This window comes from Thalia democratica, chromosome 4, assembly GCF_965202585.1.
Source record: "Thalia democratica chromosome 4, ktThaDemo2.hap1.1, whole genome shotgun sequence".
Lineage (NCBI taxonomy): Eukaryota > Metazoa > Chordata > Thaliacea > Salpida > Salpidae > Thalia > Thalia democratica.
Genome location: NC_139168.1, coordinates 31,986,677 through 32,052,255, shown reverse-complemented (window position 1 = coordinate 32,052,255; position 65,579 = coordinate 31,986,677). Strand labels below are relative to the sequence as shown.

Below are 65,579 nucleotides of genomic sequence, written 5' to 3'. Positions count from 1 at the left end.
AAGTTTAGAAAAATGTAGTTGTTTTTGAAAAACAAAATATGATCAAAATATATGGTCATAGGACCAGGTGTACAAAAAAAACCTTTTGGTTGTCAAGTTGCACACCACAACACAGATACTTTTTAACATCTTGTCCAGGACTAAGCTAGCAAGCTTGAAATGACCTGAGTTCTTAAAAAATTTCAAAATAGTCTGAGTGCTTGGAAACCTTAAAATTATAAAAAATCACTTCTTTATTTTTATTTGATACATTTTGTATCATGAAGAACACCAAAAAAGTCAAAATATAAAAAATGTTTTATTCAATGTACTCTTAAATTCTCAACCCCTTGCTTTTTACACTAAGCCTGACCCCTAATGATTTTAAATTAAAAAAATCCTTTCAAATTGACTTATTTTAAGATTTCTCTTTAACTGCTAGAAATAAGAAGTTTATTAATTTTACCTTTTTTGAGTTTTTTCATATTACATACATTTTTTATGATAAACTTTTATTTTATTATGTATACTTATATTTTCAAGCAAGCTATATAAAACTGACCTTGATATGTACTTTTCAGCTCAAAATGTACTTTTTTAAATGACAAAACATTTTGTAGTAAAAATTATAAATAGGCATTTAGTTTTATATATATTAATAAATAGTATTTTAATGTTGCTTATTTTACCACATATTGGTTTAAAATGTTTTTTTTCCATTTATTATTACAACTTTGAAAAAAAAAACTGTTGCCTGTGAAAGACTTTTTGCTATATAGTGTGGCCATGAATTATTTTCTTAAGTTGACCCATGACTTATAGAATTCTGCTGAAACAAAGTATATTTACTAGAACATACAACAGACAAAATCAAAGATTTGTTGTTATTTTCTATCATAAAAATAAATTGACTAAAAATTAGCAGTGGCTTTAAGAAAACCTTCTATAGTACATTTACAAATCTTATAACTGCATATTCAGTGGCTTTTCTAAAATAAAGTTCTTGTTCAGAATTTTTTTTTTGAATATATTTTGACAACTGTTATGACCTTGCAAAGTTCAACTCGGAGAGTTTTCAAACCTATCATTAGGACCCACACCATTGATCAAACACTAATAGTCCTCTGAAAAAAAATCTGCATTTTTTTAACTACACTATTAGATGTTACAAAATGAAAACCATTTCACTATTTTAAATAAATTTCAAACTGTAACTCATTAAATTCAAATAATTAAGTTTCAACTGCTTTTTAAGGTATTTTCTTTCACTCACTATTAAGACTAATTTAGATAGTTTTTGACATGATCAAAAAATATTCATAAATAAACAATTTAAATATGATACTCATTCACAGAACCAAGTTCTTACAACAGTAATTGTTATTTAGTAAATACATCATGCATAATTCTCAATAATGTTGTTAATAAACAATCTTGAAAGTAGTAGAATTGTCCCTTTATGAAGAATGCGCCAAAACACTACTTACAAGCTTGTTACTGATTCTAACGGATATTCATATATGTATACATATATTAAAATAAAAGATTTGAGCTAAACAACCTAAAATAAAAACTTTGCAACTTTTAAGTTTTGATCACTAATGAAACAAAATATATCTTTCGGGTGCACAACTATTCAAATTCGGACAATTCAAATTCTTAAAAAAAAATTGAAACGGCAACATTTAAAAAAGTAAAGTGTATTTGTCAAATATATTAATATATACAAGTATTTATATTTCTTTTTGCAAAACATTAAACATTCTTTGAGATATGACTTAAATTAAGTAAAAACATAGTTGTGTTTAGAAATTTTAAAATATCTTTAAAACTGTTTAAGATATTACAAAAAATAAAAAGTGGCTTGTAGATACTAATAACATCTACATATGCATTTTTTTTTTAATTTAATTTACTTTCTTTTTTATATTAGTCTTTTATTTAATATTTTTCTAAGAATTTGAATCGTCGCAACTTGAGTTGTCCGAACTTGAGTTGTCATGTAACCATATCTTTCAGATATATCAAGCGGCTTGATATATCAGTCATGTTATAATCAAGATGCCAGTTAATTACAGCTGTTAATATCAGCTGTTTACTATAGCAACTAAAATGCTAAAGTAACAATTTGTAGCTAACTTTTTCACATTTTTTACCTTATATTAAAATTTCATTAGTTATTTTTTTTTTTACTTTTGTTTTAATAAAATTAGTAAAAAGTTAACTTTTAAAATTTTTAATTTACATTGTACTTTATTATTATAACATTTTGTTTGTAAAATTAAAACAGTATATCATATTAATTTTATACATAAGCTCTTTCTTTTATAACAAAAATAAAGTTCTTTAGCTTAATGCTTTAAAAAAAAAAACTTATAAAGTACAAAAAAAAATTTTCTGTGATTTTAAGTTTTAATTAACATTTTTGTTTATTGACTATAATTTTTTGTATCATGTGTTTAAAAAAAATACATAATTTCTTCAAGGTACCACAAATTTAAATGTTTCAACATCTTAATATATTTATAAAAGTTTTTAAATTTTAAATTTTAAAAATTTTCAGGAAAAGTTCTTTGAAATATTAATGATATTATTATACTTAATAAAAAAAACAAATTAATATCAAAATGTTGAAAAATATATTCATCCTCCTATGATCTCAAAAATCAATTTTTTTTTCTTTTATTTCTCATTAACAACAATTTTTAATGGGCCATAATAATTTTGGTTAAATTCAATCTATAAAAATAGAACAATTAAACCAACGCCAGGCTTTAAAAACAAGTTTATTGTTAATGAAAAATTGTTTTTAGATTTTTAAATGTAGTTAAAATTTAATAATATATATTATTTTTATAAATAGAATTTTCAATATAATGCTGAAACTATTTTTCATCCTTGTTATTAGTGCAACATAAACCTTGGCAAATTATTAATTTTTAATTTAAATTAATTTATTTTTAAACTACATTTTAAAATCTAGAACAGTTCTATTTATTAGAGAAAAGATTAAACATTGCATGTAACATATTGAGGTGAATATTTTACCCTTATTTATGTAAAAATATTAAAAGACAGCTATTCTACAATATACTATAAATAGTTAAACTTAACTATGAAATTCACCTCTTTTATAATTTTTTTAAATATAAACAATTTTGAAAAAATTATAAACAGGTAAATTATACACATAAACTTATTACCCAAAACACTAAACCTAGTGTTAAATTAAAATGAAATAATTCATTCACTTAAAAAAAACAATCAAATTTTAAAATATGCTAGATAAACTTATGTATATTATCATTGTTTTACTAAGAAATGCTACAGATTATCAAACTGCATACAAAAACTGCTTGTTCAAGTAGGGTAGTTTTAGAATATTTTAATAGAAACATTTAGCAGTTTTATAAAGGATATTCATATAATTTTACAAGATGAAGGCATTGATAATTAAGTAATTTTGTAAAATTCTTGGAAATTTTTTCAATTTTAATCACACTTTAAAGAATTTTAATTAACCTTTTACCATTCAAAGACTTGTTTTTAAATATAAGGAATTTAGTAAATTTAAACTGACAAAATCTGGTATTTTTTTTTAATTTAGTCAAATTTCCTGACTGTTTTCAAAAAAAGATTTACTTTACTATTCCTGTTACTTGTTTTTATTTTTGCTTTTCCTGAGTTTTCTGACTTTTCCTGACCTTGTTGCAAGTCTGCTTAATTTACAAAACTAGTTGTAAAAACCTTGAGTTGTATACTAAAACTTTCAAATATAATTTTTTTTTTAATAAATTACCTAATTATAATAAAAAAAGACTCAATGAATTTGCCATATCAAAAATTTAAAATAGAATTCATCTAAGCAAATAGTAGTTTCAAGTTTGTTAATAAAAATATTAAATTATATTAATAAAAGGAACTAATAAAGCTTTCAATTTTATATTTCATCTTATCAATAATTATAAAATTAGTAGTAAATATTTTACCCTTATTTATGTAAAAAATATTTAAAAACAACTATTCTACAATAAACTATAAATAATTAAACTTAACCATGAAATTCACCTCTTTTATGACCTGTTTCCTAATCAACTATGTATATAACTTTTGATTTTGTAGTAGTGTGGTTAGTATATTAATTAACTATTTTGACATGTTTAAACTATATTCATTATTATTGGTATTAGTCTTTTGGCGACACGTGGTCTTTTGTTAGGGGTTGCAGAAAATTTAAAAAGATGTGTTAAAACAATTTTTTTTTAAACTAATCTAGTAACACAAGAAAATACAATTACAACTAGTCGTTTGTAGACAAAATTTTAACAGTTATATGTATTTTTTTTAGGCAGCCTTTGCTTCAATACTCAAACTCAACCCAACGCGAGGCCCCTGTTATTAATTGATAGGAATGGTTTTCATGTCATTTTTATATCAGTTAAAACTTGATTGTTTAATTTACTTTATATTTATTTGCAAGAATAGTATTATTTTTTCAAGATTTTAAATTGAGTTTTTTTTTTGTTTTGTTTATTCATTACTTTAAAATCAGATTTTTATTTTATTATTTTGTCACAGTTTACAAAAATAAAAGCAAATTTTTTCAACATAAATTTTCTGCTAAAATTCTTTGATTTAGATTTCAACTATTAACTGTTGTTATTTTAAGTCTAATAAGAAAATTAGTTGAAATAAAATTGCTTTTTTCATAGTTAACAAAATAAAGTTAGGCCAACTAAATTCAAAAAACGAATTTTATTAGTTGAAACTGATTTTGTTGACGAATCAAGTTTATCATTTATCCTATAACTTTTAACGTGGCCTTTTAAAAGTTAAAAAAAATATTGTAATGTATCAACCGATTTAAACATACGTGGCGCCATCACATCTTCAAGCACAAAAAGAAGACGGGACACAATAAGTACTTTGGTTTCTTCACCTATTACTTGGTCTGCTATTTTTTTCCTACCTCGCTGAATGTTGCAGTCATGTTTAGAATTCTTTACTTACAAACATTGACGTTTGCAAGCCTCGCTTGTAAACGTCTTCGCGATGCAGCCTTGGATGACCGAATGAATGTTTGCTCAAAGAACAACTCACTGTAAATTTTTTTAATTTGATAGGAAAGTAAGCAATACAAGAAAAATAAAGTTCTTGACCAAATTAGTTTAACAAACTTCATCATGCAATTTTAGAAAAAACGAACTTTAATTTCTCAAGGTTTCTCACCTTGTGCAATTAATGTTTCTATTTGACGAGTGATCTTTTTTTTCGGTATTATAATTAAACATCATAATTGTTTACTTTTAAAGCTTTTTAGTTTTTTAATATTTAATTAGCTTCGACTCGTAAATTAAATCTGTCTCGATTTATACTGTAACCTGCTATTAAGTATACCAATATTCTTTTTTTTTAGTAAAAATATATATGAACAAATAAACTGCTGTGAACAATTTATTAGTATTATTTTTTTAAAATATTCTACACAAATTTCAGTACTAAAGTACTTAATTATGTCTGCTTAAACTAAAACAACGGTTTCTCTCTACTATGACTGCATGACGAGTTTTAAAAGTCCAAAACAGTAGCATATGTTCGATAAAACCGCTGTTGATAATCGTGCGGTGAAGTCTAAGTTTTGAACAAGTTTTTTGATCACAGAATAACCGGTTGTTTCAAAATGAGTTCGTTAGTGTAATAGCTGTTTAAAAATCCGATAACAATGAAGTTCTTTTTTATAAATTTTATAAAGGCAGCTGTTTTTAGTGTTTTAAATTTTTTAATAAATTTCAACAAAAAAAAAACAGAAACACTACGAAACTAAGTTTTAACTACTAAAAAAAAACTTTTTGTTATGTTACTATAATTTTTAATCATGTCTTACTTTGTATAATAACAATAAGTTCTTGATAGTTATTAGTTTTTTTCTCTTTTGGTGTTTAGAAAGAGACATAATACTTTCTACGTAAATAAAAACGTTTAATTCAGAAAAATCAATAAAGTACTTCAGTCATAGAGTATAAATGGAAAATTAAATACAAAAAAACTACATGATTAAAAAAAAGGAAATAATGAGACTGTTTTTTTTTTCGCCGCTTTATATTAGTGTAACTATATAATTATACTCGTTTTAAGTAATTTAATTATTATTTTTAAACACTAAGCACCACTTACATTTGAAAACAGACCAGTAAGTACATATATATCTTTATATCAAATGTTTTGTAATTAGAAAGCTATAAGAAATTCCTTACACTTTAATAAACTATTTATGTTTCCATATAATGCATTTAAAGTACTTATACTATAAGAAAAGCTTTTTTTTTATTTTAATAAAATTGTATTTTTGGAATAAAGCTTATAAAAGGTTAAACAGCTACTAAAGTACTTTGTATCATACTGTATGTTTAATTAACTTGGCAATATATTTAATTGTGATTTTCTTCAGTATATAAATAATTAAATTCAATATTTAATAAGAATTAAAGACAACTGATTTCACAAGACCTAAATTTCAATTTTACAAAAACAAAGGAAAACACTGGAACAAAAGAAAAAAAAACTCTGTAATTTGTTTTTTTTTTATTAGTGCAGGACCAACTTTTAAAAACTGATGAAACCGTATAACGTCAAGTTAACTTCTTAGGTTTATAGTTAATTGAACGATAAAAAACGCTCAAAATATTTGGTCACAGAATCTGGTGCACGAAGAACCTTTTGGTTATCGATTCGAGATAATTTTAAAGATCACGGGTACCTTTTAATATCTTGTTCAGGACTTATGAACAAAGAAAAAAAAAATTTTATTGATTAAATAAAAACGATGTATAGCTTAAATAAAGCTAAGATTAAAGGGAATAAGCCAAGTATTAAATCCTAGACAATAAAAACATACAGTATAGATTTTTTTTCAATTTAAAGTATTTCAAAAATATATTTAAATAAGTTACACACAGTGCACGTTGTGCATTTTGTGACTATTTAATGACAAAAAATTAAAAATATTACAAGTTTATTGATATCAACCAATCATTTAGTTATTATTCTAATATAAAATCACAATCAGTTTAAAGAATGAGCATTAATGTAGGAAACTGCTGTAATAAAGTCTAGTTAGTCTATAATTGCTTTTTAAGTACCTGACATATTTATAAATTGTATTCTATATTCTATTTTATTGTGTTATAAAACTTTTTAGTAAGATTAAAAGAACAAATATTAAAAATATATTGTTATTTAGGTTTATAAAATTATATTAATTCATCGATAATTTCGTGCGTGTATACATCTCAGTTTCATTTTTAATATAAATTAACTTTTTTGCTTAATTTTTTTTTTTTTTAACTTTTATAAAAATAGTGTTAAACAGTAAATGTTAAAAAAAACAATGCTGCTTAGTATAGATTTTGAAAACAGAACACTTTTATTCTGTAAACAGGTGATTATATCATGCATAGTTATGAAATAAAAATAAACAAAGTATCAAAATAAGCTAGTTATAAATTGCTGCTGGTCTTAAACAACTCAAATAGCACAATGAAGTTTGGTATAACAAAGAAAAAATAACTTAAGAGCCAACCAACTTTAAGTTAACCATAAATTTAAAGTTAAATCCTTTAAAAATAATTAAGTAAATGACATAATTTAAAGTTTTCAAGTTTTATATTTGTTTTATTATTAATGTTAAAGATCTATAAAGATAAATTATTAATATCATGATAAAAAAAAAACTGTAAGAACGTGATTCTAAAAAAGTATGGAAGTTGTCTTTACAAAACTAGAGCTCTCTGCCGGTTAAATGCATTGAAAATGTAAAATGTATACAGTGTTGATTAAATTTAAAAAGTAGATTTTTTTTCTAAACGTCAAAAAATTATATCTCACAGACTTTGAGTAAAATTTGATCGACATAAAAACAAAACATAAGCAATCTTCAAAGCAGGTGTTGATAGATTCTGATTGAACTTTAACTACAAAAAATTTTCTGACGGCTTTACGTTTTTGTTTGCCTCTGACTTTCTACCAGCCGTATAAGCGGGGCGCGTGGCGGCCATAATCTTTTGCCACGCTGTTCCCTCCTGAGGGGAATCCAGAACGGCGAGAACCGCGTAAACGGGAATGCAGACGAGAGAGGAGGCGGTTATCGACCAGCCAATCACGAGAGCCCAAACGGGAAACTTGTACTCTCCGTACGTCGGCTGCTCGAACTCCAAAACTGTGTTCATAACAACATTAGACGTTGTTTGTTGTTTTTAAATTTTTAGCAGCACAATTTACTTTTTTTTAAAGTAGTTTATATATCAGCACCCAGTTGTTTTATAGGGTTAATTTTTTACTATTGTTACATTCTTACTGTTTAAGAATCATTAGTTTATCTGTTTTAAGTTGACTGTTAGTTAACGAAAAAATTAAAGTTGAATTCTTACTAAAAATACCATACAGAGCTAATTACACAAAATTAGTAATCTGATTAATTGTGTGTAACTAACTTTGTATGTAAACAAACTACCATGTTTATTTTTCTATTCGTTTATTTAAAACTCGCCCATTATGAAACAGGTTAATTATTGCATGTTTTATCATACCAATTTGTGACTTACGCAAGGTAAACAAGGTTATACTTTTTGTTGTAAAGAAACCTGGTTTAAAAGTTTGTATTTTTTAAGTTTATTATAGTACTTTTTTTTCGATTCTATGCATGCTCTATGAAAAAAACTTATTATTTCAACTATGTTGTCTTAGTAAGTTGAAGTGATTATGCTTGTAACTTATAATTTTTTTTTTAATTTCGCGATAGTGAAACTTTTTACTTAGACCACTTTTAAACTTACTGTATAGAAAAAACTAAAGTTTGAAATTTAAATATTCACACGCAAATAACAATAATATCTATCACTTAGTTAGGATTTTCAGTTATAATACTTTTTATTTAAATTTCTAATGAAGAGATATTAATTATAAGTTTTAAATAAGTTTACATGTTAATACCAAAAAGTTTTTTTTATATACATAATTTACCCATAACAGTGCTTTTAAAATAATAATTGAAAAAGTTTTTGTTATAACTGACCTGTGAAAATTACCAAAACGAGAATGAACAGGGGAGAGACATAAATCCAGTTAAAAGTGAGCAGCTTGCTCGTCGGCTGACCGGTTAAGTTTTCCAGATCCCGCGAAATATTTTTCGCCCCGTAAACCCAGCACAACATAACCACCTCGAACAGGGCGATGAACATCAGCGCTACTATTGCGTCATACTTGTCGATCAGGGTGAAAAAGTAGATGCCGCCTTTGAAGACGTTCGGAAGGCCCGTTAGGAAAGCGACAAAACAAACGAACAGGGACAACAGCTTCTTGCTGCCTGTGTTAACGTAAATATTTTCTTAAGAAAAAGTACAAGTAGTTTAGATAAATATAAACTTAAATTAAAAAAGAATAATGAAGGCAAACTTTTTTGTTGTGAAGTATATTCACACTATAATGTTTAACCAAGAAAAAAAAACTCCAAAAAAACCAACCATATCAATAAACCAATAACCTTTAAAAAAAGTCTTAAACATTCTTCCGTCGAAAGAGTCGGCGAGCGTGGTCACGACCACCTCGACGTTCCCGAACTGCGAGTCGATGCCCAGCATGACCAGGGCGAGGAAGAACAGCACCGCCCACACGGGAGGCACGGGCAGGTTGTTGAATATTTGCGGGTACAGGATGAACACGAGCTCCGGACCCTGCTTCACCACTTTTTCCACTTCGGCGTCCAGCAGGTGGGCCATGTGCCCCATCGCGGAAAATATGACCACCCCCGAAATCAGGCTCGTCATGCAGTTCACCGAGGCTATTGTCAAAGTGTCCTGTTGTTGTTTAAAGTGTTTCGATTGGTGGATAGTTGCTAAAGATCAATGAAAATTTTGTGTGAAAAAACTCATAGTTTAAACAAGATTTGCCAATACGATTTAAACCAGCGGCGGCAAACTGCGGCTCGCAGGCCAAATGCGACCCTCAAAGTTAAAATCTGCGGCTCGAGGTACTATTTAATTGAAAAAATGCTTTTTTTTGAGTTATGAAAATTAAAGGTTTTGTAATAAAAACTTACACTTAGGCTTTTAATTCAACAAATAATATTTACTAGTTCTCTAATGTTGCTTATTTTATCATAATTTTGGTTAAAAATAGTGTTTTTCTTCTGATTACTACAATTTTTTCAATAACTGCGGTCCTCTAGTTTTGTTTAAAACGAAAATTGGCCTATGAGTTACAAAAGGCTGCCGACCCCTGATGTAAACAACAATTTCTGCAATTCAATAACTAAACGTGCTTTGTAGATTTTTTAAATCAGATTGAATAACAATATAAAAAAAATATATGTTTATTTATGTAATGTCATTTTTCATTTAAATTATTTTTATTTTTTTGCCGTTTAAAAGTTAATCAGTAATAAAATATACAATTCATTTAGTACATACCTATTTTCGAACAATGAAATAGTTTTTTGTTACAGTGTATACAAAATTATTAGATTTAAGCAAATAACTAAAATAAAAATTATTAATACTTTATAACACTTACTATTAACTGGCCTTGTTTGGAAACATAAGTTAACTAATTACTTATGAAACATGTTTCTCTTTAACTTTTGAACTAAGTTTTTAATAAGCTTATTATAAACGTTCTTTTTCTCAAACATCAATAAAATACAGACTAAGGTCTAAAATTGTAAATACAATAAATTTTTTAAAACCATACCTGCCACAGGTTACCTTTGCGCTCATTGTAACTTGAAAAAGACATCATAGCCCCAAAAGCAATTCCGATTGAGTTGAAGTTTTGGGCTGCTGCATTGACCTTTAAAAAAAAAAAACTGCAAGTTTTAAAACGAACTAAATAAATAACTTGCCCTTGTGATCTTAAACAAACCAAAATAAAAGATATATATTGAAAGTTTTTGAATTAATAATAATTCAATAATAATTTAATATTTAAATATGAAATACCAATATGTTTGTTTTGCTAAGTTTAATTTAAAACCTGTTTTAAAAATATTAGAAATCAAAAGCTATATAACGAGTAAGAAATGTACACAGTTTTAAATTGGTTATTTAGAAGTGCTCGCGTAGGAACTTCTATTAAAAATAGTTATAAGTAAAAAAAACCAGTTATTTAAATGCGAGCCTTATTTTCTCAAAGCTATTTTTAGAACGTAAATCTAAAACGAAAAATACGAGTTTGGTTCCTTTTACTTAAAAAAGCATAATTTTAAACGTTTTTAGATATTTTATAAATATTTTTAAGTTAAAAGAAAAAAAAATTGTAACATTGTAAGTTCATTAAGCTTTATATGCTTATTTACAAATAAAAAAATAGTTGCTCTCAATAAGTTTAGGATAGTTGCAACTTTGTTTTAATTTTTGCTAAACTTCTGCTTTAAAGAAACATTAATATTTACAAACATACTTTTCATAATGCTTAAAATCATTTTGATAATAATCTAAACTAAAAGCTATAACTAATATAACATTATCCATATACAATAACTTAAAGTGACATATTTCTACTTTTAAGCTTCTAGTAATTACAGTAGCACTAATAATATATAAAAACACAACATTTTACTAAGTGTAGTACAAATATTGCGTTTTGAGAAACTGTTTCGAAGACTCACCCAAACTTTTAACGTAAACATTTTTGACCAGTCAGGCTTGATAAAGTAAAGAATTCCGCTAGCTGCTCCCGGCAGTTGATAGCTAGCAAACAGTAGTGATACGAGAAGAAAGTACGGTAGAATAACAGTAATATAGGCTGCTTTGCCAACTGATTTAACTCCTGTTTTCAATAAAGATGAAACAACTAAAATAAGAAGCCTACTACTAAGTTGAATTTAGTTATATTTACTGTAACTTTCTTAATATATTTTTGAAATTAACTTGGCAAAAAAACAAATTTAGGTTTGTGTGCTTTAAATGGTAAGAACTAAATACTATACCTTTAAATATTCCAAAATAACAAATAGCCCAGGAGAGTGCAAAACAAGCAAAGAGATCCCATTTAATTCCTCCCATTTCTTCTATTCCTGACGACTTTTCAAGTACTTTGTTATTAAAAAAGTCTTGAATAGGAGACCTGAGAAAAATAGTTGCTAGATAATCACAAATTTTTAAACTAATTCTTTTTCACAATTGTAAAACTAGTGTATTACGACTATAAATATATATACATATATATTATTCTTATAAGCAAATAATTTTATACAAAGTTTGAAAGTGTTTTAGGTTTCAAAAATTTACAAACTAAAACAGTATGCCAAAAAACCGCTTGACCAAAGCAAACTTTTTTTTGTAGCAACTTTTTTTATAAATAGTAAGTTTGACATATTTTTAAAGAAAAACATTAGAATAAAAAAAAGGCTATATATAATACGAATTATATTAAAGAATAATTTACTTTGTTTCTTAAAAAAACAGTTTAGATGCCAAAAATTTTTTTTAAATGCGTTTTTTATTAAAAATATTTTAAGTTACCAAAGTTAAAAGTTTAAATTTCAATAGTTAAAAAATATTTTTTAATTAAATTTAAGCATTGCAAACTGTCTAAGCTGCGTACCTATTAACAATTTTAGTAAATCAATATTAGATAAAACGGTTAAAGTTGTGTAATTGTTCCAAATTTTTTATTAGCATTAGTCAAGCGCCTTTTGCTCAAAAGTACAAATTGAATCATCACACTTTAGTTTAAAAGTTTTACATATTTGTTTATGTTCTATTTTATCATAATCATAATGTTCACCGATTTAAATGATGTTGAGACAATACTATAAAAAATATTAAACTAAAATTTTACAAGTATCTTTAAATTTTACTAGTTTTAATGTAAACGACATAAAATGTTTTATAGTCAACCTAGTAACATTTAAACTGTATTACATAAACTGTGAGCCAGCATATTTAAGATTATTATCATATATTTCTTAAAATTTTGCACTATTACCTTTCTACTATGATAATAATACTTTTTGTGGTGTTTACGAAAATAAAAACTTCATAAACGTTGGTTGCAAAAATTATCAAAGTAACGAGTGAGCTAAATTAAATAATTTGTTAACAAGCATACTTGACATTTGTATCAAAAAGTATGTCAACACTTTATTAGACTGCGTTGATGTTACCAGCAGTGTTTGTGCTTTCTCACCTCATGTACGTGTGGTTCGTCGCGTCCGAGCTGTTTCGCAAACCTTCGCTGCAGTTAGCCGACGCCCAATCAAATTGGCAGGAGTACCACGGCAGTGCGGTGCTGAAAGAATTGAACAAATAGTACAGCGCCCAGGCTATGATTACGTTGTAGTAGGTGGCCAGAAAAAAGCTCATGACCACCATGGCGACGCCCACGCCCTTGAACAGGGGACAGAAGGACGCGATGGCGTGGACGGGACCGGCTTTGGTCAGCTGGCCCACGGCGAGCTCCAGGTACAAGAGGGGAATTCCCAGAAGAAGGAGCGTGGTGAAATAAGGGATGAGGAACGCGCCCCCGCCCGAGTCAAAGCACAAGTAGGGGAACCTGGAAAGTTTACTTTTTCACTAAAAGCTCTGTTTTATTAGAATATTTCAAACCGTTGTTTACAAAATATTTGATTGTTATTGTTTTTATTTACGACTTTTAAAAGCAAGACTGATTCAAACACTGTTGAACTCTTTAAGCTAGCACGTCATCTGATTTTTTCAACAAAAAAAACTTAAGGTTTAAGATAAACAAAAAAACAAGCGTAAGTAGCAACCTCCAGATGTTTCCGAGGCCAACAGCATAGCCGATGCAGCATAGTAAATACTCTGTTTTATTTTTCCATTTTCCTCTAGAGTTTGTTATTGAGTCTGATGATGAATCTTTTTTATTCTTTATATTTTGGTTTCTAATCATTCTATGTAGCAGCTGAACAAATTTAAAAAAATTTCCCTGTAAACTAAAAGGAATGATTGAAACCGATAAAATAGATAAATAAAAGCACTAGCTTCAAAAAAATATGAGACAAGTGTAAACTCAAATAAACAATTTGTGGTTTTTGTTTGACCTTACTGTTTTGAAAACAATTAAAACAAACTGTTCATTCAGTAAACAGGATAAACGTAACACAAAAGTATGACTAAGACCTATATAAAAACACACTATATCAAAATTTTTACATGTTTTAAAATTAAAAAATTAAGTAAAACAAACAAATATTTATGGTGAAAGGTCATTTGGGTCTAATAAAATTAAAACTACTAGTAAATATGCTTTTTAAAATTTAAGCTATGATAGACATATAGTTAGTTACTCACACGTTTTTAAAATTATAAGTTTTAACAATTCTACCTAATTACAAAAAGTAAATACCATCGTTTACAAACAATAATTCACTGTTGATACTTTCTACTTATGTTTATTAAGTGCTTTTATTCTTTTTTAATAAAATCAATTTGTACTGATGAGCTCATTTAGTAAAACACTGCTAACAAAGTATGTTTTTTTAGATTAAAAAATTCAATGTTACGTTTAACACTATAACTTTTTTAACTGCTTGATACTTATTCTAAATGTCAGCACTTTTAAGTTTTTCTTTTAATGCTTTTTTTATCTAAGCTTAATTTGTATTAAATTGATTTAGTCTTATAACTTTTGTTTAAACTAAAATGATAAGAATTCTTGATTTAATTTTGAGAAGATAAATGTACAAGTTTTATTATACCAGAAGTTGTTGTAATACAAATTAAGCTTAGATAAAAAAAGCATTAAAAGAAAAACTTAAAAGTGCTGACATTTAGAATAAGTATCAAGCAGTTAAAAAAGTTATAGTGTTAAACATAACATTGAATTTTTTAATCTAAAAAAACATACTTTGTTAGCAGTGTTTTACTAAATGAGCTCATCAGTACAAATTGATTTTATTCAAAAAGAATAAAAGCACTTAATAAACATAAGTAGAAAGTATCAACAGTGAATTATTGTTTGTAAAAAGCTTGGCTAAAATTACTAGGCTTGGCTAAAATTGACCATTAATTACAATATAGATCTAAAAAACGCATTTATAATAAATGGAAAACACGAAAAGTAAATAGCTTTAAACTATAAACAAATCACTGTCTTATAAAAAAAAATTTAAGTTAACTTACATCTAGTATTCAAATTTTACAAACTAGAAAAAGTTTTTTAAATAATATAATCAAATTTACAAATTATTAGTTACAATATAAAAAAAACAGAACTGACAACTAACAATCAAACTCTTCTTAACAAACAACTGTCAATGAACTATAGCTACAACTCTACTATACCTGCGAGCATTTACCTAGAGCTTTTAATTATTATAGACTTCACAAAAAAATATCTAGTTCACTGTAAATTTTTTGCCATTACAAAAGTTTTTACAAATACAAGTAAAAGATACAAAAGTAAGATATACTCAAAATTATTTTGTTAAATAAGTTTTATGTTGTGTTTAGCAAATAAATTTAAGCTCTATTTAAAACACGTTGTATGACGCATAGCAAACTTTGTGCACCTTTTGATTCTTACCTCAACAAGTTATCTTTTAAAAGTAATTTCAGTAGAAACAAATTTATACAAATTTTTTTTCATGAAATGAATGATACAATTAAACTAGTTGTGAATCTATTGTTTTACTTACACTTATTTATTACTTAAAACTTAGTCAAAAAGTGTGTGGGATTTGTACTTTATATATTTCAGTTATGACTTGTGTTTACTTTTAATATACATACAATTTTAAGTTATGGTATATGACGTTATAGTGTTTTGTTTATAACCTTTCAAATGATTTTTTTTTGTTTTACTGTTATACATTATATATTTATGCCATTCTAACTAAAATATCATTTAAACTTTGATGTTAGTTTAATTTGTTTTATAAGATTTAAAAACTTAATAACTGTTAATTTAAACTTGATTAGACTTTAAAAAAGTTGAAATATGATTACACAAACTTTACAATATACAACTAAATTAAACTTTTTTTAACCGATTGTTAAGTTTAAAACTGTAATATTTTCTTCAAGTAAAAATATACTATTTAGAAATTTACTTTGAGGGTACATTACTTAAATAAAAATACATCATTAATTGTATATGGTTACTTAGGAAACTTAAAATCTAAGTATTTGTGGTTTGAAACTTTAGTTTGAATAACGTCATTTAGTTGCTACACTATTCAACAGCCAATTCAATACAAAACGCTGCGAATAATATATGATTGAACTAAAATGAATAGGCTAAAGTAAATAATTGCTTCAGAAATAACTAAAGAATAACTACGTTTTACTTAAGTACCAAACTTTTAAGCATGGTCTTAGCGAAGACAAATGTGTTTTGCACGCAACACGTGTGCATGGAGAGTAACCATTGTACAGGTGTTACTTTTGCACTAGTAGTCAGTTTTGCTTGGACTCGGTTTTGCATGAGTAGTCAGTTTTGCACGAGTGACAGTTTTGCACGGGTGTCACTATTGCACGAGGCGTCATTTGAGCATGTTTGACTATTGTGTATTGAGAAAAAAAATCAAAGTATATAAAAAGAAACCAATTAAATTAAAATTGTGGTACAATTAAAACAAACCTATAACAAAATATAAACAAAATCTGAAACTAACTTTAATCTATGTATAATTATGTATACTTACAGGAAACTAAGAAGAAAATCTAATTGAAGTTAATAAGAAAATATATAAAGTTAATACATGAACTGGAACGAGCTTTTGAACAACATAACTTCAGACTGACTTTTCTAATTTAACTTCAAATACATCATTTGTTTACTACCCGGTAAGAACTTCTGCACTTTGTTTTTCGCTGTAAAACTCAACGTCGTTTTTGAAAGACAGTATGATGACATCATTACTTATCAAGAAAAATAAAATTTGGATACAAAAAGTGATACATATTTATTTAAATATTTCACTTGCAGTATAACCACAAAATACAAAAGCATAACTAAAGAATATTACTTTTTAAAGCTGTTTGAAAAATAAGAATAAAATAAACAAGTTGGAATAGTTCTTCTACTGACAATATGTGTTCAACATGAATCATTTCAAATTTATACTGACTTACTTATAAAACAAAAACATACTGAAACGCTCTAGAAGCCGAATGGGAACTTTCTACAGCAAAAAAGTTTTTCGTTGACGGTTGATTGAGTTTGTAAACCAAAAAAATTTATAACAATAAAAAATTATAACAGTTTTTATACGCGACATTGCTGGCGACGTTGTTTAAAGTACTGCTGAAAATTGCACTTACACACGATACGCGTCACATTTATGTTTACCAGAGTAAAACGTAACTAACTTTTTATTTAAACTTAACTTTTACGTAAAAAAACTAACATTTACTAGTAGTTTTAAATAAAGCATAAAAAAGTTAACACACGAAATGAGGGAAAATTAAGTGCAATAAAAGGCTTGAAATAGTTTAAAGTTGAGTATAACCAAAACTACTACACTATTATACTAGCTTAAGCTACTTAAAACTCAAAAAAAAAAAACAATAAATATTAATTTATTCTAAGTACACTTCTTTTACAAAGTACCGACCCTTGTATCAGTTTGATGTTAAATTTATGGCAACTATGGTCGTATGATATAAATAGCACACAAAAGGGGTAATTTATTTTGAAAATTATACATTATTATATACTTTTCTAGAACTAGTGTAAAAAAACAGTTTAAATACTAACTTTTTGTTTGTTTTTTAACTTGTATAAATACGTTGTTATTTCATTTTTAAAATACCTTATTGTTTATGTAACACAGACCCAATTTTTAAGTAAGCTATTTACTTTATTATATTTTTTACGTACTTTGATCAAAAATTTATAAAGATATTTTATGTTAAATAAAATATTTTACAACACTTTCAGATGTTCTAACGATTTTATCTTTTAAGTTGTTGATAAAACTGAAAAATTAATATCTCACAGCATTTTAGGAGCTTGCATAATTTTTGATAATATTTGTTTCTTAATTACTTAAATTTTAGTTTTTACAAAGAGTGAAGCTCACTTAAAATAAAAAGTATATTTTTCACTGTTATTGACTCAAAAGAGAAGTTACAAAGAGTTTAGTTAATTTTTGTATCTTAGGTAACTTTAGTACTTTTTATAAGTTTTTTAGAAAATAAAAACTTGTTATAAATTAGGTTACATTGTGTTATATGAAGTATCCTCTATCGTAATATTTCAAAAAGAGTTAAGGTTTTTATTAATTTTCATAATTTTTTAAAACATCCTAACATACTCTTGTAAATTTAACTTAACACTTCTTTTAAATACATAGTTAACATTTACAATTTAGTTCAGTATATAAAATATTTCGCTGATGTTTATTAGCAAGTCTTACCGATTCTTTTTAGTAAGACCGTTTGATTAGTTTGTGATTTTATTTTAAAATATTAATGGACAGTTAATTTTTTAAACTAGTAATTAAAACTATAACATACTGTTTTTTTTTTAATTAAAAAACTAATAATATTAGTTAATAATATCTAGTAATAGTTCTTTTCATAGAAGCTTTAAGCTTTTTTATCAGTTATCATTAAGTGTTTCTTATCTGTTTAATGCTAGTTGGTAAATTTAAGTTAGCCCTTAATATTTTAACACAGTCGACGTAAACGTTAAAAGAATCAAAAGTCATACTAATGTCCAACACCCTAATTCGTGGTTTAGTGTTTATCTTTTAGATTAAAAGTAAATCAAAGTCATTAATAAATTGATTTGTCTAGGAAATATAATTTAAACAAGCTTATGTTTAAAAATACTTTTGAAAAATGTACTATGCACATTTTTTTTTCTTTTTATAACCATTTTTACAAGTAGAATTTCATCTATTTAAAAAATATACTAGACTTGAAGTAATGTTTGTTATCATGTTCTAAGTAAAATTCTTAGTAAAACTAAGCGATTAAACCTTTAAGTTATCGTGTAAAGTCATTTTATCTTTACATCTTATGGTATCTTTTAAAAAACTTTGCTTTTAATATCGAATAGCACAAAGTGAATATTCGGATCTGATTGTAAACAAATAGTTGTAGGAAAAAAACACTTCATGCAAAATTGACCCTCCGGGCAAAAGTTTCTTCGTGCTAAAGTGACCCTTTGTGCGAAAGTGTCTTTGTGCAAAGTATATTTGACCCTTTCCCTCGTGCAAAAGTGATCACTTGTGCATTTCTGACACCTACTCGATCTTAACAGATATATTGTTGCTTTGAATCTTTTTATGATTTATTGAAGCTAAGAAATTCTTAAACTTTATTCTAAAACTAATTTGTCCTAAAATTAGTTTAGGAGGCATCGTGTTTAAAATGTGTTTTGTTATATTGAAATATAAACTAAAATAATTAATATAACACTAGTTAAGAAAACATCCTGGACGAGAAGTTAAAAGGTATCCAAGTGGTGTACGACTCGATAATCGAAAGGTTTTTTCGTACACCGGGTCTTTGGACCAAATATCTTAAGCGTTTTTTTTGTCGTTCAATAAGAAAACATATTTTTCTGGGCATTATATTAAAACTAAGTTTTTATATTATAGCAAAAGCTTTAAAGAGCTAAACCTATCGTTAGATAAGAGCTAGGATAAAAGGCCTTATGTTTAAATTAAGTTTTATATAGTTTAAGGGACACTAAATCAAAATAAAACCTTAAAACTCTAAAGTTTAAACTTTAAAGACTAATATATCCTTTGTTGTAAAACTAGTGCAAGAAAAACTATACTTAAAGTAATTTTAGATATTTTTAAACGTTATAGACAAATAAACCTCTGTTCTGTAGCTGGTTTACAAGACAATTGTTTTAAATGTGTTTTTAATTAAGCACACTTAAACCTATATGTATATTTTGTTATTTAAGTTTAAACGCCTTAAAGTTATATATTAAGCTTAAGTGTGTTTTTAGATTTCTATAGATTTCGAGTACTTTAAAACTTATAGTTTAAAATAACTCTTTAAAATATTTCAATAAAAGAAAGTTTCGTCCTTGTTTTTAAAGCAGAAGTTTTTGAGTAGTTTATTATTGTTTATTTATCGATAAAAAAAGCTCATATAAAGTTTAGTCTAAGGACCTGGTGTTCAAAGGAACCTTTCAGTTATCGAGTCGTACACCACATGCTTATAAAGTTTCTTACGAGCTGTACAAGATATTTTTTTTTTCATTTAAATATTTAAATCTTTAGTAATAAAACAATCAATTAAGCGAAATGAAAGACAACAAAACTAAACGAAAATTAACTGATTTTGTGTTTAAAAATGTACTTAACAAATTTTTTATCAACATAAAAATATACATAACTTTAAATTAACTTATAAAAGGAGATAAACAATACAAACAGCAAATATGTGAATACTTGATTGACAGGTTACAACCTCTTTAAAGAAAGTAGAAATGTAATACGCTGAAATATTTTTACGTTAAATTTTATCAGTATTTTGTGCTATAAGTGTAGTTTTTATTTTATTTAATAATTTTACTTGAACAATAAAAATAATTTTACATTTAAATAGATGAAAAAACTATTGTATATGTTTTTAATATTTTTAAATAAGTGAATTCTACCATAACTGAACTTAACTTTTATAAATGAAAATATAAAGAAAAATACTATAAAATTTATGCTTTTAATAAGAAAAATAATAAAATAAAAATAAAACAATAATAATATTAATAGCAACAACAAGTTCCCTTCTATTTTAAAATATACTTTTTTATATTTTTGAATACTTGTCTTAGTCTCAAATTGTAATAACAGAAAGCAAAAAATACTTGCAAACATTAAAAAGAAGGTTTTTTTTTATTGATTTCCTCAGAAAAAGAGACTTTTTACAGTAAGCTTGCTTGATACAGTTATACCAGCTTACTATTTAAACACTTAACTTTCTGATAAAATATATACATCTATGAATTTTTTTTTACATTAGCATGCTAAAAAAATACAAAAATTTTTTGTAAGTACTCTGAACTTAATTCAAAATAGTAATTATGAAAAATAATCTAAAGAATAACCAAAGAGAAAACGCTGCAATCTAGACTAAACCACTGTTATTGTAACCAAATAAATCAAATTTTGAACAAAAAAAGGGGTATTAAATGACAAATAATATAACGTTTAAGAAAAAGTAAATAGACGAGTAGCAATGATCACTAATGACCTTGATATTCCATATTTAATGGATAACTTTTAAATTCATCCTGGAACTTTCCAAAACGACTTATATTTTTTAAACATAATGGTAGCTTAATCCATAACTTACTTCCTTGGTAGGATGGCGGTTTATGACCTATTTTGCTGTTGAATCTAGGTAGGAAAAAATTTGTTTCTGAAGACCTCGTATAATAATTATAGACAATTTTTACACTTTTATAGTAATTAATAAAGTTAGCTGTTAACAAATTATTGTTAAACTTAAACATAAACATACCTAATTCATATATATATATATATATACAGACTTTCAATGTTTAATATTTTTTCTGAATTTTTAATTCTCTTTAACTGTTATCATATTTCTTATAATGTATGTATCTCTAAATTCTCTATTTATGAGAACATTGATATCATTAATACATTATTTATTTGCTATTTCCCAGCACAACAAGCCATATATAACATTGCTCATAAGCAAAGGATTACAGATAAAAGTAATGCTTTTTCATTTAAAAAGTGTCTTGTTTTATATAATACACCCAATGTTTTCTGTATTTTTGTTTATATAGTTTCTATGTTTTCTGACCATTTTAAACTCCCAATTCCCAAATGTTTATAGCTATTTATGCTTGTTATAACTGTTTACCTGTTTTTACATTAAGATCTATATTTTTCCAAAAACTATTTTTTTGTTAGATGTAGAATCATGCTTCTGGTTTTATTTAGGTTTATTTGTGTCAAAACCTTGATAATAGTGTTTCAACTAAATTTAAAACAGCTAACAGCATACATTTATGCATTTTTTTACGTTTATGTTTATAATGTTATTAGAGTTGCTAATGTTCTAAGAACTTAAGTACAAAAAGTAACATGCTATAATAGTGTTTAGTAATTTAATAATACAAATTTTATACTTCGTAGGTCTATAAAATAAATTCCTTGTTTATAGTGATTCTTTTTCTTTTGCAGTTTTAATTATTCTAAGCTCCATGTTTATTAAATAAAATACTAAGATATAACATGTTTTTATTAGTTAGTAAAAGCTCCACAACAAAAGTTAAATAAAAATTATTATAATTAGTACGGTCCAAAATATATGTCTTACTTATCTTTTTTAATATTTTTTTTAGCAAAGTGTTTTGTGCATTTGTAGTTTTTTTTTAATATTTTAACTGCAATCTAGGTTAAATCTTACCATTTTATTTTCAAAAAAATGTTGTTTAACCTTCACTCAAAAAATTGCTTGTCGTTAAAATATTATTTAATTGCTGAACAACCATTTGATTGCCGAAAGGTTTTTCCGTACACCAGGTCCTTAGGTCAAACGTTTTGAGCTTTATTTATTAAATTTTATTATATTGTAATATAATTTATTTTTTATCCTTCAATAAGCAATTTAAATTTAAACTTGTATGCAGCAATGATTTTGAAATATATTAAGTTGATGTTTCCTAAATTTTGCCTTTTAAAAAGTCATTTGATTATTCTACATACAGCATCATACAAATACTTTTTTTTTAATTCATACACCATGTTCAACACTTATGAGTTTTATTAGCAGCTTTTCTCGATGACCGGAAGTTTTTGTAAGCCAGTCGAAAGCTGATGGCGCAGAGCCACACAAACACAAAGATGATCGCGATGTGAAGAGCGTACGAAAATGTCGGATGAAGGAGTGTTGTTTGCGAAGTCGAGCTCGTTGCTACCAGATTGTTTGTTATCATTTGTTGTGCTGAATTTGTTGTAAGTTTAAAAAATTGATAAACACTTTTTTTTATGGTGTCATTAAAATTTTTATTCATTATTTACTGTTCAAAATATAAATTTAATCGTTTGCTAATAAAAGATCCTAGTGGAGTAACTTCACTGGAATATAAATAAAAACAAGTTGTACAGTAATCTTACAATAAAAGAAAATTACAATAGGTACAATAAAGGAAGATTACTGTACAATTAATTATTTAATAATAATAAAAAAGTTTTTTTATTAAATTTTTGACTAAACTTTAGTTTTATTGAAAGTAATTCAACTTTAAAAATACGCTTAGTACAAAACTATTTTGGCTTTAGTTTATGTAAATGTTTTATATTAGTTTAGGATGGGCAGCATATGACCCGCCAACTTAAGTCTCTGACTTAGTTTTAGCTCGAAAACATCTTGTAAAAATCTAATAAAAATTGAGATTCTTATATAAATACTTTGAAATGTACTCATCATAGTATGATTTTAGTTCACTATACTGCTGCTTAAAAAATGAATTTTTGTTTCAACCAAAATTAAAAAAGTACTTTATTCAGTATTTGTTGTGCAATTTTTCAAAACTACGTTGCTCGCTAAAACATTATTTCAAATTTTGCCGGCTGACTATAAAAGTTGCCCACCCTTATAGTAGATTCTATACAACTATAAAAAACTTTTATACATCATCAAATCAACCATTTGTTTCCCAACTATTAGTATGTAATTTAGTAGTATAAATCTGAACGAAATATCATAAAAAGTATAACTGACGTTGTATGAAGTTTCTTCCGTCCAAAGTTTTTTTAGGGGGCAAAACACCTAATACTTCATTTTCATCGTCCAAAACCGAGTCCTCTCCATCGTATTTGACTTCACTCCTAAACGCATTGCTTTCCATGTTTTAAAATAAATGAATATTTTCAATAAAAACACAGATATACACACTGAAGTATTCACATCGAGTTTTGTACTAAAAAAATTACTAAACTGTTCAGATTTTCTGAAAAACGTCATAAAAGTAAAAAATGGAAAAAAAATTCGGAAAAGATTTCTAATGAAAAATGTAAGAAAATACAGGAATAAGTTTTATTTGTTGTAACTGCAGTTTACCTGTTTATAATAGTTTTGTGGTCTAAACATTTCATTTGACAAAAGTTCTTTAAGATTAAACCTGTTTGTTTTTTGTTATACACTGCGTAAAACGTTATTAGTACTTGGATTGTTATCTGTGGAAAACAATACAAAATTATTAACATTTGTTAACATCTATAATTACTATCCTTTCTTGTATTTAGAAAAACATAGTTATTTAGATTCTATCCTTGACTAATAAATAATATAAAAATTTTGATAACCTAAAACTTTTCAAAAAGTTTCAATTACAAAAATAAAGCGAAGTTATTTACAATAAATAATTTATTCCCTCCCTACCCTGGTATACTTTGTTTTCTTTTACAGAGAATTAGTTTAAAAACGATCTAACTAATAAAAAATCGGTGTAAAAATACTAACTATGCATAAAAATGATAGATAATGAAAGTCGGCTTTTATTAAATCAAACTGTTTAAACTAATACTTCATATTATGTAAAGTATTTTTTACAAAACCTCTTCAGAAAATTTTTCATGTAAAAAAAGTTTTAGACCCAGCAAAAAAGTTAAAGTGTTCGTATTTGTTTAAGCTTAATCAACCATAAGTTAGAAAACTTACTAAGTATCCTTATCAATTGTTCACCATAAAAAACTATTTACACAAAAAGTTAAGACACCATTTAAATTAAATAACTCTATTCTTAGTAATATATACTTTTTTTACCAATAAAGTCACTAAATGTAGTCAATCTTGGCGGTTAAGTGTAACCACTAGGGTAAGCAACAAAAGGTCCGCGTGTTGATTTCGTGTAATAAACAAATGTACAATAATATCAAAAAAAATATTTTTAAAAACACACAAGTTTGGAAAAACTTGTTTAAATGCAACTTGTAGTAATATTTTCAGAACTATTTTTCATAACTACGTGTAAGATATAAGTAAAGATTAACAAAAATAAGGCGGACTACTATGATAAATCAAGCCATTATCTACAAAAAACAACCAATCTAGCCCTAGAAAAGTTACCTTCATATTATCTATGTGAAATATGTGAAAATAGTTTTGCTAAGAACTTTATTTTTCCAAAAACCTGTGAGGCAAAACAAGAAATTGAGATAGTATTTGAACATTTTTTGTATGTAATGACTCACTTAAGTATTTTAATCTTTCTCATTTTAAACTTTATTTAGTGAAGTGTCTAGTTTTGAAGGTTAAGTTTTTAGAAACACAAAATACAGAAGTACGTTGTTTTTCCAAAACAAACATCATAACAATCGCAATAGAAAAATCTTTGAAAAATGTATATTGTTTGTATAATAAATACTATGCCATCAAAATATTTAGATTAAAAATTTTAAAAATCCGTAATTTATTTTTACAATAACTAAAAAAAAAAGTTTAAAAAAATAAAATATAGTATATATATGTGTACAAAAATATTGCTAAGTACTTGTTTTCAATGTTTAAATGGCCGAAAATAGTATAAAATATTATGTTTCAGTTGCATAGTTGGTAATAAAAACGAAAGAAAAATAAACACTAACCATAGAAATTTGTAACGAACAAAGTCTAAAAAGCATAAACAAAGTACTAGGATTTTAATTAAGTTTGGCTGAAATGTTTACTTAAATTTATATAAACAAAAATTGCTGGAACCGTTCTAAACTTAATCAAAAGCATAATCAACTTTAAAGATACTTTCTTCACTGTAAAACCACAAAACAGTGGTATTAAAAAGCCTCTTCCAACAAGTTTTGCTTTTCATCGCTTGTGTTGTGTATTTTCACGTAGTTGGACAGCCTGCTCCGCTCCCCAAAGTTCATCTTGAACTTGACGTTCCTCCTGTAGGCGTAGAACTCTTCCGCTTCTTCTATCGTCTGCATCATCTCCTTGCCCATCGTTTCCGGCAGCAGGAGCGAAACCAAACCGGCTGAAAGAGAAACGCCTGAAAAATTATAAATTGATAAACAAGTTCTGATTTTTTTTTTACTTTTTAAGTTAGTTTAGCAGGTTTTGAAAGCAACAAAGCTAGATTTGTTTAGGTAGCGGTTTTTATTATGTATTTATGGTTTTACTGTGACCTAAACGCTTATAATGCATAATAAAAAGATATATGTTAAAAAAAAAACTGTGAACAGAAGAATTTTGATACTATAAGCAGAACTTCGAATTTACTGATAAGCATTAGTAGATATTACATTAATCTTTTGTTTTAAATGAAATCTAGAAAAAGATAAATAAATATAAAACAACAATAAACTTTTGATAACTCAATTAAACTAAAAAACTATATATCCGTTGACTAAAACTAAAAGAAATTTGTATTGAGAGTAGTTAGTAAAAATTTATGTGATAAGTTTGTATTGAAAACATCAAAAAAAAATACAGTTATTCTTCAACGCGTTCATCTGACTGTTCAACGTACAACAATTTAAGATAGAAATCATCATTATAAATAACCTGCAAATATAGCCATAGGAAGCCAAGACACAGAGTTTTGCAGATAAATAAGATAGGGAGCCAGTATACATCCCCACCTTGAAGCCATTGATGAGACTCCTAACGCATTTGCTCTAAAAAGATTTTTTTTTTATAAATTTAAGTATTGATGGTTTTTATCTTACTATAAAAGCTATTTAAAAGAAGGGGCTAGTATGTTACAATTGAAATAATAAATGCTTTTACGAAAACTACTTACTTCTTTTTTTTTAGCACAGTGTATTATAGTCAATCTTAAATCAGAAGTAAAAAAACTAAATCAAAAATAAGCATAAAACTTTTTACATACTTTTGTATTAAAAGTTAATAATAAAGTTGTTTATATAGCTCAAAAGCAAGATATAATTAGTTTCTGATACTGTAAACAATCTATTTATCTAAATATAAGTATTTTAATATATAGTTTTTTATAATTGCTTGCTAACATAAATAAAATTTATTCGTTGATATTTTATTAACTTAAATGTTTGCTGAGAAGTCTTAAAACTTAATTGATCCATTTGATGCTCATTAATTTTAATTTGCTTAAAAACAGCTTTCTAACGTTTTTCAAGGCAAAAAGTAAATTACAAAAATTAACTCGGCTGGTTAATCAAAGTTTAAAACTATTAAAGTATTAAAGCTCATTATATTCAAAGTATTTACCTAACAACTGTTGGAAACAGTTCTGCACAAAAGTTGTAAACAATCGCAAAAGAAGCAGACACACCAGCTTTTCCGATGAAAGCAAGAACGTTTGCTAGAACTTTCAAGGCTGGAAAAAAAGTTAAAATTCAATGGCGAGCCTTTAAATTCTAATAAATTCACGAAATGATAGTTTAGTATCACTTTTAAATAGCTTACAATGAAAACAGTTTTATAAAAGTATTTTTATGACATATAAAAACATATTTTAAAAACTTTCATCTTGATGATCTATTTCAATCAGAATAGTACTTGACAGGCATGAAACACTCTGCAGTACAAACATCGAACATAGCAAGACTCTTCTGCCCCATCTGTGTGTAAAATTTAAAAATTTGATGTATATACAAACTTAAAATAAAACTTAATTAAATATCATGTTTTTTAAATCGAAATACAGTTTTTTTTTTACTACTTTTTGATTAGCTACACAACTTTTGTTTTTGCTTCGTTAAAGTAAAAATCTGCTTTGAAATTGTTACAAGTAAAAGCTTGCATTGAAAATAGCTTGTGCAACAGCTACTAAATATCCTTATAAATAGAAAAAATAACAATATTCTAAAAAAATAGTATTAACCCAATTCGTTAGAGTTTTAAATTATTCTAACAATATCCATTCTGTTAAGGAAACAAGCTTTTACAAAATTTTACACTATTGAAGATTCAAACTGATAAAAAAAATACAATCAAGTTTAATGATCACTAAACAAAAAACAACATTTTATACTGACTTTTATTATGGTTTTAAAAATTAAAACGTGACAAAGCCACAGAAAATGCTTTTAGTACCCAAAATTTCTGCTTACTTTTCAATAGTCAGTTGAACAAACAACATTGATCCGAATTCTATAAAAGTACTTAGAGCGTTGTTTGTAAAAATATCTCCTGATAGCGACCCTGCATTTAGAGAAAGACCATAGTATACTAAAGCTGATGAAAACCTGAAAAAATTGTTGAAAACTTATTTAAATTGTACATTTTAAATTGTACAATTTAAAATGTATAATTGAGGCGAAAATATCGGTTAAAACTTGCGAACAGTTTCAGACAAAAATTATTTTAAGGAAAATAGATTAAAGGTAGGCAAAGATATTTTAAGGAAAATTAATAGACTTGGGTTTAAGTGTTTCCTTCAAGTGAAGCTTTAAATTATACATTTAAGTGGAACAAAATAAAGTATACTAAATATACTTGGTTTAAACAACTTATACAAGGTTTAACGTTTGTGTCTAAAATACTGTAGAAACATCTAAACACTTTATTACCAAATACAAATACCTACCAACAAAACATAATTTTGATTGTAATCCACCTCATTCGTTTTTGTTTGAAAAGATCAATTGAACTGTACTTAATGTTGTTATTAGACGGTTCTTCCTATTTTATACAAGTCAAACAATAACGATTTTTTTTGTAATTGTGAAGTTACAAATAATAATAAAAGTAATAGTTGTGTTACTAAGTTTTAAATTTCTTTTGTTTATGTTTACAATTATTTTAGATGCAGTAAGCTAATAGAAGTTGATAAAAGTATAAAAATACAACTAGTAGACAAAAATATAATAAACAGTATATATAATTATTAAGTTAAGAGTAGTTTAAATTAAAAACTTTTTGATAACATAAACAAGTATAACTACATTGTTAGCGCACGTCTTAATTACACGGTGTTTGCAAAAATAACTTAATTTTTACAAATAATACTTACTAACGGTAAAACTGAACTTTTACTTGACTACGTTTCAAAGTTACATTATCTTTGCGAAATAACTGTATAAGAGTATGTAAAGTACCCATTGTTGTTTTTGGTCTTTTGAGTGGGGAAAATTACAAGTATAATTATATTTTTTTTACTAAATATTTTGTTTTTTATTACTTTAGTGTAAGAAATAACGATCTATTCATATCAATAATTTTTAAAAATTAAATAGACCAACAATTTTTTTGGCAAAATAAAAGTAAAATAACTTCAATGTTGCTTTTCTTATCAAAACTATAAAAACGAAATTTTTTTAACTAAGTTTTGTGGAATAAAAAATGATCAAATCAGTAATACTATAATTATAGTTATAATAATAACAATATTCTTGTATAGTATCTTAGTATAGAGAAATAACTTGTTCAAACGTAGCATCATCCCAGTCTTGATCTGTTAAAATTCTTCCGTTTTTCAGCGCAAAATATTTTCCTATTTCTTTTCCTTCGTTTTCTTTCCCTTTAGAAAACAACCAACGTGGTGATTCCGGCAGCTATATATTTTTGTATAAAATATCAGCATAAAATGAAAATTCGTATTTGAAGAACTTTTTGAAATGCTAAACTTACTGGTAGTTTTAAATTAAAAGTTTTTAAAATTTAAAATCTAGAACCTAGATCATAATTTTTTTAGATAAGAAAACTTTTTACATAGCTTTATTTTGTTTGCTAAAAAGTTTCGTATTTAACATTACAATAACTGAAAATAGTTCTTATTAAGTAAATTAATGTAGTAAACAATATGTTTGTAACTGATTGTATGCTTTATTTGGTTTAAGAACAGTAATAAGTGCCAGGCTTTGAAGTGTGAATACTTATTTGTTAATGACTTGAAATCAGATGAAGCTTTTAGATTTTACACTTAGTGATCTCTAACCCATCTGCGTTTACTTGATTTTTAGAAACAAAATTAATATTCTGTTCTTTACTATTTTAAGTCAACTAGCTTAAGAATGCTTAAGTTTTTGAATTTCGTTACATCAACCACAAATAACTCACAAGAAAAAGAACTTACCAAGTGATGCAAAAACAAGTATGGAACAGGAGTCAACGAAATGGCCAAGTAGAAGCTCCTCCAGTGTCGCAAGTTGTAAGATGCGAACGAGTTCATCAGGTAGCTGATCCCAAACACTGCGTGAAGTTGGATCCCAGTAACGCTTCTCATCGGGCCGGTTATTTCCACAACTGCATTTTAAATCAAAAGTCTTAAAAAAACTTTTATGTAAGAAACAAATTTTTTTTATTTAAATTGTGCTCGCGCTTTAGTGTAAACGAACAGCTTTAGTTACTACTACAGTGCTGTAAATGAAGTATTTAGCCACAAAAAGATGAAACTCTTGCTTACGATATAGTTATTTTTACTACTTATTACTTAATTAATATCTTTAATTGATTGAAGTTTTTAGTCATTGATTATACACAGTAAAAAAAAAGTATTGAGCAAATGTTATCCACAACAAACCATAGACAAAGACAACGAGCAAGCCACCGTGAGAGAAGGCACCAGTTAGCAGTCGAAACAGAATAAACAGAGCAAAGTTTGGTGAAAAAGCTACTCCGCAACCAGAGAAAATGGTCCCTATGGTTGTTATCAGAATGGTTTTTCTTCTACCGTACCTAAAATTTAATATATCTTGTGTTTAGCAGAGAGACTAATTTCGTTTTTTTAAGTTTGTAAGAACATACCATTAATTTACTTTAGATTTTTAATCAATTAAAACATTTTCAAGATCAAGTTTTATAGGTGTAATAAAAGTTGTAGCTTAGTGTGTCTTAAAGTCAAATTCAAGTTGGTTAGTTGTAAGCAAACTTTAATTAAATTAATAAAAATAATATTCTAACTATAGTTTACTTTCGAAAAGGTCAGTATAACGCTTTTAAGTAGATGTTTCTATAAGTAAGTTGTTAAAAATATAAAAAGTTTACCTGTCGGCTATAAAACCGAAAAAAACAGCTCCCAACCATAGGCCAATAAAATAAAACGAGGTAGCAGTAGTCGAGTACATTCTTCTGTCGCAAACTAGATTCCACTGTTAAAAGTATACATTTCTAATTTATCAGGGTCAAAATTCATTCAAGTTTAATTAATACGGAACGTTTATCAACTCAACGTCTAAAAATGTTTACGCGAGTTTACTTTTGTAAGTTCAACGAGTGCATGTGGCAGCAATAGCTAACAGAAATTTGTTCTCAAAAAATATGAAAAACTTTCTAGTAAAGCAGAAAATTGTGCCTGTATTTTTATGCAAATAAAAAAGCAAGTACTATTAAGGTTGACTAAAAATTTTAACTTTTTATAATACAGGGATCTCCTTATTAAAACAGCCTAATTTTTTTTATTTTAATTTTTCTATGCAAAACAAAATTTTTATATAAACATGCTTAGTAAACTGAAATGAATATCATATATTGTTTAAAATTAGTTTAAACATGATAAAAACTTAAAATACTTCTGATATAGTAGTAGACTCAAAAGTGTTGAAGTCAAAGTGATAGCCATTATCACAAGATATGACTTCTGCCGATTTGTTGACGCAATCAATTTTTGGTGGTCTGCATTCAGACAAATTGTAACCGTATCTAGAAAGAAGAGTTACGAAATAAACCAGAAAAAAAACATAATTTGTTAATTTATTTAACTTTACAGATAAATATCTAGTTGTGATTCTAATAATATTTTAGATATTTTCATATAATATTTTGCAATTATTTTGTTTTTTAATGTAATAAAAAAGTAAAAAAAATATGATTTTTATTGTGTAACCTGGAACAAGTGTCATATTTTCCATTTACTTTTGGAGTCGAAATATCGAGCAATTGTGTTTTTGTAAGGTTTGGATATTTATTGGCATCATCTAACTGACTCAAATAGCACCTATTAAATTGAAATTTTGTGTTAGTTTTCATTTATTCTGTCGTATAACGGCAAAATTAATTTTAATCAAAAATCAACCTACTGACTTTATATCTTAAAAAAAATTGTAGACGATAAACAGTTATAAAAGTCACTTAAGGAACAAACAACTAATTGCTACATAAAAAGTATAAGTTAAACTTGTATTAATTTTCAGGGCTACTAAAGCACATGTCATTAGCATAGTAAAAAGTAACAATTAGACTGTTTTTTGATGTCTTACAAAAACTATTTGATATTACAAGGTAGCAGTCAAATCGATCGTAAAAAATTGATAAAAAAACACTTACTTTTACAACAACAACTTACAAGTCAAGTGGTGATTACATAAAAATTAAAAAAAAACACTTGCCTAAAGTCTTCATGAGCACTGTAAAATACTGAAGAAATGTTGTGGACTGCTGTAGAAGGTGCTAGAACTAGTATTATAAGTAACAGACGTCTTTGGTAAGGACCTAGTGATCCAATTTTCTTAAGAATTACATCAAAATCTATGGCAGATTTCATAGTTATACATTCTACAATAAATACTGATGCTTTAATAATTCAAAAAGAAAGTATCACAGTTTTTACAAATAATTTTCATAATAAATAAAAAATACTAATACTTTTTGCACTTAGTAGAAATAAAAGATATAGAAAATTTGAAGTTATTGAAAAAAGTAAATTTAATCATTATTTTAAATAAAAACAGTTAATATCAAACAAATAATATGATAAATTGAAAATTTTGTTCGAGTTAGTACAACAAACTGTAATAAAAAACTTTGCAATTAACATTTTTCTTGTTTGGTTTTATAAGATATTTTGAATAAAAAACATCAAAAAAATATCAACTTTTGTCTAAAAGAGAAGTTTAGTTTTCCTTATTTAAAACACAAACAACTCAATATCAAACAAAGTAATTTTTATCACTCCAGTAATAATTGAAATAAATTGTAATTAATGTTTTAAATAAATTAATTATTTAAAATATTAAACACAACTGAACAACGTAGCTTAAAATGAAATAAAAGCTGCAATCGAAAACAAAAACAACATGAATGTACTTATGAAAAACTCAACTAACTGAAGCACTTGCACTGTGCGATGATTTACTGTGTTTTGTTACGCTTCCTTTGCCTACACTTAGTTATGCTTTCATTCTACTTTCTCAAAACTAGCTTTAGGCGATTGCTTCAACATGCAATTTTACTGACCGGCTAATCGGGTACTAATAATAAATACTATTATATTATTTTTGCTGACACCATTGAGAAGTTTTAAGATATTTTTAGAAAATAAAAACTGTTTTGAAAGCATTACCAGAAACTAAAACATAATTATAAAACGTCAGTATGTACATTTTTCCTAAATATATAAGTTCGCAATTTAAGAATAATACTAGTGTATTAATATTTTTTTCTCATAGTTAAACAAAAAAAAGTTCTAAAATGACACAAAATTAATTTTCAGACTAAATAATATTTGTATTAGTGTAAAATTGTTTTTAGGTTAATTGACTTACTAAGATTTATCTATTTTCATTTTAGTTTTAAGAAAACACCTAACATAAACTGGTCTCCTAAATGATTTTTAGATTAATAGATAACTGTTTTGATATAGACACTAACTATCTGGAGCCTAAATTGGAAAAAAACATTATTGTAAAACGGCGACAATCATTATAACTTTTTTGAACTTTTAGTTAAACACTTTTGCTAATCGCACCTTCTGAAAATTGTAAACGAAGCTAAACTGGATTCAAGTACTATCAATTGAAAACAAAACCAACTAATTTAAAAGTTATGAAAACGTAAAACTTAAGTTACTCGTTTTTATTTTAGCTTCAGTACTTAAAATATGACTACGCATTATAAAAGCTAAAAACTTAGTCAAATTTGAATTGAGTCAAACTTTGTGTTTTAAAACTTCTAAACAAATTTTGTTCAATCATTGGCAGCTACATAAAAGCTTAATTAAGTTTGGTAAGACAAAAACTATGAACATGTTTTATTATGATATCAAATTAACTTTAATAAGAAACCATCCATTTTCAGTATATTTTCTAAACAGCAATTAATATTAATGCACCTAATTCTGTAAGTATAATTCATTAGTCTTGACTTTGCACCAAAGTGGCGGTGGGCAGCATGTTTAGTCGGCGGGAAAGATGTAAAAAAATAATCCTTGTCGTGTCGGAGACATACACTGTTATTAGAACTATTTCGAACAACACTAATTCTATGCGACTGTTTTTTCAACAATATCTAGTGTAAGTTATTAATTTCTCGTAAATTGTACGTAATACCTTTTTCCTTTTTAAAACCCAGAGTACCTGATGCAAGTTTTAAAATTTGGTTTATTTGATTAAGTTGGCTAGATTACGGCCACAGTTTTACCTTTTGCGTGAATTGGCATGCAGGTATATTTCATTGCACGGGCCGTAGGTTGCCCTTGTCTACACTTAAATATGCATTGAGTAAGCTTTAAGGACAATAGTTCAAGGTAAGCAATAGCAACAAAAGTAAAAATTGTTGTAATTTTTAAAACATATTATAGTCTAAAAAGTATAAAGTAGCTTCACCACACAAATGATGAAGATCTTCCAACTCTAGTTTTAAATATTTTAGTTTTAGCACTTGCATTTTAATGATCTCCAGTTAAAAATTAGCATGTTTTGTTGTTATTCTGGCTTTCAACTTCAGAATCTTTATTTTTAAAGCTGTTTTCTTTTGTCAAAATTTATTTTTTAGCTGTAAAATTTTTCCTGTCTTTGTTTTCAAGCTTCATATTTTCGTCAATAAAATTTAGAATGATTTTGAATTTACAATAAAAATAAGATTTTTATATAAGTTTTTTATACAGTAGAGCAAATGCAAACTATTTTGCACAAAGTATTTTTTCTGCGCAAAGAGTAAAATGATAAAAAATCGGCATTTTTTAGTTTTATTTAACTCAAATATTATAAAACCTTAAAATATATCAAAACTTAATTAAAAACTTAATTGTTACATATTAACTATTAGATAATATTTTTATACCACTGTTTGTACAGACATGCTTTGTTGAAGATTTTAAACTAACACATTTTTACTTTTAATTGAATAAACAATTATATCTGCAGTATGCTATTTGTTAAACACAACAAAAATCGATGCTCATTAATACAGTCAAAAGACTTCTCGTTCATCAAGCTAAGCAAAGTACCCTGTGTGTAACAATAAGATTCTTTTTAATAACTTTTCTAAACAATTTTAGTGTAAGAACAATTGTCTAATGATTGTTTTTTAATCTTCTTTAAAAAGCTAAATGGATAATTTTTAATTTAACAAATAGCAGTGTGAATTAAACCTTATTTAGGAATCAAGAAACTTACTTGAACTGCGTGATTTGAAACAAAACACACAAAATTAAAAAGAAGAGAAACAAACAGTTTGGAAATGTAAGTAATCTTTTTAAATGACGACTTGTTTTATTTAGATAGTTCACACCACACTTAACTTTAATCAGCTGTATACTTTTCTAAAAAACGAACAAAACTGTTTTTACTTATAAAAAGAAATACTTATTGTACAACTTAATAGGTGCGTTTCTTTTGCAAAACTAATTGAAAAAATAAATCTAGTATAAAAACCGTATGTAATACTTCTGTATATATTTGTTTTAAAATTTTGTAACATAAATACTCTTATAACAATTGATTTCAATACTTGACTTGTAAAACTATAGAAAAATAAACAAATAAATTTGAAACTAAAACTTATTATATTATTTTTTTTGTATACAACGCTCTTGATATTCATAAGAACTAAGTTGTTCTGCAAAATAACATCTGTATATTAACTTTAGTTTACAGAAATTTGAAAAAAATTTAAAAGTATGTTTATAAGAATCATATATTACATAAATTAACTAACAAACTCAGGTTTAAAATGAATTAAATTCGCAACACAACGGTAACTCGAGTGTAGTTGAACTTTTAGCAAAGTAAACTTATTGTTTATGCCACAAGGTGTGAATAACAAATACGCAGGACTATTTTTTTCATTTTATGCATAACTATGTATACAATTTTTATTTTTTAGACAATCCATATAATAAAGAATCCTTTATATTTTGTAAAACTACGAAAATTTATAATAAGTATTTACTGATCTAAAATACTATAAGTATTATGTAAGCTAAGAAGAGGAAAATAATAAACAGTATACAGTATTCTGCACTTTTAAATCTTAGACTGTAATTTTAAAGCTGCTATACTTCAGTCAAAGTAAAATTTAAGAATGTGATTGAGAACAAGTCCTCAAGAATTTTTTTTATTGGGTGCATAACTAGTCTTACTTACAAAGTTAATTTTTATACTTCCTGAAAAGTTTCTTTTACAAAGTTAGATACCAATACACGTACAAAGTTGTACATAAGTTGTTTTTTATGAATCTGGTAGGCTGGTTATGAGCACTGTTTTACATTTAGTTGTAGACAATACCAACACACCAACCATATTAAAACCTAAATATGATAAATAAAAATAATTGTTATGATCGTTAAACAAATAAATTATTTAATAAGTAACAAAAATAAAAAGTTCTCACTAGATTGAAAAAATGTGATCAGATTAAAAAATATAAACTTTTGTTAATAAAACGATTACTTTCTTAAATCTAATACGCTCATTTAGTTTTGGTAGAAAATTCATTGTTTTCAACTGTTTAAAGGATATATTAAAAAAAACTAAGTATCAAAAAGTTAATGATTTTTATATTTAATTAAAGTTATACGGATTGAACAAGAAATAGAGTTTCACTTTAAACGGTGTTGACTACTTTAAGCTTGGGCCGGAAAACTGCGGCCCGCAAAATATAAATGAGCGGCTGGACCCTTAAGAATATTTTTATTTTAAATAGATGCGGCCAACGAGCATGTAAACATGGCCCGATAAATCTAAAATCGCTGAAACTTACACTAGATATTCTAGGGTCTGTAATGAAGAGTAAATAAAAAAGTCAATTCGTAATTAAACCAAAGTTGCAGCCCGCAAATAATTTTATTTTCGAAATTTGGTCCTCGTTCACTAAATGTACAAACTAAACCCCTGACAAGAAAAATTACTACTTTTATTTTGATACTTTAATGTTTTAGTAATAAAATATATTGAAGTATTACTACACAAAGTGTATAATTTTTTCGAATCGGAGAAAAATATCTCTATATGGCAAAATAATCTTTTATAAATGTGATGAAAATTTGCTCTTTAATAATAACTTAGAGCGAAACTTCGTTATAATTAGCTTAGAAAATATTTTTCTAAGATTTTTTTTAGACAATAATCTACCAATTAAGAAATAACTTATAAGAGTTTTAGAAGTTTTGGAATGACAATACAGTTAGAACACTATAATCGAAGATGCTTCTTAGTATTCTTAGTATATCATGAACTTAAAGGCTAGACCATAATTGAATCTTTTTACAAAACGAAAATGAATTCATTGCACTAAACTTATTTATTAAAAACTGTCTTTATATTTTTCAAAATCTTAAAAACTTATAGTTTTAGTTTGTATGTTGTAAGTTTTAGTAATGGTTTGTCTTTTAATTTTATAATAATTTATTGTTACGCATGTAGTACCTATATTGTATTTTAGGTTAACTGTGTTTAAGTTTAAACTTTTGATAAAATATTTCATAATTTAATTAATTTTAACTCACTATCTAGATGCAAGCTTAAAAGATTTTTAGTTTATTTAAAGTATTTAACATGTAGAGAATGTGTTGTGTAATTTCTATTGTTTTTATCTTGCTATAGTTATAATTATTATATTTTTAATAAGTTTCTGATTTTTATTTAGTCTATATCAAATAACAAATTATTAGGAGAATTTATTTTTCATCATTTACAAATACAAAAAAAACATGCAAAGTAAGAATAACAGAAAACATGGTAAATTATCAGTGATTAAATTATCAAAATTTTCTAGTGTTAGTTTGTTAATACAGATCCTAACGAAACAAGTTCTTTGGAATACATAAAAAAACAATTTGCACAGTACTTTTCTTTATTCAACGAACGAATGTTTCTCTGTTTTAAACAGTATGCGTTATGCTAATGTACAAATCTATATGCAAGTAGCTTGTTTATATAAACTTATTTTTTCTTATTTTTATTCTGAACAACGAACATAATACATCTTACAAAATATTCAAAGTACTTTATAACACGTTTTTAAATACAATAAAAAAGTATTAGTCAAGTTATTAAATAAACTAAGTAAGTACGTTAATATTGTATACCTGTTTCTTTTCGTTTAGAAAAATTTCATGTATGTTTTTTTTTATTTTTTAACTTAATTAACTGAACTTCGTTAAAATGTTAGTTTCTGTTAACTTTTACGCATCTAGTTGCATTGATTTTCTTTGTATTCACAGATGACTTCCTCAAGTTTAAGTCAAAAATAATCCGTTTAAATCTTCAAACTAATAGTTTATACAAAATGCACTCTAAATAGCCAGGTACGTTTCTGAACACTTATTGACATCAATTGTTGTGATTTCAGGTGCTCAAGGCTGCGGTAGTAGTTTTTCGACAAAACACATTGCTTTTTTGTAGGCGTAAACAAGTAAAAATAGTTTTTTAAATGTAAAAATAGATTTACTCGTTTATAAGCGCACTTATTCTGAAAAGATTTTAGATGATGATAACTAAGTTGCTGGTAGTTTGTTATATTAGATATATTGTTTTTTTTTATCATAAGTATGAAGTTAAATTATGAGAAATGCAAGTCGTTGTTTTTAAAAGAAAATTTAATTTTATTATTATAATTTTTTTACTACATTTAAAATATTCTTATTTTTTTATATGTGATTATTTTTCAATTTTTTTTGGTGTGTTTCAGTTTAACAAACAGTATAACTATTCCTAGCACATTTCTACCAATATACTTTTAAAAAAATTAAATGCAATAGAATGTATTTAGTAAGAATTTCAACACAAATATTAACTTGTTTTAAAAAAATTATTTGTTTATTAGTATGTTTTTTTTTTGAACTTCATAATGATACTTGATTTTTATAAAGATTAAAACGACTTAGCTTAAAAGAAAAAAACTCAATATTTCTTACTTGATGATTTGCAAAAATAATTCAGTAGATTAAAAATATATATGATACAATTTATATTTTTAATATATAGTCCTAAATTTAAGAAACAAAAAATAGAACACACATATAAACTACAAGTACTTAACTTAAACAACAAAATATATCGATTTAAGCTAGTAAATCAAAAGTTACATATGCTTTTATAATTCTGACTCGCATAGCTCAAAGAATAAAAGTTTTCTCAACTTACAACTTTTTTTGATTTACTAATGTTTGCAAAATATTAACATTTTATCATCAGTAAAACTTTCTCTTGTTCGTTTACAAATCTTTTTCAAATATCCACTGCTTTTAAAAGCCTAGTAAAATTTTAGACGATGCTGTAAATAACACTTTGCGTGTCTACTTTAAATAAATGAATTACATAAAAAATTACAATTTAAGTGTAACAATTTTTATTCTAAAGCCATCTACAAAAAATTTCACAAATATATTGAAATTGTTTAAACCTTATTATATTCTTTACCAAGTAAACACCTGAAAGTTTTTATAAACCAAAGCTAAAGCTTTAAAAAAATGTTTTTAAATGAAAAAAAAACACCAAAAAAATCCACGTAAGATAGATTATTAAAACTAACCGCTTTGTTCAACTTAAAAAGCAATTTGGGCCGTTCAATCAAACTAGATCGCATATTGAACTTTTTTTGGTCAGAAGCATATTCATCACCATAACGAGAACGCACCTAAATTCAGTGTGCTGCTTTGCAAAAGCCTCAGGGTTTCTTCGGAGAGAGTCTTTGTTTTTTTTTTCAATTTAAGTGTACGTGCAAATTGTTTTTTATCCGATTTTCTTTTGGCAAATTTTTCCTGATTCCCTTGCTCACAATTTTTTTTTTTCGATTAAAAAATATATATAAGAGAAGTTTTCAAGTATTTCTGGCTCTAGTTTTGAAAAGGACTTTTGAAAAAGTTTTCTCTTTTTAGATTTTTTAGTTTTATGTTTTAGTTTCAGTTTATATTTGTGAAGTATTCAAAACTAAAAAAGCCTTTTTGCTTTAGTAAAATATTCTACACTTGACAAACTTAAAAATTGTTTGTGATTTTTGTTTTAAGGTATGTCAAAACTAAGTTTAGGAGAAAAATTACCTTATTTTGTTTAAAGTTTTTACGTAATTTTCTTGTTTAACTTTATAAAATATGTATAGAGAGTTATATTTTAAAATCCTTCAGTTTTATAGATTCAGAATACTACTTTCTTAAACTTTGAGGTAAAGTGTTTACTCTTTTTTATTTGCTGCTTTACTTTTGGTATTCAGATTGTTTTGTTTTGTCTTTTTCATAATAAGATAAAAATCACAAATCAGTTTCTAAAATTAAAAGCTAAACCCCACAAACTTATGATTAAAATAAATGCATACCTTAGTTTACAAGTAATAAGTATTTTTATACTTATTGAATACATTTCTAGATTTGAAAATAAAAGGGTTTACGAAAAAATTTGTAACTTAAGTCCTTAATTTCAAACTACCAACATACAAACAAAGTTGAAACTAATTTAACAGATAAGTTCTAGTAAGAAACTTGTTTTATTCGATTATGTCGTCTGTGTTGTCACTGGTCAGTGACGTAAGTAAGGATGACGTCAGGAGTTCCACTTCATCGGTGAATAGAGGATTCGTCGATGATAGTGGCACAGTTAGAGCTTTAAGTTATAGAAGAAATTCGCAGGTTTTTAGCTATAAGCTTTCAAAATTTTTAAATTTTTCTGCTGTAAAACATTCATAGTCGTAAAACTAGCACAAGTTAAAGTAGAATAATTTAGATATCTATAAAATAATAATAATCATCATTAATAAAATTTTAAATTTAAAAAATATTTACGACATCAACTCAAGTAACAGTTTAAAAGTAATCAAAATATTCAGTAGATAAAAAAATTTCAAACTGTTGTTTATTTAAAACAAAAGTTCAATTAAGTTCCCTTGAGTAGGGAAATCTAATCAGTAATTTAATAGCTATACAAAGTATTTGACTTGAAACGGCTGACCAACCACAGTTTCTACCACGTGATTTTATGCATGAACAGTACCTAAAAAGTATAATACTTGATATTCAAACAAACTGAATTTGAAACTAGTCCGGCAAAGATATATAACAAAAGTCAATTTATTTATATTTTACGTTAAGAGAGTATAATTGTTAGGTAAGCTTTGAAAACTAACGTAAAAGTTTCTAAATACTAAAATGGAAATTGAAGTTGAGTATAACTTATTTTTCTTCTATAATCAATAGATTTTATTGTAATCTAACCACAAAGTTTAGTTCATGAGTGATAAAGTTGTTTAGACCATTTTTAGATGAGTTATTTATTTTGTATCGATAAATCATGGTTGCTTACTTATTTCATACTTTTTATTTGAAAACTTGTGACGTTGGATGGTTTTTAAGCTTATTAAATTTTTGTTTAAATAAGTAAAAATTTTTAATGTAGAAATGATTAATTTAATTTAAAAATTCATGTTTGTTATGTGTCTATTGTACTAAACCAAATTTTGACGAAACAATAGTGCAAAGCAAACTAAAGTTTTTACAAGCAACGAAGTACTTCAAACAATTTTTTTGTGTTTGTCTGTTTAACACAATTAAGTCAGTTCAAGTTTAAATGAGCTACTAAGTTTTTTTAAGTTATTAATTATATTTTTTATTATTTGGTAGTAGCTTGTCGTTAAACCTTCCTCATAATTTTTGCTACTCTTCTGCTAACTATTTTTTACAGAAAAATCATGTTCTTTAAAACTATATCTTAGTACAAGTATGTACTACATATATGGTTATAAAGTAAAGTAATGGTTTTTTATAAATACATATTGATTTTAATCGCTACTTTAAAAAAAGTATTAACAATTTTTAACGAGATATGAACATATTTTTGTTGAAATGTTTGGCGAACAATAGCTTTTAGCACTTTTGTAGAAAGTTTTAAATAGATAAAAAATTAAAGGGGAAAAAAACTTTTAAAAACATAATTTTGTTAGGTCTAGAAATATGTTATACGTTTACTTACTTTTGAGTTAGGTACCTGTAGGTGTTTTTCATGAAATAACTCATATTTAGATAGATATTTTGTAGGTTTATAAAACGCTTACAGTTTTAAGCACGAACCAAACTTAATCTTACATTTTTTTAAGATTGCGTTTTTTAATTAAGTTTTGTGTAGATTTACGTCAAAGTCTTTCTGTTAAATAAGTTCAGGAGTTTAGACTTGAGTACCTTTTTATGCATTTTCAAAACAAAAAAAAATTGTTATGCGTTTAAAATAAACTAAAATTTTTATTGAAATACAAATAAATTTAGTTAGAGTACAAATTGTAACTTTATTAAAAATAATAATTAAAACTTTTTATTCAGTTTTAACTTAAAGTACAGAAAAGTTTATTCTTAAACAAAGTTTTTTTTTCTGAACTTAGAAGTCGTATTAAGGTACATTATTTCCTTTTCTTTCCCTTGAATAAAGTTGCTTTAAAAAAAGTATAAGTTAGTTGAAGTTCATACACTTTAGATAAAGAATACTTGTTTACAAACTATTTTAAATTACCTTCAGTTTGTATAAAATAAAAGTTCACTGGGTTTTAACACACTACAGTTGTTAAGACTTTGGCACTTTTATACATGCAAAAGTTACCAAGAGTGCACAACTGAACACTTTAACAAAAAACACAGTTTTTTTTTTTTCTATCGCGTGACGGCGCAATAAACATTTCAGGTCGCAGCGGAGAGAAAGAGCATGGCCGCAGAAAAAGAAGGAGGGATTGGAGCGGAGAGAGAAGACCGGAAGAAGGACGATGACGTCACAAACAGTAAGTTGGTTAAAACCGAACAGGTAAGTGATAAAAAGAAGAGTCGTCTCAGGAGGTTTAGTGAATCGTTGCTAACCAGAAACTCTGAAAAAATGTTCAGTAAGAACGACAAAGGTGGCGATTTTTGGCCTTTGGTAAGTTAATTGTTTTTTTTATGTTGTTTAGTTTAAGAAAAAGTCTTAATGCTTTATCGAATAACAGTTTTTTTTGAAAAGTATTATTTTAAATTTATTTTGAAATTTGTGTAAGTCCAAGTTTTTTTTTAAGTAAAAAATAAAGATTTTAAAGTATTAACTATTATTTGGATCTTTAATGTAAAGTCTTGTACTACTATTAGTTTAAAAACTTTGTTATAAACTACAAAAAAGCGGAAGTACGTTAGGAATAATTCTAGTAAATTATCTAACTGTAAAAAGCAATGGAAAATATATGAAACTTAAATACACTTTTGCTTAATAAGATTAATAAGTATTAACTATTATTTGGATCTTTAATGTAAAGTCTTGTACTAGTTTAAAAACTTTGTTATAAACTACAAAAAAGCGGAAGTACGTAAGGAATAATTCTATTAAATTATCTAACTCTAAAAAGTAATGGAAAATTTATGAAACTTAAATACACTTTTGCTTAATAAGATTAATAAGTATTAACTATTATTTGGATCTTTAATGTAAAGTCTTGTACTAGTTTAAAAACTTTGTTATAAACTACAAAAAAGCGGAAGTACGTTAGGAATAATTCTAGTAAATTATCTAACTGTAAAAAGTAATGGAAAATATATGAAACTGAAATACATTTGCATTTATTGCCCTTAAGTTAAATTTTTATAGCGATGTTTGTTGCGCAATATATCTACATCTAATTTAAGGAAGTTTCTCCTTATCATTGCATTAAAGCTCGATATAAAAAACTGATAAGCACAATTCTAGTTCTAAAAATTTCTTTAACAAGTTTTTCGTAAATTAAAAAACGTGTTAGTAAACAATATTTTCAATATTGCAATGTAAACTACATGGAAACCGTAAAACTCAGAAGCAGCTACAAAACAATGATTAAGATTGCCCTCCAGTTATAAATGCTATAGCCACAAAAGCTTTATATTATTCTACTAATTGATCATTTTGGCCTGATGTGTTTAAATTATAATATAAGTATCACCTACCAACAGATAGCTCAAAATAACAAGCTTGATAAATTATAATAAACTGTTGTAGTGCTTTTCAGTATTTATATTTAAAAAGTTTTTGTCGCTGAAGCTTAGTCTATAAGCAATAAACTTAAATAATTTTTTATATGTATAAGCAGGATTGTTATAATTAATAAGTATTTAAAGTAATATTTAACATTATTGAAAAACATTTTAGAATTTAAAAACGACAAAGTATTTACATTTGAATAATAACAGCATAGACTTATACATTTTTTCTAAATAAATTAAAATGCTTAAGACTTAATTAATTTATTGTGATGAAAATAACTTTTTAAAGACTAATATATATTTCCTTGTACTTACGCAAAAGTATTAATTAGCCTGTCTGTACTTAGTTTTTTGTAAAGCGTTAAAAATTTAACAACTAAAAATCAGTTCATCTTTTAACCAATTAAAATCGTTCATTTTTTAACCAATTAAAACTGTTCAGCCGTTGGACGAATCCCAGCCTATTGTGGATTATCATAAGGCGAACTCGCACGTTGACGAGGAAACTTTTGACGATGATGCTTCTGGTATGTTTGCTTTTTATTTTTATTATAAACTTTATGAGGTCACCATTTGGTCTGAGTTGTTACGTAGTTAGCAAAACTGTACTTATTAAAAAGTGACACATTTGTAGAGTAAAATAGCTTTCAAGTAAAGTATGTACATCAGCGCATCATTTACATTGTATAATAAAAAACTTTTTGTATGAAATAAACAACTTTACAGTGTCCTCACAAGTCTAGGTGAACATCCAAGCAACTTTTCTAAGTCTTGAAATTAAAATAATTCCACGCTTTATTACTAAAGTTAGCGATATTTTCTTATAAATATGACCGCATAGTTTGTATTAGTACATCCGATTAAGGTAAAATTGTACAAACACAGAAATGTTTTATTGAATTCGCCTCATCATTACTTGAAGGTGTATTAGATTTGTTCGATTAAAGTAGTTGTAAATATTTTTTTTGTATATTAGTTAGGTTTAACAAGATAAAACTCTAAAAAGTTATCAAAAACTGAAGTTAATACATTCTCACCTGTATGTATTAAGCTACGAATGAAATAAACGTCAAATGTAAAGATTTTTTAGTGTTTTATACATATAATAACATTTAAATATCGTAGTTAGTTTTTACATATTAGCTAATTCAACTCAAACTAAATAGTTTGTTATAGTAATTTTTGATAAACTAACTTTTCTATTTTTGTTTAAAAAAAACATAAAAGTTTAAACGAATTTATTGCTTTCGTGTAAAAAAATTCAACAACAACAATATAATTTAGTGCTAAACTTTATTATAAAAAAGTGTTTTACTAGTTGTACTAATGTCCAAAGGTATTTTTCTATCAAACCAAAGTTATTTATTAAACTTCATAAAAAAAATCATAATCTTCAAAATCAAAACTAAATATAAAATTTATCCTATGTACACCAATTTATAAGATAAAAGAATTTTTACAAGAGTAGTTAGCTATAACTCATACATCCGCAATTAAAGTTTATTTGTAGTTGGTTGCTTTTGAAACCTAGCGCCTAAAACAAAAACAATTAACCTTCGTATATTGTTTAAAGCAGGTATAAAACGTATATTTTAAAAAAATTTTAATCTTGCTTTAATATCTTGATAAAATAGGTTTGCTATATCAACTTACTTTATATAAATCACTAATAACTTTTATTAGCTTAGGGGTCGGCAAACTGTCACCCAAGAGCCAAATGCAACCTGAAAGTCCAAAATTTGCGGCCCGCGATGTACTTTTTAATAAACTTTTTCTATAACAGTTAATTTTTTTTTACTCTATTAACTTGCAGTTAAGCTCTAAAATTGGTAATTATTAGTTATTAGTGCTTTATTGTTGTTTATACTATAACATTTTGGTTTAACATATATTTTTTTAAATGATCACTGTTATTGTTTTAATTAATTGCGGTCCGTGGAATGTTTTTTTTTGTGGAAAACTTTTCCCGTTATTTATATAAGGCTGCCGACCCCTGCATTAGCTTTTTTACTCGATATAGAAGAAATAAACTGTTCTTTTTTTGAAAAAGTTCTTATTAGTCGCTATGAACGCACCATCATTAGCGTAACCATAGCAACCATTGATAGCCCGCCACCGTAAGCACTATGTTGGCATACACACCATGATAAGTGAGCCGAAACGAAAACACCATCATCACCATCACCATCACCATAGAAATCACAGGGCCCATCACCATAGAAACGGTAGTACAAAGTTGAGAAAGCGGACGGTTCGCAAGTACGGTTCAACAGAAAAAGTCGGAGATAGTATTGACAGTGAGTAACGTCCAGACAGAGCGGAAATTTTTTGATTTTTTGTTTAAATGTCCTTTAGGAAAAATAATATAAAATTAGTTATTACTAGTTAAACAGAAGTTACTCAATGAGAGCAATGTAATTCTGTTTCAAACTTAGAAAAAATAACTTTAAACTTATATTTTATAATTAGCACACACATAGTTTTTTAAGTTATTAGTTTGAGATTACGTTCTCTTAATTCTGAATTGTAAATAGATAAAGTTTAAATTTATTTAAGTACTTAATTTATTGTCTACTACTACAGAACATAATGTTCTAAAATGAATGTTGATAGTAAGGCTACAGTTATTTTAACTTAAAGTTACCTTTATTTACTATTGTTCTGTACCTTTGCTAGTATTTTGTTTTATATCAATGTTTTAACTTTTAGTAACTTAACTTTTACGATTTTAAGTAAAAGTTGCATTTTTGGTAGTGTATTGAAGGATAAATTTAAAAAGCCATTGGTTTAGTTCTGCTTACTATACTTTTTTAAGCATATGATTAGTTTTAATAAAGCTATAAAACGTATTTATAAATTAGGCTCATGTCTACAAAATTAACATGACTACTTCAGTTCTAATTAACCATACTATACTTTTTATTCTAAATAATGTTTGTAAAAGCTGTATACTAGTTTACTAAGTATATCATTCAGTATTTTACACTTAAAAATATTATTCACTTGGGTTTATATTAGGTTTAAGCTTACTGATTTTTTTTTGTTATTTACAAAGCCTATTTGAGCATATTGTTATATTTGAGATGTCAGATATATTCGCAACAGAAAGTAAGTTTGTAAAACTTTCAGGTGTTTTATTTTTAATAAGCTTTTATATCAATTGTAGAAGCTTTGATAAATAAAGTAAATTGTACTGTCATAAATTTCTAAAACACTTTTTTAATCATTTTGATAATCAGTTTTTTTAGTTTTTTGAGATATTTATCGCTAGCTAGAAACAATTTTTTTAAGTATAAAATATAACTGCAAATTAAGTATAACTAGTTGTACACTTTTTAAATCTAAAATAATAATTTTTTAATGCTAGATCATCAAATAAAACGTCTTATTAGACCCAGACTAAGTCGATATAATTCTGTTATAAAAGTTATATGCATGAAATAGCTTTGTATTTAAACTATTTATCTACATTTTTTTCTCTTTTTCTTCAAATTACCATCTTTAATTGCATTGACCATTAGTATGATTTGAATTAACACACTGATTTAATCTTTTTTTTCTAATTTTCGTTTCTTTTGATAATATTCAAATACTTTATCTTTGTTTTCTCCTCTTCTGGTAAATTATTATCTAAACTACCTTTAATTGTTTTTATTTACTTAAACACATAAATGATCCAAAAACTTGCTCTAACATTCGTTTTTAAATCCCGAACAGGCGCGATGTCTCCGTCGAAGAAGGTGGAATTCATCATCGGCAGGGGTGGAGGCATGAGCGAGAGCCGGCAGATCCTGGACAGTTTGGAGGGCGGGGAAACCCCTAAGCTGTTCACGGAGATGGAGGAGCTGCAGGACGGAGGGGAGGAAGGGGAGCAGGTTTGGAAGGAAACTGCAAGGTTCAGGAGTTTTGATAATTTGACTTAAACTATTTTATTTTAATGAGGTTTTTAAGGTACTGCAGTTGAACTAAAATAACTATACAACTGATAACTTATTTGTTTATACGAGAAAAGAATAATAATCTTACAAAAGCTTTAGTGTTTAACTATAAAATTGTAAAAATTGCGTTTAAAAATGTATCGAAAATAAAATTGACCATGTGGCCGTAAGAATAACTAATAAATATAAATGTTTCAAACACTCGTTATATTTTTTCCGACCAAAAAGAAAAAGTTACTTGCTGTTTTATATAACTTCAGTCTCGTTTAACTTCTTTTCCACGATTACATTTGTAAGTTAAAGTACTCTTTAAATTTTAAGTTTATCAAAAACGCTTGAATGTTGTAGAGTATGGTTTATTTTTAGCTGCTTATACAAATGCTTAATAATAACTTTTTTTGTGAGTTTTCAGGTGCCTCTTACGATTTTTCAATTACAAATTCTCGTCTTTAATTTGTCTTGTTTAATTCTAACATTCAAAAATGAAAAATAATTATAATTTTTTTACCTTTTACGTTTACAAACCAGCAAGTTTGAACAAGTAAGGTAATTGAGATTTAACTTAAAATTTTAATTTAAACAATAAATCGTTATTTAGCGATAATCAATAAATATTTTCGTGACAATATATAATAAAATGCTAAAAATTTAATACATGAGTTTTACTAAATTGTTTGCTTGTTTTAGCAAAAGTTAATTAACTGTAAATATCTTATAGTTTTTAGATCATGGTTTTCAACAAACTTAAATAGATTTGATAAAAAATAGTCGAACGGAATTTATACTGAATTTTGAACAAGCATTTTATAAAACTATAAAATTATTAATTTGGTACTAACGTAATTATTTTTTCACTATACTTAAGTTATTTTCTGTATAAAACAGTGTACAAAAATATCTATTAAAATACCGAAGGAATAAAGTATTAGCCAAAATACAAAACGCATACTGTTTTGATGTTTAATTTTTTTTTTTTGTAATTTGATTAAATTACTTACGTATGAATTTATTATATATTAAAAAATTTAAAGTATATAAAAAATTTTTGTTTTATATAAAAAATAAATTATTTCTGTTTTTCTAAATTGAAGCTATATACTATTTAACGTCATCGAAAAAGTATTAAAAAACTGCAATTTTTTGCGGAAAGTGTTATTACTTAAAAATTTTGTATTCAAAATTAAAGTGTAACATTTTCTGTATTGTTATTACTTTTCTAAAACCCTCGGGCGAATACACTGCAAGAGAGTCACTCGATATTATGTGTTGCAATTCGTCTATTTCTCTTTTACAGCTGTTTTACGCTTTTGTCGTGCGTAGAAACTCTATAATGTTTCTAAAGTTCATGTTTTTTCACTCTCGATTAAACCAGGCACAAAGCGCTTTTCTGATTTTTAACCTTTTGATTTTCAACCCTGTTCTTGTTTTTTTATGTACAAAGCTATACGGCTGTGAGTTAAAGTATTCTACAGCAAGTTTTAAGTTCAATTCGCATTATTGGTATCAAAAGTGAATTTACAGTTTTGATATTTTTTTTTATTTTAAGAGCTTGCTACAAGGTCGGTAAGGTTGTTTTTTACAAATTAATTTAAAACTTTTTTTTATATTTTGCACAATGTTTTGATCACAAACAAAACAACTTCAAATTTGTGAAATGTAATTTGAAAATTTTACCAGTACAAAGTTAAGGTCTACTTAAAAAAAAAACACAAATAACACATACCATTTTTCAATAATATTTTTTAACTTTATTTTCATAGACAGTTCAGTACTATCATTTATATTTATTACTTTCAGATGGGTTAAGTTCGAAGAGACGGTGGAGGATGGAGGAGACAGGTGGAGCAAGCCGCACGTGGCCACACTGTCACTCCAATCCCTCTTCGACCTCCGCACTTTCCTCCAAACCTCCTCCACGTTTCATCTCAACATGGACGTGCAGGACTTCCCTACACTGATTGGTTTGTGTTTTATATTTGAAAAAGTTTAATATATTGCTATTATTATTATTATTACTATTATTTATTTATTGTTATTGTTATCTTTTTTTTAGTTTTTATTGCTTACGTTATTTTTCTACTTATATTCTCTTTAAAATATTAAAAGTTTTTTAATTATAGTTTAAAATACTTAAAATGTGTGTTTGACTCAACCAGTTTTAGCTTGATAACTTATTTTTAAACAGTCAATTTTAATATTTAAATCAAAACTTTAATTTTTTTTTTCAAACTCGACAGACAAAGTATTGGACTCGCTTATTGAAAACGGTCAGCTGACGGACGACGTTCAGGTGAAATCGAAGGTCCGCAGAGCGTTGCTAAGCAACCACGAGCACCAGGGCGAAAAGAGGGGAAGGAAGAAAAGTGTGGGAGGGGAAGAAATGAAACGGAGGAAGAGCAGCTCCATATTTGAGAAAAAAGTTATTTTTTGAATATTTGAATTAAACACCCATATGTGTTTTTTGTTTGTAATTAAAAACTTGTTGTAAAAACATTTTAACATGTTTAAAAAGTTAAGGTATTTGAAAAAATAAGAACACTTTAAGTTTAAATAGTTACTGTCATTTATACTTTAGTAGTAACTTTTTTTCTCAGTACTTATAAGGTCAGTGTATTCTAGTCCTAAATTAGTTTAACTTTCATTACGAAAATTATAATTTTAGTTGAATTAATATTATTTTATATGTAAAGTTAATATACAACGTTTAAAGTTAAATGAACAATTTGTTAGCCGATGCTTTTAAAAGAGAACAGTAGTTTTTTTATCGCTGTGATTTAAACTTTTATTGATTTGTCATTGAGGTACGTTTGATTAGATGTGTTTTAAGTGTTTCAAAAAATACATTCGTAGTAAAATTTAAATGTAAAACAAATGTTTTTTTTTAGAACTTTTACAAACTAAACGTAAGTTTGATTTTAACTGAAAAAAAACAGAAAGATGATTAAAATATTTATCATTAAATGTTTAACAAAATGTTGAATTGACTTCTTAACAAGAATATTAAATTTTTAATTCAGACTTTTATGAGAAAAATCCCAACTGGAGCAGAAGCCTCTAATATTTTGATTGGTGAACAGAAGGACCTGAGAAAGCCAATACTTGCTTTTGTTCGTCTTAAGCATGCGATTACTTTTGGTGGGTAAAAAACAAAACTTGCTACTTTGAATAAGAAAAAAAAAAAAATTAGCTAAACAAAGTTTCTTCACATAACTAAATGTATAACGTTTAATTCAGATCGCACAAAAAAAGCTTATTTCAATCTACTGACGCGACTGCGTAAAAATGTACTTTTTTAAAAAAGGTTTATGATGATTATTTAGCACTATACTTAAGCTGATCAAACTTTAATTGCTAGACGTTAAAAAAAGTTTTCAAATTTTAAGACATTAGCTTGTAAGAACAAAAGTTACAATCGAGATAGACAACGTACAGCTCACGACGTTCACTTCAGCCTGTAAACATTTTATAAAAAACAAGCAAAACTGAACTTTCTCTGAAAAATATTTCATTACATGTTTGCTTTTAAGGGGTTTTATTTTATTAGTTTTACTGCATCTGAATACTTTTTATAGTATGTACGTTTTCAAAATTACACGGCCCGCAAACACTTTTCCTGCGAAGTTTGGGGCACTGTCTAAAAAAAGCTGCCATCCCCTATACTAGATCTAGGATTTTTTTCAATCAACTAAAACTTGAACATTTTATCTAACTTATTTATTTACTGTAGTTAAAGGTCTGAAAAAAAAAACATTTTAACTCTAGCTCTTTTGAATTAAACTGTTCCAAAAGTTCTGTTTTGCCCTGTAACTTAACTGATAGTTTTGGTATAAATTTTTTTTTTCTAATATGTGAATTTAACCTATTAGACCGCCTGACGGAGGTACCAGTACCAACGAGGTTCGTGTTCATACTACTCGGCCCACGCGGTAGGAAGCAGCAGTATCATGAAGTCGGCAGGTCAATCGCCACGCTGATGGCAGATGAAGTAAGTTGTGGCATGATTGTATGTATAGAGGGTTTCTGTGGCGTAAACTGCATGTTATTAATGCACCTGAACTCTAAGTGTTTAGAAATAGATAAAACTATTTTTTAGCTAATTTGTATTTTGTGTAAACTTTACTTCTTTTTTTTTAACGAAAATTCTTAATACACAGTTGTCCTAAAGTAGAACTTTTTTATCGATTTTAATGAATTATACAAAAAACACTTTGAGTTTCTTCAATTCCTATATTTCTTACATATAAGTATTTGCGAATTTGATTCCTTTTAGATGACTTAAATAAAACCGCAGCAGACAAAACCTTTTGCTTTAAGTGATTAATAAAATTATTCAAAATACCATTTAATGGCACAGCGATATTTATAATAACAGATTAACTTATTAAAACTCTTATAATGATATTTTTCTATGTTTTTAAAACTTTTAAGAAAACTATAATTATTTAAAAATTTAATTGTAAGTCGATGTTTTTAAGTACACAACTTTATAAAGATTTTGTACCTAAAACTACAGACAAATTTTACTCTTTCTATTTTTCAAACTACTTTTATAGTTTAAGTGTTATAGCTATTTAGTAAAAACGTATAAAAGTTAATTGATATGTTGAGTTAACTAAGATTAAGAAAGTTTCAACGATTGATTTTTTGAAACTGTTTTTCAACTCCTATCAATTTACTTTCCAAATTATTCTTTTAACAAAAAAAAAATAACACAACAATCGTTTTTATCTCCTGCTGAAAATTTTTTCCGACAGGTTTTCCACGAGGTGGCGTACAAGGCGAAAACCCCGAGCGAAATATTTTCGGGCATAGACGAGTTTCTGCAGCAGGTGACGGTGCTTCCTCCCGGGGAGTGGGACAAGACCATCAGGCTCGAACCCCCGCAGTCCCTACCCCAAGATCAGGTCAGTAATTTGTATATGTATTTTTTGCTTTCGATTGTAAAAAAAGCTTTGTTTTCGAGGAAATAAAAAAAAACGAGAACGAGAATAATAAAAGGTAAAACGAGTTAGAATAAAAACGCTTTCGATTAATTAATAAATTTATTTCTAAGTGTTATTTTGAAATGAGAACAAAAATTTATCCCTCGAATAATGCATCTGTTTTTATTAGTGTATCTTGTTTTTGATTAAAATCTTTTGAAATTGATATTCCATTTTAGACTAAAATGTTTTAATATTTTACGAATGTTTAAAACGTATGGTTATAGTAATTTTTTTTTTGCATTACGTGCAGCTAAAATCGATAAATACATCAGCGCATTTAATCATTATTTCATCAATAAAACTTGACGTAAGTTTTAGTAAAATTATTTAACATGGCTTTTTTTTCGGTTAAAAAAGCAGTATATGTTTGTACAGCATACACATATTTTTAATATTTTTATATTTAAAATAATTTTTATATTTTAAAATGAACGAAGTTTGTTTTATTATTAATGCACAAGGTATAAAAAGCAATACATAAAATTATTTTTATAAATAGTCTGTAAGCAATACGCATACTTGATTAGTTATGCAAACTCGTTTCACTAAAACATTATTTATGCTTAATTCCTTTTTATTAAAAACTTAACTTTCAACGTTCATTAAAAATGAAGAAAAAGTTTTGTATTGAATTTTTTTTTTCTAGAAAAAAAGACTGAAAGAAGAACCTTTTGACTTCACACCTCGTAATGAGAGGCCCTCACACGGCGCTGGGCCAGAGTTAAAAAAGACGGGAAGGTAACTTTCAAATGATTAGTGGTTTTTGTAACAATTAAGTGGTGTTACTAAATAACTTCTAGTTTTTTTTACCTTTTTTTTTTATTAGGAACAAAAATTTTTTCAATATGTTCTCAAAGTTTTAAGAAAGTTTTAAGATGGTTCTAACTAACTTAAAATATAAAGCACCAAACTAACAAGTAAAAAAATTATATCAAAACATTTTTTTGTAACGGATCGCAAACTTTGTTAAGTTATAATAAAATTATATTTAACTTTTACAGATAAATATGATACCATTAAACCCTTTTTTCAAAACATCATTTTACGAAAAAAATCAAACTTATTACGCAAACGTTAAATTAAAAAAGATTGTTCGGCGGGCTCATTGAGGACATCAAGCGGAAAGCGCCTTTCTACTGGAGCGACTTCAAAGACGCGTTTAACATCCAGTGCGTGGCCAGTTTCTTCTTCATCTACTTCGCCGTTCTCACCCCGATCGTCACCTTCGGTGGTCTCCTCGACGACGCCACCGACAGTTACCTGGTTTGTGAATATTTTAAATGAGTAATACATGTTTTTTACATGAAAAGGAAAAAGTTTTAATATGCTTAACAAAGCTTGTTTTTTACCAAATTTTCACAGAAAAGAAAATTAGAAGATAGATTATCCTTTAAACTTAACACTAAAGTCTTTTTTTAACTATATCAAATTAGTTGCAAAAAATTTGGAGTGCCGCCCGCGGGTCGCAGTTTGCCGATCGCTGTGATATATCAATGGTAGTTTTGCATTCTGTTGGGATGTTCAGGCATTCTGATTTATTTTAATTTGACCAGTAAGAACACACGTTGTTTGTACTTTATGATCAAATTTTAACATTTAGAACTAAGGCTAGCTTAATCTTTTTTTAATAAGCTCAAAGTATGTAAGGTATACAATGTTTTGAAAAAGTACAATAATGAAAGTTATATACTTTTAACTAAAATAAATGATATCATAACTTAAACCTTTTAAACCTAACTTTAATCTGAAAACAAAATTCTAATTTCAGCCTCATATTTTCCTAGATAATTAAATTTTTGAAAACAAGTTTTTAAATTTTGTATGCAAACTTAAGTTTTCAATAAATGTCAGATATTGTGGCCACTTAATAGAGTGTGTGACAATCGATTACACGGCTAATGGAAAATTTGCTACTGAATTTTACCGCCATGTCGTATTGTTTTGAACTTATCTTTAATCATGGCTTTTAAAAAAATCATTAAATTTACGTTTTATTCATTTTAATTCCTATACATCAAACTTATTAAAGTTTTATGGGAATTATAGTTATATACACTTTATAAAAAGTGTTAGTTGTCTACGTACTGTGAAATAATAAATTTAATTGTTTTTTTTTTAATGTGAGGCACAAAAGTAAAAAAAAAATTATCAACAATTTATATTTTATACTTTTTTTAATAGCATAATAAACTATTTCCTATTAATTTCTGTTGCTCTTACTTACTTCAAACTATATTAGCTTTTTTGTTAAAAAGAATTGTAACATTCAAATAGTTTTTAATACAAGAATATAGTTTTCAGAGTATGGTAAACCACTTTATATTTAAAGCTTATTTAAGTCCTAAATAAGCTTTAATAATCAAACAAAACTTTAGCTGATTAAATTGGTGTGTTGACATGTATAAAAGTTTATTTGGTGATTCCCATTAAAACGTTAACGTTTTAGCTAGCTTATCAAACCTTCGAAAGTTAAATACGCTGCAAAATAACAACATAGCCGGAAAGTAGCCGCCAATAGATAAAGCGCAGGTTTTTGTTTACTGAAAATATTTCAGAGGCCACGTGAAAACAAACCGCTTGCTCCGGGCTAAAGTTTGATTGAGCCGGCCGCCATGACGGATTACAGTTTTCAGATTAACCAAAACATTAATAAGATAAACTGGAAAGTGTGTAAAACATTGTACTAAAACCGCTGTGCGTTAGTATTAATGATAAACTGTGCATGTATATTACCAAAAAAGATTAAGTTTCTTTGTTAGTTTTAAAAGATGAATGTTTATAGATAGATCTGTTTTTCACTGCACGATTAAAACACTACAATTTAAAAAAAAAAAGATTTTTTTTCAGCTTTAGTAATAACTATATTTCTTTTAAATAAAATACTATCGGAGTATTTATGTAACTGTTGGTATAAAAGTTCTATATAATTTAAAAAGCATAAGTTTTAAAAAGTAAAAACAAAAGGAATATACTCAAAACTATATAATAATTTGCATTTAATACCGTATTTGAATATGTGAATTTTAACTAAGGGTACAATGGAGTCGTTATTAGGAGGTTGCATGGCGGGTACGATGTTCCACCTGTTTGCCGGCCAGCCTCTTACCATCATCGGAAGTACTGGACCGATCCTGGTGTTTGAAAAAATTATGCACGAGCTATGCGGGTTCGTAAAAATTGTGTTTCTAAAACTTTGTTTTGATTACAATTTTATTTTTACAAAAAAATGTGCTTAAAAAATTAATTAAATACTTTCTTAATAGCTATGATAAATTGCGTTTTCAGCTTTAGCAAGTTTTTTTTTAGTAGCCTTAGAACTAACAAACTTCTACAAAATTTTTACAGAGTGATGGATATTGAGTACATAAGCTTCAGATTTTGGGTTGGCAGTTGGACGGGTTTTGCCTGTATCTTACTTGGTAAGTACAATAAAAAAAATCATTCTACAATATTACATTAAAATATTTTTTGCTGTGGCTTGTTACATGTCAATCATTCTGACTGAAATTACACATTTTAAGGTTTTTTTTCCAGTGTTTGTGTACAAGCGATAAACAATTAAATCATTATTCTACCGTAAGTTTACTAAGTTTACCCACTATCATGATTTACCGGAATGCTTTTCTTACAAATGTTAACACGTGGGTATTTTTAAATTAAAATAATAAAAATAAATTTAATACGTTTCCTGTGTTTACGTAAAAACTTGACAATTAAACTATTTTTCCGTAAGCACATCAAGATCAACCACAGTTTTGACTTACCATCACATTTATTCTTCGGCCAAAAAAATGTTGCACGTCTACTAACTTGAATTTTAAAATTACACATTGTAAACACCACTCCACCTTGGCTAATTTTCACGACCTTGAATTCATTTTATAACTATTTCAAGTTGGTTGTTATACAACAAAACTTTCAAGTTTCAAACACTCAACAAAAACTATACAATAATTAATTTCCACAGTTGCATTCGATGCCTCCTCTCTTATAACCTACGTGACGAGATTCACCGAGGAATCTTTTTCTGCTCTTATTTCACTCATCTTCATTTTCGAGGCTTTCAAAGTGAGTATGTTTTATTTGGAGATAACTTCAACTTTTTAATGAAACACACAACATAAAAATACCTAGTTGAATGCTTATCAAAACAAAAACTAAATCATTAGCACAGCTTCTTATATATTAAAACAGAAACTGATAAAAGACGCAAACAAGCACAAGATTTGGGCTGGCTGGGAGTCAGACAAAGTAACTCAGTACGAGTAAGTAACAATTTTATTGCAATTTAGAAAAATAATAATTCTAATTTTCAAGTTTTTTTTTATAAATTTTTATGGGTTTTTTTTCTTGTCGAGCATATCTCTTGAGTTACTAAAAATCGATAGACTTCGTTTACTTTTCTTTATGTTTCATTTGTAAAAAAAAGTAAGCTCATAGTACGAACCATTAGAGATGCTAGTTTTGATTTTGATAACAACAGATTATCTATTTTTTACTAACTACCATTGAAAATATCTATCGAAAAATAAAAAATAAAAACGTATCTTTTATTTTAAATAGCAAAATTTACCGGTGTTGTTTCTTTGCTCGTTCAATATTTACTTTTTGTGTGAACACTTAACTCTACCCATTGTTTTGTTAATCAAATTTAACTTATAAAAACCTTGCAGTTGCAGCTGTGGTGCTCCAGACCTTTCCTCGCTTCCATTCAGAAACAACCTGACGAACGAACAAATGATCGACGTTACAGCAGCAAGCAGAGACAAGCATAACAAGCTAAATGGTTTTTAACTACTTAAACCTGTAACACAGATTAAGAATATGTAAATAGTTTTTTTTTTTAATAAACTTTTGTAACTATCATCAACTCGTTCAAGGTGAAATATTCAAAATGACGAACACCACGTATACTTGCGTTTTCAATGACGTCACCACGAACATCGACTTGTCTGATTGGCAAGACGACGCACTTAAATCTGTTAGTATGTTTTAAGAATAAAAAAATGCAGTTTTTCACGTACTCTGTATTTTCAAAGAATGAATACTTAGTATTATAGTAGTAATTAATTTACTAAAAGTTCGCTTCGTTTATTTATTGATGATAATTGCAAACTACGTAGATAGTCATTAACAATGCATTGTGGTTAAAAAGATTTACATGTTTTACAAATTGAGCTTAAAATTTGCTTGGCTGTAATAAGGTGCCTTCAAAGACAAAAGTTTAGTACTTTACAACTGCAAATAAGATGAAACTATTATCTTGTCTGCCAAACAAACAAACAAAAAAAAATGCAGTAACTACAAATTTTATTTTACCAGTTGTTAACCGTAAGTATTTCAAAGGACTGCCTTGGAACTAACTGTGGAACTTTAGAGGGTGAGTCATGCGATTTTTCACCCGACATATTCTTCATGAGCGTCCTGCTCTTCCTCGGAACTTACTTTGTGGCTGTTACTTTGAAGTCTCTGAAAACGTCTTCTTTCTTTCCTGCAAAAGTAATTTACCGAAGTTTTAACGAAAAGTAATAGTAGTGTTAGATGAGTTTTTCAGCACTATCTCAAAGACTTGCATTTATTTTAACTATCAATTTTTTCTTGTACAAGTATTTTGGTTGTGTCAAGTTACTTAAAAAAGGATTAATCGTTTTTTTTTTTAATTTAAGTATAATAATATACATAGCGTTTATAAACTTGGTTTGTAAACATACAACAATGTCTAAAAATCTTTAAACTACAATTTTTTTACTATGATTTTGACTTAATTTCACAGCTTTATAACATAAAATGTATTATTTACGAAATGTAAGTAAGTCTAATTTGTGTAATTAATTTTGAACAAGTAGGCTTCTAATCAAACATATTACAAAGCTTTTATTACAGTTAAAATTTCTATAGTCTAAATGTCTCTTTGTATATCACTGACTATTAAGAATTAAGGTTGTAAAAAAGCTAGGTAGGGCACAAAGCTCATTTATAAGTTTTTAGCAATGACCTTTTTTGGAACAAGAGTTGTATTAGTTTTATAATTGATAGTGTTTATTTTGAAAGCTAGCAACAACTCAAGTATTTTTTATGACCGACAGGTTCGTTCTCTCATAAGTGATTTTGCTGTTACCATAGCAATACTTGTAATGGTCGTTGTCGACTTTGTCCTCAAATTTGAAACAACAAAGCTCCAAGTACCTAGCTCTTTCAAAGTAAGTTATGTTTAAATGTTTTTTCTTTTTTCTATACTTTTAGTGTAACTCATGATAAGCCTTAACAAGTCTTTTTTTGTGGAAAAAGGCAAGATAGTCTTTTTAATTTCAACTTGTACGAAATAAATGAAATATCCAAACAAATTTTTAGAAAATTCTCTAACTTATCTATTTAAACAGCCAACAAGAAACGACAGGGGATGGTTTATCAGCCCACTCGGAACAAACCAATGGTGGACGATACCGCTCGCAATAATTCCGGCTATACTGGCCACTATTCTCATTTTCATGGATCAACAAATTACTGCTGTTATTGTAAACAGAAAAGAAAACAAGCTGAAGGTCATTTGCTAGTTCTGTAATTGCTCTAAACAATGTTTGAAAATTTCTATTTTTAAGCAACTTTTAGTTTAGTAAAAAGTTTAGTATTTTATTTGTTTTAAGCATTAAACACGCAAAAAAAAAATTTCAGAAATCCTGTGGATACCACTTGGACTTGCTAGTGGTTTCCATAATGCTGATAATTTGCTCAGTTATGGGTCTGCCCTGGTTCGTCGCCGCCACCGTCCTTTCAATCACACACGTCAACTCGCTCAGGTTTAAAAAAACTTGTTTTTTATTTAATTGTTGATTAACATTTACAATCTAATAAAAACGTTCGTATGACGTGCTACAACGAAACAAACGAAACAGGATGGAATCGGAGAGCGCGGCTCCCGGGGAGAAACCCCAGTTTTTGGGGGTGAGGGAGCAGAGGGTGACGGGCTTCCTGGTCTTCCTCATGATCGGAGTGTCCGTGAGTCTCACTCCCCTCCTCCGCATGATTCCCATGCCGGTTCTGTACGGAGTCTTCCTCTACATGGGAACCTCCTCTCTCAACGGTTTGGTGTTGGCTTAATTTTTTTTTGTTGACGTGTTAGTCGCTCACTAAGGTTACTTTTTATAAAACATGCTGTTTGAAATGAAATGTTAAATTAACAGCTGCTGTGACTGACATTGAAATTAAAGCTTTGATATTTTTTAACGTAAAATTTGATCATATCATACTTCGATCATCAGACCGCAAGCCTTCGGTAAACTTAGACCAGGGCTTCGTTCTTATTAAAACTCGTCAGTCAGTCGCAACCGAAAAATCTGTAGCACGGTAGCTTCGTGGTGAAACATGATAAACCGTTAATTGGTTGAAGACTGAAAACTTTTCAGTTGAGACTGACTGACAAGGTTTTATAGGAACAAAACCCGGGTCTAAGGCTACGGAAGGCTTGTGGTCTGATGACAAAGATGGTTTGATAAAACTTCTATGTTAACTTCAGCTTATCTCACGGCACACGTAAGTTAAGACTTTGGCCTGATAGACTTTCGCCGATGCATTCTTTGATGGTTTATATTTTTAAGTAGTTTTTTTTAAGAGTTAACTTGTTCAAGTTAAAAACAAATTAAGTTTGCACAAACTTCATCACTAAAACAAAACAGTTTTAATCGTAAATCTCAATTTATTTGTTATGAAATGATTTACTATAAAATATCAAAAAATAAAACTTTTTTGTCTTACTTATTTAATGTTTTCTTAATTTTTTTTAAGTAAGTCAGACTAAATGTATTAGAGGTGTTTATCTTGCATTGAACTACATTAGTTTAGAATGTTTAGTTAAAACAAATCTGCTATGGAAAATCAGCCTAGTTTAACAAAAAACGAAAACCAATGTAAAAAAAGAGTCATCATATTCACTTTTACAACAACCAAACTTAATACAAGTTTTATTTAAATAAAAAATTACAAAACTAGTGTTTCGATATACAACTGAAAGCAATAAGTTAGCAGCTAGGTGATACTTAAGTAATAAAGGCCGTTTACACACGAAACCTTGAAGAACTAATATTTATATGTAAACATCACGAGCTGGTAATCCTTCACAACAAGTAAGTTATCAGTTGTTACGTATTTTTTGTTGAAACAATAAACTTTTAATTTTCATTATGAGGCCTCATGACTGGACGAAAGACTTAAAAACTGATGATAATTGAATGAGTTTTGTTTTGTATTAAACTTATTAAAGGCTTTTTTTTTTCAGTTTGAGCCACAAATTTAATAAGTAAGCCCAGTGTTATCGATTAAACACATATTCGTATAAAACAGTTCAAATACTTATAACATACAAAATATATAAAAATAAAATGAAGCCTAGCACTTCAGGACAAAAAATCAAGAGGTATTTTTTAAATTCTAACTTAATAATAATTGTAGGTTATTTAACTACAATAAATAATAGTAACTCAAAATAGATTCATTAAATAAACGTGAAATTTCTTTTATTAAGAAACACAATTGACTACACAAGTGAGCAATAAACTTTAAAGACACAACAGTATGTTCGTCCTGCAACTTTCATTTCATTCTTTTATTTCTTCCGTTCAGGAGTGCAGCTGTTCGAGCGGATGATGCTCTTCTTCATCCCTCAGAAGTACCAACCCGACTACTCCTACCTGCGCCACGTGCCCCTGTCCAAGGTCCACCTCTTCACCTTCATCCAGATGCTCGGGCTGGCCGTCCTGTGGACCATAAAGTCCACCAAACCCGTCTCTATCGTCTTCCCGATCATGGTAAGCTTCGAACTACTTGGCAAACTAGCACCTCGTACCTCACCCGTATAAAATAGTTTCTTAATTTGTGTGAAATGCTTGGCTTTTTTTTTTATAAAACCATCAACTTTTTGCTGACAGGTTGCAGCTCTTGTTGGCATTCGGCAGCTGATTGGTGGAAGACTGTTCACTCAGCATGAGCTCTCCTGGCTCGATGACGTTCTTCCGGAGTCTTCGAAAGCGAAGAAGAAAAAAGTAACATTTTTGTTTTACACGCAATAAACGTAACTATGTATTTTTTAAAGCTATTTAAAAATACACGATGTCTAGTTTGGTAAATAGTGTGGTAATACTGTATATGATTTGAACAAAATAACAAATACCTTACTTTTATTAGAAAATCAAAACAGTTTTTTACTATTGCTAAAAATTTAGCAATAGTTTTGTAAGTAAACTGAACTAGTTAAAAAATACAACTAGGTTGAAATTTCATAACATTCTGTTTATTTGCAGGAAAAAAAGCAGCTATTAAAAAGGTGAGTATCTTATTTTTTATTTCCATCTTTAGTTGTTTTATGTGGTTTTTATTCTTAGTTTCTGGTAAACTGTTTAAAAAAAAATATACTACTTTGTTTAGGTTGTATATCATTGCTTTACAGCAAACAACATTTCCAAATGTTTTTAAACAGTTTTTAATTTATTTACAGTGGGAACAAGAGTTCTTCTGTGTGTTTGAAAGTTGAAAGTGACAATGAGACTTCAATTTGATCAAAATTTTAAAACATATTCCACGAAAAAAACGTACATATAACCGTTTGCTTGTCTCCAAATTGTTTGTGCAAGCTATCTGAGCTGAGCTTGCTTTGTAATGGTGAAGCTTTTGTACTTAAATTTTCGTTAGAACATGCCAGATAACTATGATGTGCATCAAAAAAAAAAAGTAAACTTAATTTTTATTTTTGTTCATTGCGTTTTATTTTACGTGAACTTTGCTTTAAATTTGTTTATTTTTGGTACTATATATTTTTACACAAAATACTGTCACATACTTTGATGTTAAGTAGTAAATGTATTACATATAAAACCTTCTATATGCTTTCAGGTTTAGATCTACTACACTTTTGTCTTGTTTGTTTTTTAAAGTTTATACATTTCCGTGATTAGTTTTGGTATGCTGAGAAGTGATTTTTTGTTCTATAGCAGGGGTCGGCAGCCTTCTATAAGTCGCGGGCCAATTTTCTTAAAAAACGTTGCTCGCAGGCCGCAGGTTTTCTAAATAAATGTAATAATTGTTGTTAAAAAATATTTTAAACCACAAATATGGTAAAATAAGAAATAGAAGAATGAGTAATTACAATATTAAGTGCCTGTGTCAAGTTTTTATCACAAAAAAATTTTTGTACTGTTTTTTAAAAGTAAGTTTTTAGCTGAAAAGTATTTCGTGGGCCGCATAACGTGTCTTTGAGGGCCGCATTTTGCCCGCGGGCCGCTGTTTGCTGACTTCTGTTTCATAGATACAATAATTTTATATATTAAAATTTTAAGCATAACTAAACAACTTTATTTTTTCAGTTATTTCGACTGAGTTTGTTTCTCAAACTTGTTTATTTACTATTTTAAAAGTATAAAGTACTTTTGTAAATGTTTTTTACACGTCTACAGTAACAATTAACAATTGGTTATTAAGATATTTCTAAAAGTACTATTTAATATCTAATTCAAATGTTCGACCTACTATAAGTCATTATTATGCTTTACTGTTTGTTATAGTCATAAAAAAGTAAATATACCCGTACTTACAAAGTTTTACTGATGTTAGCTCGAAACTTTCATTTTAGTATGTCTTTACAATTTTCATTTAGTAGAATTTTCTTAATTGTACGAGTATAAACTCTAAGCAAATCTAATTCATTATAAAAAACACTTTAGAAGTTTAGCTGCCTTAAATTATTTTTGGTATAATAAAAAGACTTTACTTTAAAAAACTTGTGTAGTATCAATCTTGAAACTTTTTTTTTTGCTATTTCAACAATAAAACTTTAAAATTTAAAGTTGTGCGATCATGTTTACATTTATAAACATAGTTATACTTTTAAACAATTAAGAAAGTATTCTAAATATTTATAAAATAAATGCAGCTTATAACTAGATTGTAAACTTATTGTTATTAAATTTAAATACTAAATCACTTGGCTAGTGTTTAACGAAACCAAATGTTAGACCTATAGTTATATATTATATATAAATTTGCACATTTACTTGTTGAATTACTAAAAAAGTTTTATAAGTCAAAAATTATGTAGAAAATCTTTAAACTTATTTAAACATAATTGAAACTAAGAATTGTTTACTAAGATAGTTCAACATTAACTTTTATATGACTCTCAATGTTTTTTTTTAAGATTGTTTATGAGTTCAGCTGTTCGAAAATGTTAGTTATAAAAGTGTTATATGTTCTTGAAATTAGTTTTTTAGTCAAATTTTTATTTATGTGTGGTTTATAGAACAACAAATAAAAAGAGCTCAAAATGTTTGGTTTAAGACCTAGTGCACGAAAAACCTTTCGGTTATCGAGTCGAACACCACTTGGACACCTTTTAATGTCTTGTCCAGGACATGTCTTATAATTTATTTATACATTTATATATTAATATATTTATAACTAATCGTCTATACTTAAATTGGAAAAAAATACAAGCTGTAACAATGATAGGAACATAAATTGTGTTAAATGTAATTAACCGAGTTAGTATTTTTTATAACGAATAAATGTATTAGTTTCTCTTTCTACTATTACTTACTTAAGTAGACATACTTTTAAAATTACAATTGATAATGGTGCTCTACTAAAGTTTTTTTATTAAGTTGGTTTGATCGACGTTCTTTAAGTAACTTAATTTACTGTTACATTTAAAAGTATAAAAAGGTTTGGCCATACCACTTCGATCATCTGACCACAAGCCTTCGATAGACCGAGACCAGGGTTTTGTTGTTATTAAAAGTCGTCAGTCATTCGCAACCAAAAAACCTGCATTCTTCAATCTAAAACGGTTTATCTTGTTTTAAACCCGGGCTGCATTCTACCAAAAGCTTGCGGTCTGATGATCGAAGTGGTATGATCAAACCTTTATATTAACTTGTTCTTACCTCATGGCATATACTAATCCAAGCTTAGACTTTGTTAGACTTTCGCCAAGGTTTATTTTATGGTTTTAATATATAAAGATTACTCCTTTCAATATCAAGTTAAACAAGATTTTCAAAAATCAAACAAAATATTTAAAATCTTATATTATAAAATTTAGTAGCTAATTTAACGACAAATTCACAAAAAAATCAATACTTACGGTTTAGGTAGAATTTATGACCACGACTTAATTACTACTAACCAGCATTTTAAACAGTTATCAAAAATTTCTAAGAATTAGTATTCCTAAAGTGGACGGATTTCCCCTTAAAGGTAATTGTGGCTATCAGGGGTCAATTTCTAGTAAAAGGGCAATATTAATGAATGGATGCAACCATTTTTTATATATCTACCGAGTTGGAGGTTTAAAAGTTAGTTTTGGAAACCCTGGTCTACAGTCTGCGTTGAGCTTATTAAATAAAAATGCATAAAAAATTTTTTTAATTATTTAAGTATAAACTTAAATCAAACAGATATATCATAATAAATACTACTATAGTTTATTGAACAACAAAAAAAAAGATCAAAATATTTGGTAGTAGGACTTGGTGTACAAAAAAACCTTTCGGTAATCAAGTCGCACACCACTTGGATACCTTTTTACGTCTTGTTCAGGACTATAAAATAAAACTTTAGATCATTGTTATCAAAATATAAGTTGTTCTTGCTCTGTATTTTTCTAATATTAACAAAAACATTATATTTTTAATTTAAAGAT

The 65,579-nt window shown here is 27.0% G+C and overlaps 3 protein-coding genes across 4 annotated transcripts; 1 reads left to right on the top strand and 2 right to left on the bottom strand.

Annotated features, from left to right (window-relative positions):
- Positions 1-7,615: 7,615 nt before the first annotated feature.
- Positions 7,616-13,915, bottom strand: LOC145834463 (sodium- and chloride-dependent GABA transporter ine-like). Its single transcript, XM_082941898.1, has 8 exons — positions 13,745-13,915; positions 13,162-13,527; positions 11,960-12,096; positions 11,639-11,799; positions 10,723-10,821; positions 9,518-9,830; positions 9,050-9,340; positions 7,616-8,194 (listed from the first exon to the last, which is right to left on the bottom strand). Exons 1-8 carry the CDS (start codon positions 13,882-13,884, stop codon positions 7,950-7,952), a joined length of 1,752 nt encoding a protein of 583 aa, XP_082798024.1. The 5' UTR covers positions 13,885-13,915; the 3' UTR covers positions 7,616-7,949.
- Positions 13,916-24,323: 10,408 nt separating this feature from the next.
- LOC145834057 (organic cation transporter protein-like) lies at positions 24,324-32,353 on the bottom strand. The gene is made up of 13 exons (XM_082941384.1): positions 32,192-32,353; positions 31,690-31,800; positions 31,376-31,505; positions 30,852-30,955; positions 30,388-30,542; positions 29,941-30,110; positions 29,288-29,419; positions 28,453-28,547; positions 27,977-28,111; positions 27,387-27,484; positions 27,132-27,240; positions 26,448-26,560; positions 24,324-25,932 (listed from the first exon to the last, which is right to left on the bottom strand). Exons 1-13 carry the CDS (start codon positions 32,344-32,346, stop codon positions 25,718-25,720), a joined length of 1,722 nt encoding a protein of 573 aa, XP_082797510.1. The 5' UTR covers positions 32,347-32,353; the 3' UTR covers positions 24,324-25,717.
- An 8,131-nt stretch (positions 32,354-40,484) lies between these two features.
- On the top strand, positions 40,485-63,680 carry LOC145835017 (electrogenic sodium bicarbonate cotransporter 1-like). 2 transcript variants are annotated; one of them, XM_082942548.1, is made up of 27 exons: positions 40,485-40,644; positions 42,680-42,907; positions 44,414-44,498; positions 46,080-46,268; positions 47,689-47,866; positions 49,707-49,870; positions 50,147-50,328; positions 50,927-51,044; positions 51,776-51,894; positions 52,664-52,813; positions 53,541-53,632; positions 53,983-54,157; positions 55,927-56,060; positions 56,240-56,313; positions 56,862-56,962; positions 57,089-57,159; positions 57,568-57,680; positions 57,775-57,875; positions 58,241-58,393; positions 58,981-59,094; positions 59,275-59,436; positions 59,567-59,691; positions 59,788-59,975; positions 61,511-61,695; positions 61,816-61,929; positions 62,188-62,210; positions 62,382-63,680. In XM_082942548.1, exons 1-27 carry the CDS (start codon positions 40,513-40,515, stop codon positions 62,440-62,442), a joined length of 3,531 nt encoding a protein of 1,176 aa, XP_082798674.1. In that variant the 5' UTR covers positions 40,485-40,512; the 3' UTR covers positions 62,443-63,680. The 2 variants fall into 2 exon arrangements, with proteins under 2 accessions (XP_082798674.1, XP_082798675.1); XM_082942549.1 differs by lacking the exon at positions 46,080-46,268.
- The last annotated feature ends 1,899 nt before the right edge of the window (positions 63,681-65,579 follow it).

Coding starts and splice junctions, on each gene's coding strand:
- LOC145834463 (XM_082941898.1), bottom strand. CDS start 13,884: ATGATTAGAAACCAAAATATAAAGAATAAAAAAGATTCATCATCAGAC. Junction 13,528..13,744: donor GGCCTCGGAAACATCTGGAG/GTTGCTACTTAC, acceptor TAAACTTTCCAG/GTTCCCCTACTTGTGCTTTG. Junction 11,800..11,959: donor TTATTTTGGAATATTTAAAG/GTATAGTATTTA, acceptor TATTGAAAACAG/GAGTTAAATCAGTTGGCAAA.
- LOC145834057 (XM_082941384.1), bottom strand. CDS start 32,346: ATGAAATCTGCCATAGATTTTGATGTAATTCTTAAGAAAATTGGATCA. Junction 30,543..30,851: donor TTCGGTTTTATAGCCGACAG/GTAAACTTTTTA, acceptor ATTAAATTTTAG/GTACGGTAGAAGAAAAACCA. Junction 30,111..30,387: donor GCTCGTTGTCTTTGTCTATG/GTTTGTTGTGGA, acceptor TTTAAAATGCAG/TTGTGGAAATAACCGGCCCG.
- LOC145835017 (XM_082942548.1), top strand. CDS start 40,513: ATGTCGTCTGTGTTGTCACTGGTCAGTGACGTAAGTAAGGATGACGTC. Junction 54,158..55,926: donor ACGCCACCGACAGTTACCTG/GTTTGTGAATAT, acceptor ATTTTAACTAAG/GGTACAATGGAGTCGTTATT. Junction 61,696..61,815: donor CTATCGTCTTCCCGATCATG/GTAAGCTTCGAA, acceptor TTTTGCTGACAG/GTTGCAGCTCTTGTTGGCAT.